At 36.3% G+C, this 55,415-nt stretch overlaps 1 protein-coding gene and 2 pseudogenes across 1 annotated transcript; 2 read left to right on the top strand and 1 right to left on the bottom strand.

Annotated features, from left to right (window-relative positions):
* Positions 1 to 8,426: 8,426 nt before the first annotated feature.
* LOC124994254 (septin-2-like) lies at positions 8,427 to 9,287 on the bottom strand (annotated as a pseudogene).
* Positions 9,288 to 12,211: 2,924 nt separating this feature from the next.
* On the top strand, positions 12,212 to 28,817 carry LOC124994334 (albumin-like). Its single transcript, XM_047566080.1, has 15 exons — positions 12,212 to 12,366; positions 13,059 to 13,116; positions 14,044 to 14,176; positions 15,779 to 15,990; positions 16,523 to 16,655; positions 17,426 to 17,523; positions 19,019 to 19,148; positions 20,106 to 20,317; positions 21,419 to 21,551; positions 22,687 to 22,784; positions 24,269 to 24,407; positions 25,030 to 25,253; positions 26,379 to 26,511; positions 27,117 to 27,179; positions 28,664 to 28,817. Exons 1-14 carry the CDS (start codon positions 12,225 to 12,227, stop codon positions 27,156 to 27,158), a joined length of 1,887 nt encoding a protein of 628 aa, XP_047422036.1. The 5' UTR covers positions 12,212 to 12,224; the 3' UTR covers positions 27,159 to 27,179; positions 28,664 to 28,817.
* Positions 28,818 to 29,295: 478 nt separating this feature from the next.
* Positions 29,296 to 55,043, top strand: LOC124994253 (alpha-fetoprotein-like; annotated as a pseudogene).
* Positions 55,044 to 55,415: the final 372 nt, after the last annotated feature.

Raw genomic sequence — 55,415 nt, 5'->3', positions numbered from 1 at the left:
TCGCCACTCCTTTTACGAAACTGCATGCTTGGTGGAAGAGGACAGCCTTCCCCAATGAAAGAGGACGGTTCTTTGGTCAAGGGTGGACTCCTGCTAGAACCTCCAAACAAGCTCTCAAGGTCCCCAGGTGTGTTTTTATGAAGGGGTTTTTGGGCATTAAGGGATTAATGTGCTTCCAGGACTGTATCCCACTTCTGTCCACAGGGCACTGCCTGTGGAAAGAGGGCATTGTCCTTCACTCGTTCTTTTTTCAGGGATTCTGAGTGTTTTTGTTTTTTGGATTCTCAAGTGGGAGGTTTGAGCACTGAATTCAGTCACTCTGCCCCATTTAGATTCTCCCAGCTGCTCATCTTGCTTGCTGCTGATTTAATGGAGTGGAGAAGCGAGGCTCAGACTTTCTCTGGCCTCTCTGATCTGTAATGTCCTCAGGCAATATGATCTCCATGCCAGAGATTCTCCTGATTTGCAATCCACACTTTAGATCTCATGGTTGGCATTTGCTGGATTCATGTGCTGGTTTCAGCTTGGAATTGGCTGGACCCATGCACCAGGTCTGAGCTCCACTCCTTTTAAGTATTTAAGTCTATGCTCCTATGTGTGTCTGGCTAACTGTGCCTTTTGTGTACCAGTTTATTTGGTCAAATAGTCTCTGAGTCTGCCCAGAGAGGTCTACTCCTCTGACCCTGGGGTTCCCCACACCAAGGTATTCCAGGACTTACAGATCTTTTCAGATCTTTCCTTTCTTTTTTCTCCACCCCTAGTTCCCGCCTGCACCTCAGCTCCAATTCACTTCCTTAGCCTTGTTTGTTGTATCCCAACTTTTCCAAGTTTAAAGGCTTTCTGTTCAATATTGAGTATCAGTGGGGGTATTCTATCCCTTTTCACTCACCTTGAGGAGAAGTAATTTCCTTGCTGTTTGAGTCCTGAGTCCTAGAGCTGTGAGAGTTACCACTTCCAGCTAATCTGCCATCTTTCTGGTTTGCTTAAATCTTTTATCAAACATAGAAATTGCACATCTTTGATCCTCCTTTCTTCCCGCAGTACTCTGCCAACTCATTCCATTTCTGCAAGCAAATTTCTTTCACAAGTAAAAATGAACTCAGTGACAAATTTGAAATTCAAGTCTGTATAATTTCATAGGTTGCTAAAAGGTTAGAACTCACAAATCTCATTTATGCACATGATTGCCTTTATCCAAGTCCTAACTTGTATTTTACATGCTTAGTAACTTATAATGCTGCAGTATAATTATCTTTCATTGTTTGTTGAACTATGGACTCCTTGAAGACAGGGACTGTGCCTTATTAACACTTTTCATCCTCAGAGTCTAGTAAATGTTTTGCATATAGGGGACACTCAATAAATTTTGAATCTGAATAAGAATAAGAGACAGTACTGAAAAGTATGAAATGTTAATTTAGTGCCTTGTGCCCTGTCAGCAAGATCACTGTGGTTCTTACATAAATAGTTACCTAACCATTTACTTCACATTTCTCAATTATTTACTCTGTGGGTGAATTCAGTTCAGTGTCAGTTTCTAGCTGCAGACTTGAACATGTAGATCTGTATATATCTCCATGCTGTATAAGTCTAGTCGTGTTAAATTACCTTTAATGCAATAAACCAAACCAAGTGCTTGCTGTGATTCCAGGGCAATGTTTGCTTTAGATACCATCATTCCTGATGTACTTTCTTTTTTTTCTCCAATATTCCATAAAGCTGCAAAAAGAAGTTTGGACAAATCAATGCGGTCATTTGCTTTTAATTTCAGAAAGGCTAACAAATAATTTTAATGCATGAATGAATAGTGTAAATAAAAAATTAAAATTGCATTGAAATAGTATTTATGTGTATTTCAACTACTTATTTAAACTATTAATTCTAAATACATTTGCTTTGTATCAACTATAAATCAGAAGCATTTTGACAGAACAGGACCATTATCAATAGCCTATGTTACTGAATTAGTTCTTTATTCTATTTGAATATGTATTTGTCATAGTGGATTATTATTGAATGACCTATATTTGCAAAATACCTTCAAACCCACATATACTGTTCTAATAACAGAAATTTTTTCTGTTCAGTGTCTATATAATTAAGAACTAATTTGAAAAATTCAAAACTTATACATCCTATAATAATATTTAACCCATTTTTTAAATGTTTCAAGTTTTTTTTTTTTATCTTAGATCAAATAACCCATTTTTCAATGTTAACCTATAGGTAGCTGCTTGAAAAGCTATGAGAATTCTAGGACTTGAATTCCCAGTTTCAGTTGGGTAGCAGGTTGGCAAGGTTTGAGCTAAGGACCAGCACTAGAAGTTCACAAAACATCTAACAATTTCTAAAACTTTAGAAGATACTAAGGACAAAAAATTTTTACCCTGTAATGAAAATATTCTGAATCTGACTTACTAAAATTTAAGGAAAGAAACATTATAGTTGTTTAATCTTAGTATGCTATGATAATTTACTTTTGTAATTTTAAAATTCTTTTAGTAAGTCTTTGAGTTTCATTTGAAAAAAATATGGACTGTGAATAGAATCTCAACAGTGCATTCATTTCTGCTTGATTTTCATCTTAGCTATCATTAGGAGTGGAGTTACTAATATTCACTTCTGTTTCTATGTTTCTATATTTTATTTGTTGATAATTTTTGAAGAGTGGATAAGCACAGATTATAGGCATTAGCTATATTTTTCTTTCAGAAAAGTTTGATAAAAAGAGATGGAAAACTCTCATCTTATTAATATAGTTTATAAAGTTTACATTTTTCATTTCTTAAAAATGTTAAACTGAGCTGTACAGGAAATAATGCCTGCAAAGCATCTGTGCAGCTTAAAAATGGACAAGTTCTCCAACTTGATTCATATGGCATAGAGATGTACATAGATCTACATGTCCAACCCTGAAGCTAGATGTTATACTGAACTGAATTAAACTACAGAGTAAATTATCAAGAAATTTGAAGTAAATGGATAGGGAATCCGAGAGGAAATAGACAAAAATTCCAGAAGCTCAATCTAAAATGAGAAAAGGGAAGAAATAAAAGAACCCTTTCAGCAAGGGAGTTTTGGGAAAAGGAATTAAGAGAAGGGACAAGCTGTTTTAGCCAGACTTTTTTTGTTGTGATCCAACCAGAACAACTTTAGAGGAGGTGAAGTTTATTCAAAGGCTTATGGTTTCAGAGGTCTCAGTCCAGAGACAGCCAAGTCGATTCCTCAGGGCTCAAGGTGATGCTGAACATCATGGTGGAAGACTGTGGCAAAGGGAAGCAGCTCATATGGTGATCAGGAAGCAGAGACGGAGGACTCCATTTGCCAGATACAAATATATACCCCAAAGCCATACCCCCAATTCTCACCTCTTCCATCCACTCTTACCACTTCATTTACCACTCAGTTAATCCCTGTCAGGGGATTACTTTACTGATTGGGTTAAGGCTCTCACAACCCAATTATTTATCCTCTTAACCTTCTTGCATTGTCTCATATGTGAGCTTTTTGGGGAAACCTCACATCCAAACCATAGCATTCTGTCCTGAACCCCCCAAAACTCACAATCATCTCATAATGCAAAATATATTTTGTCCATTTCCAAAGGTCCTTCTAGTCTCAACAGTCTGGGAATTGCTCAAAGTTCAAGTCCAAAGTCTTCTCTGAGGATCAAGGCAATCTTGCCTTTTGGGCTCCTGTAGAATTAAAAGCAATTTACAAGTATCCAACATATAAAAGTACAGAGTATACATTTCTATTCACAAAAATAGGGACATAGTAAAAAGTGATAGGACCAAAGAAAGACAAATCCAGCTGGACAAACAGGTCCTGTAGTTCTGCGTTTAGCATCTGGATCACAGGGCATGATATCCTCTCCAAAGGGCTTGTGTAGCTCTGTCCCTGTGGCCTTGTTGCTTGCAGCCCAAGTGGCCTTTCTGTTGACTTGTCTCCACTTGATTCCTTTTGCTTTCCTAGGATGATGTCCTACATTACTGGCATTTCTTATTCTTTGGAGGCTCCACTGCAGCTTTAACTTTCTCCTCAAATCTCCACACCTTACCTTCTCAGGGAGTACCTACAGGGACTCCAACCCTGTTGCATTTTGCCTGGCTTTCAAGGTCTTCATTTGAAATCTTGGTGGAAGCCTCCATGACCCCCTAACTTCAGCATCTTGCGTTCTTGTAGAACCAGCACCACATAGTTCCCACCAAGGTCTACTGCCATCTTGAGCAATAGCCAAACCTCTAGTGTCCCTGGATTCAGCAGCCTCTTAGTGTTTGGGTGGCTGAGCACATTAAATAAACTTCCTAGGCCCCCTTATGAAAGAAGGATGTCTCTCTGGTCTCTTCTCAAGAGAATTTTTACTTTTACTTCCTTGAGTCTGAGATGGATATGATCTTGCCAATTCCTAAGGTGCCCTCAAGTCATATTTCTTATTGTCTTTGGGCAAAGTCTTTAGCATTTCTGTAGTGGCAGTAATATCTTTAACAACTATAACTTCATTAGTCCCAGTTTTAGTCTCACCTTTCAATTCCAAGTTTTTCATATATTTCTGCTTTGCTTCTGCTTATGATCATCACGCTAAACTTGGCTAAAAATTTCCAGCAATGTCCACACCACTGCCTGCATGCTATGCTGCCTAGATATTTATTTCACCAGATAAAGAAGTCCATCACTATAGTAACACAGCCACATCAATGTTTATAGCAGCTCAATTCACAATAGCTTAACTGTGGGACCAACCTAGATGCCCTTCAACAGATGAATAAAGATATTGTGTTATATATACACCATGGAATATTACTCAGTTTTAAAGAATGGAATTATGGCATTTACAGGTAAGTGGATGGAATTGGAGAATATCATGCTAAGTGAAAAAAGTCAATCCCCAAAATCAAAGGCCAAATGTTTTCTCTGATATGTGAATGCTGATCCATAATGGGGGGTGGGGTGGCAAGGGAAGAATGGAAGCACTTTGGATTGGGCAGAGGGTAATAAGGGGAGTGGAGGAGGTCTGGGGTTGGAAAAGATGATGACATGATACAGAGATTATTACCATATGTATGATTGCCTGAATGGTGTGACTTGGCATCTTGTACAACCAGAGAAATAAAAAGTTATGCTCCATTTGTATACAATGAGTCAAAATGCATTCTGCTTTCATGTGAAACTAATAGAACACATAATTTAAAAAAATCCATCACTTTTAAAATCAGCTTCACAAAAAGTCTCAAGACATGGGAAAAATGCATACAACTTCTCAGCCAGAACATAACATGAATGGCTTCTACTCCAAATTCCAAGAGAGTTCTCCTTCTCTGAACCATCTTGAGCCATATCATCATGGTCCATGGTCCTACTGGCATTCTGGTCTTCTGAGTTCCACCAGAATTGGAAGCTCCCCTTGCAACAACATAAAGCATTTCCAGCTTTCAGTGCTAAGTATCTCAAAATTTCTCCCAGCAATTCCAAAAACTCCGAAAACTTATGAACCGCATGGTTAGTCAGAGCAACAACCCTACTCTTGAACATATTTCTGATTTAGTCAGCTTTATTACTGCTTTGACTAAAAGAACCAACCAGAACAACATTAGAGGATGAAAAGTTTATTTGGAGGCTTACAGTTTTAGAGGTCTCAGTCCATGGACATCCAGGTCCTTTCCTCAGGCTCAAGGTGAGGCTGAACATTATGGTGGAAGACTATGGCAGAAGGAAGCAGCTCACATGTGATCAGGAAGCAGAGAGAGAGAGGTCTCCATTTGCCAGATAAAAACATATACGCCAAAGCCTCATCAATTCCCACCTCCTCCAACTATACCCTACCTCTTCAGTTACCACTCAGTTAATCTCTTTCAGGGATTAGGTTAAGACTTTCACAACCCAATCATTTCTCCTCTAAACCTTCTTGCATTGTCTCACATATGAGATTTTGGGGGGAACCTCACATATAAACCATTACATTAGCCAAAGATGGTGGTTTTGTGTGTGTGTGTGTGTATCTGTGTGTGTAAAAGTATAGACAATAGTGCTTTATTGAAAAGATTAGTTTAAAAGAATATAAAATTGTTGTGTAAAATAAGTGTTTTCAAATTACAATTCTATAGGTACAAATTATCTTTTCTCAAACAAGCAACTATCAGCAAAAGCATGCATTTAGATTTGAGTAGCAAAACAGCAGGGGACTAAGAAGTGTGGCACTGTAAGCCCTCTCACCCATCATAACCATTATTAGGTGGCAGCTCTTTCAACCTGCAGGTTTACTCAAACATACATAGGGTTTTCATTGATCACTTGAATATTTATTTTTCTTTTTTACAGGTTTTTTTCCCTAGCAAAGTTAATAAATGTCAAAATAACTCAAATAATTGACTGCATGGATGTACCCTGAAGTCACGTAAGACTTTTCTTGGTCAGAACTTCACACAATGAGCATAAACATACAGTCTTTGACCATTCACAATTACGCAACAATGAAGGGGCAAAGTTAGACCAGCAGACTATTTTCTGTAGTACACGTTTGTAAGTAATATTTCTTGATCGACACTGACTTCATTTTGTATTTTCTGGTCAAAAAGTAACAACAAAAAAATTGCTTTCTCATTTTTGAATGAAGTATTTTCTCCATCTCAATTCTTGCTATAGCAAAATGATAGTACTGACTGAGCACCTATCTACTTTTAAGGGTTTTTTCTCCTTTCTGCAGGCCCCTAATGTTGTCAAGTTTCCTAACATTAGTATAAATGACCTTTAAAAACATGACCCCTGAAGTGTGTCACAGGGAGACACTGGAAGAAAGGGCAGGAGAGGGGAAGGACAAGGCCACAGTGCACAGTGGGCACCTGTTGATCAGCTTATGCTGCAGATTTGACATGTCTTTCATTCTTCTACACATGGAGGAAATCATGCTCCACAAATGAAGAAAATATCAATGGCTGAAAATAGAGGAGACAGTCTGCACTGTGATTTAAAAATGACCACTGCTGTTTTCTTCCTAACAGAAAAATTACTCCATAAGGGAACAGTTAGAGGAAATCCAGGACATGGAGAACTGGTAGGCATTTGGGCTTCCTGGAGAGTGGGGCTTTGGGAGCAGGGACTCTGTTCAGGGACAAGTCTAGGTTCAGGAACATGCCTACCAAAGACCCCAATTTCCATTGCTGAGGGGGATCTTGTACACCTTCAGATATAGAAAATGCACAAAGAGTGCAGTATGAAATACAAATAGGGTGATTTCTGAACAGGTCAACTGCCAATTTTCCTTAAAACAGTATTTTCTAATTTAGTTGAGTAAAAGTAATTTGTGGACTTAATTGCAGTGTGAAAACTGGAGCTCATAGCAACTTTGGTTTTCTCCATAGCATAATAATAACAGTATTACTGGAGAACACTAAATAAATTGACTTTTGGAGTGTGCTATTCAGAGTGGTTTTAAAAATTACCTAGTATGAGAATCCAGAGACTTCTTAAAAGTTATCCCTAAGAGTGTGCTTTTAAAACATTATTTAAGGGACTGGGGACATAGCACAGTTGGTCAAGTGCTTGTCTCCCACGAACAAGGCCCTGGGTTCAATCCTCAGTACTGCAAAAAAAAAAAAAAAAAAAAAAAAAAAAGGCTATTTAAATGTAGACATTTCTCTCATTAGATAGTTCTACTTTTGTTTCACAAAAAATGTACGTAAGTGTATATAACATAATGGTATTATTATAGTAGAAAACTGGTTTTAAGTGTTGTATACAAACCTAAAATCAACTTGATAAGTAAATAGTTTTGTACCAAGTTAGCACAGATTTTCATATCACTAGATATATGTCTCTACCCCACAGGAACATTCTAAGGAAGCATGAAATTTCTAGATGTCAATAAAGAATGCTTGCCAATGTAATTATTAGTTAGGTCAACTAAATCAAAGAAATTCAAAATGAACTATACATTCTGACTGATTCTTGGAAATCAGTTCTAACATTGGTGATTACTTAAAGAAGAAGAAAATGAAAATGAAATTCACTTCTAAAAATATAAAATGTAACGTAGCAGTGAAATACAAATGTTAAAAGTACCTTATAGCAGGAAAAATACCCCACCACACTTAAAGCTAAAAAAATAAAATAAAATTTTGGAAACAAAAATGTGGATAGGCACCTCTCTAGCAATCTCATGAAAAGGCAGAGCTGTAGTACTCATTTGAGATGTTGTCTTCTTCCTTAGTGTGTGACATCCCAGGTTCCCACCTGGCCATCCCTGCCCTGCATCTAGAGTGCCTGCATCTTTCCAATCATCAGTTGCAGTGGCAGAGCTCAGCTTTCTTTCCCAGCAAGATGTACTTTTTATTCAGATTGTAGTTCTCCACTTTCCTGCCTCCTTTTTTAAGCCTCTCAGGATGGAAGTTTTCACAGTGAAGGTCCTGGTGCCTGCATCTTTCCAATCATCAGTTGCAGTGGCAGAGCTCAGCTTTCTTTCCCAGCAAGATGTACTTTTTATTCAGATTGTAGTTCTCCACTTTCCTGCCTCCTTTTTTAAGCCTCTCAGGATGGAAGTTTTCACAGTGAAGGTCCTGGTTCACTCCCTGGAGATCCAGTATGTCGGTGATGGGAATTGTTCTCAGCTCCAGAAAACTGTTCTGAGTTTTCCATCTCCACTGTACCCATGGGTGGAAGTGGCCTCTGACTTTCTTGTCCTTGGTTTCTATCAATGGATTGAATCCAACCACAGAAGGTGGGATAGTGACCTTAAGTCTAGTCTTCTGTTTAAAATCTTTACTTCTTCTGACTCTGTATTAGGCAAGTGATGGATCATGGTACTATTTGCTTCAGTTCATCCAGAAACCTGTTGTTTTTTTCAACTGCTCCAGTTCCTTTAGAGTGAGAATGGGGACTTTTGCAATGACTGGCACCCCTATTGTGCACTGCCTTCATAAATGTTACTTCTAAGGGCTTAACTTCCCAAATGGTGAAATAAAACAAAAGCAACGATACTCTGTGTTATGGTTGATGTGCTGTCTACTCAAACCCCTCTTGTCAAGCTGGTGCCCTTTACACTCTCATCAATGCAGGAGATAACCATCTTAAAATAATTTCTGCTGTTGATGGCAACACCATAGCTGAGTGTGTTCAACAGTGTAAGGCAAATTCTGAGTCCCATGCTGACCCCCATTCAATCTTAACATTTGAAACTGCAATTTGGACAGTTCTTTCAATTTTCTCTGCCGCCCCAAGTATGATTTTTCTGGGCAGAGGCCAGTAAGAACTAGGTTGTTGATGAGTGTTGCTTTTCTAGAGTTGAACACCATCTTTGTGACTGTGTACTTTTTTTTTTTCCACTCATTTTTCATGAACTTGATTGAGAATATTGCAAGTCTAACACAGTCATTTCAAGATATATAAGTTGAGCTGATTGACACTTAAACATCTTTCATATTTCCTCTCTCCGTGGACCGGTTAAAGAACAGGTGACTACTGATTGTACCATGGACTGGCCCCTCTCTTGGTTTTTGTGATGTAAACTTTTCTCTTTCTCATCCCTAATGAAACCTTCAGCAAATTCTGTATTTCTCACTAATTCAAGTGGATATTTTGGAGGCATTGATTGCTTATGGTAGTGTTGAGGGCAAAATTGATGTTTGAATAACAATTTTTATGTGCATTGAAAAAAACCTGTATAAATTTATAGATTTTGGGCTATTATCTTATTTTTTATCGGGAGATATGTCTCCATAAGTGAATATGAAGTTAAAATTCTTATTATGTTTCCATTAGTTAGTTTGTTTCTTAGATCTTTTACTTTTTTACACTTCTGTAATTCTAGAATATACTTCAGGGAATTCATGATAAGGTGGGGTCTGCCTATGTCTTTTGTATCTGGAATGAATGCTAGCAAAAGATTCTCCTTTCTCCTGGCTTCTCTCTAAATAAATCCAAATTCCCTGTTTTTTGGAATGAATATAGGTTCAATGGTTGTTTTTAGAAAGTCCCTTAAAATGCTGAGGATCTATTAGACATCGTTGTCATATTTCATGACCATGTTTCACTTTATTTCCAAGAGGAAATCCGTAGGTAGTAATCTCTCTCAGAGGGATGTGGCATAAAGGCTGGGCTAAGAAGATTTCCTGGTGAAGGGCAAGCCTGGTTTGAATGACTCTGTGAGAGGCTTGAGGAATCCCAGGGTGGAAGGAGGGTGGAAGATTGAGGTGGGAAAGAAGTGGGACTAGCCCAATGAGATAAGTTGTACACTTACAAAGTTCCCTTTTCCATTTTGTCAAAAGACTGAAAAACAAAGGACAAAAGGAATAAAGGCCCAGGTTTAATTCTCAGGTATATTTGCTTTTCAATTGGGGCATTTTTTTCTCTTGTAAGTGATTAATGCACAATTACACTTTCCAAATAAAGTAGTTTTCTTAACTATTCTCTATTTTCAAACCTCTCCAATAAACATGAGAAAACATTTAAAAATCATTGGAACTATTTTTTCTATTTAGGTAGAAACTAGATTAAACCATATTTAGAACCAAACTTATTTAAAACTCTTACTTTAAATATTTGAATTTACCTTAATGCCAACATCCTTTGATGATTTACTAATTATAGAGTTTAAAAATATGAAGAACAGGATATTTAGAATATACCAACCAACAGTGATGTGGCTTTATTCCTCCCAGTTCAGAATGTACATGCAGAATTTACACCAGGGTTTTCAGAGAAAAATGCAGGACTTCTTACTTTGAGATTCTACAGAAGGCAAATATTCTAATGTTTCTTATTAATTAAGATAAATTTTAAGCATGCAGTGTTAAGAATTAAGTATTTTAATTTCTCAATTATCCGTTAATCATTAATAAGTGTACACACACGCAAACCACCATATTGATACTGTTAAGGAAAGATTATTTCAGGTGTTGTCATTTTGTATTTTAAAGCTATTGGATTTGCATTAAATATAGGAAAATCAATTCAAACTTTCCATTCCATGATAATGAATCTTTTTTAAAGGCTTTTAATATTTAACATTGTTTTACATACCTTATTACAATACTAACTAGATAGATATTATTCTTTGTTAAATGAAAAAAAATGAGTAAAGTGTATGTGTGAATTAGTAATATGAATATATTCAATGATGATAATTGCATGCTTGCTTATACATCTGGGCTCACATCAGAAAAAAGCCAGGTTTGGCCCCGGACTTCAAATAAATATCACCCATTCCTTGTAGGAGGTTAAAAAAAAATCAGAATTTATCAAAGAAAGAATTATCTTCTCTATTTAGAAAGTTAGAACAGTTTCCTTTTTTCTTTTCCAATATAAGTTTTCTGTCTTTTTAAAAAGTAGTTTTCTCCAATGGAAATAATTCCATGAGCAACTATTCTTTAACTTTTGTTCATTTGTGGTCTGAATGACGAGGATGGTACTCTGTTTCAGGAATCCGTTGAGTGACTGAAAAAAAAAAAAAAATGAAACAAAAAACCCCAAAACCGAAACCAAAAACAATAATAAACACTCCTCTTTCTCGCTCATCTATTCTAACCTCTTCTGTGCTTAATGATTTAAAATAAGATCATAGAAAATATATTTCTTTCATTATAAAATTTCTCTTAAATATTTATTATTTCTCTACCTATATGTGTCATGGGCCATTTTGACTGACTCAGTTTTTTAGCTAAGCTAAATAACTGGCTTGTTAGTAAGGCTGTAGCTGTGATGGAAGCAAGGAAATTGTAAAGATCTATTTTAGTTGTTATTATTGCTATGGTTTTCTCCTAGTTTGAGGCAAAAATCAAGCCTTTTATCAGACAGACACTTTCAAAAGAAATAGAAACCCTATGAGATATCTCTGTGTGTAAATTTTTTACTTTAGATAAAAAAAGCATACTTGGAATTTTAACTCTCATTTAATATGTCTCATTTCCAGGCAGAATCATTGGGTTGGTTGTATTTTTGCAAATATCACAAACCAAAATTTTCAAATGGGAAATAGCAAATAAAGAACATGGTAATGAATAATAGGTACAAATCATTTAAACTGTTATGTAAAATGTGATAAGACATTTTACATAACTTAAATAAATTGACAAAGTCTCGTGGAGAAAACAGTTCCAGATGGCAAACATAAGCAAGGGATCTAGTCAAACAATTTTTTGGCAAGAATCTTATGATTTTGTAACCAGTTGGGAGCCAATGAAATACAGAGATGAGCCGAGTTAATAATCTACAATTATTGGTTAAAGAAGTATATGAGGGCTAATTTCCCTGCATTCATCCTACCTTCTCTATCAACCCCACAAGCCTTTGGCACAATGAAGTGGGTAACCTTTATTTCCCTTCTCTTTCTCTTCAGCTCTGCTTATTCCAGGGGTGTATTTCGTCGAGATGCAGGTAAGAATTCTGTCTTTCCATTGTTCAACTTTTGTTTTCCTAGTAGAAGTTGCAGTAAATCCCACATATTTAAATATTTGTTTTCCTTTAGCAGTTTTATCTAAAATGTGATGATATTTTGTTTTTGTGAATGCTTTTGTGGTTATTTAATCAATATAGTTCAAGTATCTTAAGCAGAAACAAAAGGGTGAAATTATTTAGTGAATGTAATTTCTTTTCTCTCATGAAGGAATGCCAGGTAGAGTGACTTAAACTTCATAGAACGGAGATGAAGATGGAATTCACAACTATCTCAAAGGCCTATCTACCGCATCTTACTCTATTCAAACTTTAAAAAAAACCCTGTTGTTTATATTATGAATAGAACTTCCATTTGTATTTACTTTTAAATTGTTTTTTCAGTTGCTGTTCATAGGCTCCATAAGAGCATTAGATCTTATCCATGTTAGAATATAGAATTATAAATATTTAATGATATTTAAGATAATATTCATGATTATTGAATAATTTTTCTTTAATTGCAGAAGATATAGTTCACCATCCTATGAATTTCTGTAGGAATCAAAGTCCAGTATTTTGAAGCAAATGAGTAACCTAAGTTCCATGAAAGAAATATACAAAGCAGTATCTAATTAATTGTTTTCTTTAATATTTAAACATATCTTGTGTTTTTTTTCTCTCCTTTCCCCTAGACGCAAGTGAGATTATTGCTCGATATAAAGAATTGGGAGACCAACATTTCAAAGGCCTGTAAGTTAAAATATGAAAGAAACAAATTTAATGTTTTTGATTGCATTTGCTATTATCCTAAGGTCTTATATTCTCCTATCATCAGGGCCTATGAAATTTCCTGTACTGATGGAAATATTTTGAATCTGCGTTATCTAATATGGTGGCCACTATTTATATGTGGCTATTGAGTCTTTGAATATGGCAAGTGCAATGGAGCAATAAAATGTCAAATTGTATTAAAGTTTAGCTAAATTGCATTTAACTATGTAAATTTACATTAAACTTAAATATAATTTATGCATATGCATATATATATATGGAATTTATATATATCCTCAAAATCAGAACTTATAAGAACTAATTTATATATAGTTACATATGACTAATGACTACTGTATTAGATAGTTAAACTCTGGAATTTTCATACTATCCAGAAACTCTGGAAAATGATGGAAAGGAGTAAAGTATGTTTTCTTTGGCAACTCACTTACTAACTTCCCTTTACATAGCAAACTTTTCTGTGGTTTCTTGGGAACATTCTAATATTTCTTTACTCTAGTAAAAATTTTGAAAATAGTCTATTTTTTACAGCCCAAGTAAATGAGGTGTTTTTGTTTCTGTTTTAAATAACTCAAAGGGTTTATGCAAAACCTAGTTTGACAATTAAATCTATTTAGTGTATAATTTGCTTGTTTGCCCTATGTGTGTGCATCTACTGACATGTACCCACATACATTTGGACATGTTGGAAATAGTGTCCTCCCTGCCTAGGAAGTCACATGTGCCTGATCAGGCCTCAGATAATACTTCATATGAATAGGCTTTCTGGATAATTATGAGAAAGATATGGAAAACAGACTTTATGTATATAACTAGCTCTCTAGCACAGTAAACTGTTTTATGTTAAAGTTTTATTGTGGTACACTTTTCTGTTTTTTGTTTCAGGGTAATGGTTACGTTTTCTCAGTATCTCCAGAAGACTGCATATGATGAACTCGTAAAATTAACAACTGAAGTGACTGACTTGGCAAAAGCATGTGTTGCTGATAGTTTGGGGGCAGAGTGTAACAAACCACTTGTAAGTTCTGATTTTGAGGATTCTTTCTTCTCCTTTAAGTTATTCTGGGTGTTTCAAAGGAAAAATTCTTTTTAAAAAATTATTATTAAGTGACTGAATTTGTAAACTACACTCAAAAGTTTCATATAGACTGATAAATCATTCATTGTATTTTGGGGACAGAGATGTTGTGTCTATATATGTCCATAGTTTTTAAGACACTTCTTCATTGAGACTACACATGATAGTCACTATTTTAGATACCTTGTATTAAGGGACTCATCCAGTGTCCATCTTTCTGTGATTGGTTTATTGCATTTGGCACAATGTCCTCAAAGATCATCTGCTTTAGTGCCAGTTACAGAATTTCCTTCTTTTAAAAGATGAATAGTATTCCCTGGTATTTAGACACAACATTTTCTTTATCCATTCATTTGTTGGTGGACACTTTAGTCATTCCCTTACCTCGACTATTGTAAATAATGCCTGACTAAATACAGGAGGGCTGATATCTCTTTGAAGTAGTAGCATGATTTTGATTTTCAGAAAGCACCACCTGATTTCTGTGCTATGGGTGAAATATCTGTTGTAGTTATACATTCATCATTTTAGAGTTATTCATATTTTTACCTACAATAAAAAACAAGGTAGTCAATCTTTCTGAACTTTGCTATTTTCAAATACATCTTCAAAACAAGAGGCCTATATTTCTCTCTCCACTTAATATAGATATGCCTCTCTATGGGCTAGACTATTTTTTTTTTGTCACTGGACCCTTTCTTCTTCTTTTTTCTTTCTGGATGAATCTCTCTTTCCTGCAGAATAAATACTTTAACTTTTTCCAAATTGTAGTTCTACATATAAATTTTAAAGTACATTTAAAAAAATAGTAAATTATGTCTCAAACAGTGTATTTTCCACAGGGTTACAATGACATATAATGAAAATAAATGAGGACAAAACAATTTATTTGATTAGGGAAGTACTTTGAGACAAATATTTCTACAATTAAAATTCTTATTTTAATGCAGTAATAATGTGTAGTGGATTTATGTTATTCCTCCATTTTTAAATAGTATCTACTAAAAAGTTAGGTCTCTCAAGAAGCAGCAGATTAAATGAGAAAGTATCTGAGCACTTCCTCCCTAAGATGAATTCATCTGCTACACTGAAGGCTAGTTTCCCTAGTGACAGGTAACAAGCAGAGAAAGGTAGCATTCCTTAAGGCCATTAACTGTCTTTTTGCCCTTCTGTTTTATTCATCCTAAGTAATATTGTTGCAATGGATTGTTACGTAAATTACACAGAGAGAGTCAAATCCAGGGAATTTAATGGGGAAAGTGAATTTTTATATAATTTCCTCTTAAGATAGATTTTAAAATTTTATTTCATTGATTATTTTCATATTTAAATTCATATTTTAAGTCATACATAAAAAGATAAAATTACACATATTCATGAGGTCCCCTGGGATATTTCAATACATGATATACCATACATATGTGCAATATAGATGATTTTCTCACCAAGCTTTAGCAGTATGTTAAATTTTTATATTATTCTATGGCAATAAAGAAAGTAAAGTTCTTTTGAGTAATTTGAAGGCTGTCCTCTTCCATTTAGGATACTATCTTTGGAGAGAAAGCATGCACAATTGCCAATCTTCGTGAAACCTATGGTGACATGGCTGACTGCTGTGGTAAACAAGACCTTGAGAGATATCGATGCCTCATAAAGCACAAAGAAGACAGGCCTGACCTCCCTCCCATTGATATAAAGTATCCTGATGCTCTGTGCATCTCCTTTGAGGAAAGTGTCCCGAAGGTTTTGGGACAGTAAGTAATCTATGTTTCAAAATTAAAAATTAAGCAGTAAGTCAATACTTATTATAATAACTACCAAACCACAAAGCATTTCCAACATTAAGACTTAGAAATTTTGTTGTCATGATAAGTTTTAAAGAAGTAAATCTTCATACCACAAAATTCTACACAACAAAAAATATGACAAAAAAATCTTTGATATTGAAACAGTATATGATCCATATGAAAATTTGAAATAGACATGTTTTAAAAGATTCTGAAAAAATAAAGTTCTCTTTGGATTGATTTCATTTTAATCAGCAATATTAGATCACCCCGATTTGACCATTTATATGTGCTTCACACATACATCACAAATTCAACCTTCCTTTTCGCTGACTTAAAGAATGATAAAGGCAAGGCCATCAAGTGCAAATTGAGCTTCCCTGGTAAATTACATGTCTTGAATTTTGGAGGCTCTGGGGAGAATGTTGATTGTAACTGTTTCTGTAATCTTGTGTGGTGTGGAAAAATGACTTCCTGTTATCTTTTTTTTTTTAATTAGATTTTTATATGAAGTTTCCAGAAGACATCCTTACATCATTGGCGAGGAACTCATTTACTTTGCTGAAAAGTATAAAGGCTATTTGACAGAGTGCTGCCAAGCTGCTGATAGAGGAGGATGCCTGGCACCAAAGGTATTCCCCAAAAAGAAGAATAAAAGAACCAGTTCATAATGCAACCTCAGATTTTGAAACTCTTATGGCTACATTTAGGAAAACTTAATCTCCTAAAGAAACTTCTCTAAATGTTCAAAAGAGCCTTCCTTACTCTCATGTCCCCAAAGAAGTTTTATTCTCTTTGAAGACCTCTCCTATTCTTCCTCCCTTCTTCTGAGATTCACCAGTGCTGATCTGATGGAGGGAATCACTGTGCACGTAGTTAAATGTGCAGCCCCTCTACATGCTGATGATCTAGAGAGCGAAGTATCAGTCAAATTGCACAGCAAGGGGCCACAGATTTTGTGTTCTTTTTGTTGGAGAAGGAATTCAAAGTAGAGAATATTACTGCAATTGGAGGCAAGAGCTTGTTTATTACTTATTATGATAAGTATTTATTGCATGCCTCGTTCTATTTTCTGGGGAGTTCACGTTGTCAGAGGAGGGATGTAAATGGATGATGCACAAAATTAAGAATTCAGCTAAGTTATATGTTCCTGGAAATTTGTGTACATTTTTTCTTTCAGAATACTTTTCTTTTGCAATGTGTCCATGCTGGTTTTAACTACATAGAGGCCTCCACTAGGACCAGATTAATTTTTCCTCTTACATAACAAATAATTATTTGCCATAGGGGGTACTTGGGAATTTAGATTTAATTTGGCATAGTCTCATCTGAGTTTTTGAAATGGTGTTTTGCACAGAAGTTTTTTTTCCTATGCTTTTTTCAAATTGCTTTCTTTCTGTAGTTTGAGGATTTGAAGAAGAAAATACTGCTTGCCTCTGCCAACGACAGATTCAAGTGTAGCATTCTTGAGAAGTTTTTAGAAAGAGGAATGAAAGCATGGTAAATATTTTTTAATGCAATTTATGTCTTTATAAAAATGTAAAAGTGATAATGGTTCCATTGACAAAAGCATACATTTATTTGTCATTTCTCCCAATGCTTACGAATATATTTTTTTGTCGTTATCTAAAAGATGGAGAATTCATAGAAGTAAAAATCAGAACATAAGTAACAACTTGACATTATTGTTTGTATTATATTTCTAAGTTGTTAAAGAACTTAGAAGACATTGTCATTTTTGTCCTAAAATGAAAGACATAAAAATTCTATTTATTTATGAAGACTAGGAATCTTACTCTAATGGTCTCTTATTTTTACAGAGTTATAGTCAGGGTCTTAAATTTTATCCTTTCCCACAATGATCTGAGCATCTATTCCTGTCGTTATGTCCTGATAATTAAATTCAGTCACCATGTAAACCAAAGTTACTACTTGTAGTTTTCTCATAGCTCCAATTCTGTTCTTAATCTGGTGTTTCCACTTGGGCCTCTGTTTGCATATTATTTAGATGACTCTTGGAACCTCCTTCAATATCTGAACTAAGAAAAATATTACCTGCCCTTCCAACTCCTTACCTGTCAGTCAACAATAAATCAATGTAACAGGAGATAAAATTTTAAAAATAGACATTATGCATGCTCTCTAGAAACTGTCAATTCAACTGTCTTTGCCATCATTCTTACCATCCAAACCATAAAAACCAATCAAATTAATAAACAAATTACCCCTAACATGAACCAGTACACATTACCCAGGCAGTGACTGGTTCTGGGAAAGATGTCTCCTTTACTGGATTTAGACAGCACTGAAATGATTTTGGAAAGAATGATGACATTAACCTTTTATATCTTATCTTAGAGCTTACAGGCTGTGCTGGATCAATTTCTTTTTAAAAGTGTACTTAATGAAAACTCCCTAATTATATAGAAGTTAGGAAATTAATTTTCTTGAAGACTTTAGTAGTCAGGAAAGAATGTGTTTTCATGAAGTAAAAAAGGTAACTGGAGTTTATGCGATACTCCACAGATTATAAAATATTTTCACAGGCATTATCTAATTTAATCTTCAAAGTAGTCCTTCAATTTAGCATGATGTTGTGATACTGAGAAGGCTAAAGGTCAGAGAAGTTAAGTAACTTGCCTAGGGTCTCACTGCTAAGAAGATATGAAGTAAGATTTGGAAGTCAGATCTGGTCTCCATACCCAGTTCCCTTCAGACTGTGGCCCCTTTAAGAATTCCTCTTTGATTGCTGATTTCATGAATCATCAGCTTTCCATCTACCACACACTCTTATAATGGAAAATTTTAAAAGAAAACAAGAAAATAAAATCACCATTTGGTTCAGCTCTAGCATTAAAAAAATAATCAATGAATTAAAAAAATTCTGTGTTTGTCTAGAATTTTGTTCTTATAATTGGAGTTTTCATAGGACTTTCACATTTATTATTGTCTGGTTATAATATATTGACTTCACGGGTGGGGGTTTTTTGTTTAGGTTAGTATCTCGTCTAAGCCGGAAATTCCCCCAAGCTGATTTTACAGAAATTACCAAGATGGCAACAGATCTTACCAAAATCCACAAGGAATTCTGTGATGGTGATCTGCTTCAAGGTGCACATGACAGGGTAAAGAGCCATTAATTTGCCTGTAGTAGCTTACATGCTTAAGTTGGTAGAATAGATGTGCTAAGTATCCTTGGGGACAACTGGCAGTGGTTGACATGGTCTTCTGTGATTTTATTTGCTGTGTCTCCAAGCTTTCCCCCTTCTCTGGTACTTTTTTAAAAACCTAACTACTAATCAATCTAAAAACTCTTTCACCCATTTGTTACCTCTTTTAATCATACTCTGAGAATCTAGCCTGAGGCTGAATAAGGACAGCTGTAAAAGTCAGTTGCTACAATATTTTGGGGGGAAAAATGTGGCCAGAGAAGGGCCATTATCTCAAGAGATCATTGGAAATGATGCATCCTCCCCCCTACACCATGTTCTCTCCTTTCATTTTGTTTTCCCAAACATGATCTCTTCCCCAAAATTGCAGTGTTGTCTTCCTTTTTTTCAAAGATTAAAAATAATAACCATCTATCAGAATTCCGAGCTTTCATGACACTCCTGGAAATTTAAGACAGATATTTTGCATATATAAGCAAGATCCATTACTGTGATCTTGACCTCTCTTTTTAAAATCTCTCATGCTTTACTTAGTTATTTGGTTTCAAAATGCTTGCATTTATTTTGAGGGCAATATTTGAAAAAAGAATATTGAGTTTTACTTTAAAAAACGTAAATGCCTCAACAGTGGAAATATAAAATTAATAATTAGCTGAGATTGCTTAATTAATTATAATAAAAATAAATAACTGGTTCCCAACAAGTCTTTTTTGATCAAGTGGTTGTGTTTTAGTAGTACTGAGGCTCCAGGTTCAGAAGCACTGACTGAGGATCTATGTTTCATAGAAGGCACAAAGGTTGTGACTGAGTGGCCATTGGAATACAGGGAATGTGTTCTGCAACATCACAAAGGTCTGGAGAGAAAGTGTAGCAATGCCAATTTATGTTGAACATTTGTTGACCTCCTCACAGATAATCCTGGCCAGATATATTTGTGATAATCAAGACACAATCTCCAAGAAACTGGGCCCATGTTGTGCTAAGCCCGAGTTGGAAAAGTATCACTGCGTTGTTCAGCTGGAAGATGACAAGCCTGATAACTTACCTTCACTAGCAGCTGTTTATGCTGAGGATAAGGATGTTTGCAAAAACTATGCTGAGGCAAAAGATATCTTCTTGGGCACGTAAGTTATAAAGGAATTACCCTTTCATACTCTTGATTTAGAAGATCATGATTTAGGAAGATATGTTAGGCTTTCCTTTGGAGTTACTACTGTTTTCATCTTGTCCAGGAGTTAATACAGTTTCCATATTGCCCAGGATGCTTCTTTGGACTTTCATCTCCCAGTTTTTAAGGTTTAAAAGATTTAATAAATTTTAACCATTGTCATTCAGTATATATTCATGGCAAAAGCTCAATGTTCCTTACTCCTTAGGTAACATCTCTAGAAATCTCTAGAAATATTTGCATGTATACAAATTATGTATATACCATCCATTTGTTCAATCATTCATTAGAAGGGTACTTCTTAAACATCTAATGTATATATGAACATATATTGCCTATGAATCATCTATCTACACATCTGTCTCTATCTATCCATTTGTGTGTTGGCAGCAAAGATGGCAAAAGAAGTATAGAATTTGACCCTAGGTGTTTTATATTTGGATAAAAAGACCAAAAGTTCAGTAGTATGAGAAGGAAGTTAAATACCAAATGATATATATGATCAGTAAGAATGATGAAAAGCTTTATATTTCTATTATTAGATTATAATAGCTTATTTTGCATTAAATAATATTTACAAAAAAGATGTATCTATGAGATTTCAATCACATGAAGAGGAAAAGAATATTTTAAGAATATAATCTCTGTCTAGTAGAATACTTTTGAGATGTAGTCCAAATCAAACTAGGTATACATGAAAATAACAGGTACCATTCATCAAACCTTTATGATGTGCCAGACAGGATATGTTTTACACAGATTGTGTCATGTATTTTTCATAACACAACTTATGAAATAGATATTACTATTACCAGTCCCATTCTCCAGAGGATGAAACTAAGGCTCTTTAGTTTTAATAAGTTGCCTAACATAATAGAGTAAAATAAGTGGCAGAACCAGAAATTGAACCCAGGAAGGGCCCCGAGTCCTGTGCCACTAAGCTTCACTGCATGGGGTTTAGTCAAATTCAGATCTTGGGAATATGATCACACTTGAAGTGAGTTATGTACATTTTCTGGCTCATTGGTTCAAGTAGATCTATGTTCGTCTTACTTAGGTTTTTGTATGAATATTCAAGAAGTCATCCCGAGTATGGCTCCCTTTTGCTGCTGAGAATTGCCAAGGCATATGAAGCCAGACTGGAGAAGTGCTGTGCTGAGGCTGATCCTCCTGCATGCTATGGCAACGTGGTAGGTGTCTCGCAGGAAAAGAAGGACGTAGCGTTTTGTCGATTCCAATAATGAGAAAGAAAATCAATGCAGGACTGAAGTGATAAACAGTACAAGTTAGATATTTTCTTGATATGTATCCAATTCTGTGCTCTTAAACCTTTTAGGAAAATCAATCTTAAATAGGATGGGTAATAAATTTTAGAGCAGTTGGTCTAGAAAAGAAAGATATGAAGATAATTATCTCTAATGTCACAAAATTTTGGCCATAATTTCTGTGTTTTCCATATTCTTAAGAACAAAATAAGATGAAATCAAATTTAAATGTCCATTAAAATACATTTAACATAAATATAAAGAAAGTTATCCTGACCCACTATTTACCAGGAGTTAATATCTAAAGGGAGGTTAAGAAATTAATTTCTTTAGAATATTGTTAAATCTTTTTGAGAAAGTTTAGGAAATGTTTTACAAGATGGTAAGTTAGAAGACATCTGTTCTGGAGGATTTTAGAGTTCCAACTAATATATATTAATGGTTTCCAAACTATTATAGAATCCAAGACAGTTTTTCTTTCCTCTACCAAGAAGCTCCTGAAAGCTGGACACCATGCTGCAACTGATGCTGAGGGCAAAATTCCTCAGAGATCTGAGGATCCTCTTGGAGAGATGGAATATAATAATAGTAATAATAATAGTAATAATATAATAATAATAGTAATAATATAATAATAATAGTAATAATAATAGTAATAATACTTAAACCATTATTTATTGACTTTTTACAATTACTAGGTGCTATTTTAATATCATTAGCGTAGTTGGTTCCCAGAGCAATTCTGTGTGGTGAGCACTATTTTTACCTCTATTGTGAAGATGAGGATTCTGAATCTCAGATATGGTTAGTGAAGCTGCACCACTAGAAAATGAGTCAGGTGTCCTGGCTCAGAAGCCAGACCATGAGCTCCAGAGTGAAGATTCTTAACTCCTTGCACTATACAGTCTGCCAAATAAGAGAAACAATTTGAATGTGATGTGACAGACCTGGCACTGAACAATCTACTCATGTGGCTTTAGGCAGAAAGAATAAAGGGTAAGAAGTAACCTGCATCTGGTCCTCAGAAGGATCCTATAAATGTCGTTCTTTTGTGTTCCAGTTTGAGGAATTTCAACCTCTTGTGACTGAGCCTCAGAACTTAGTCAAGCAAAACTGTGATCTCTATGAGCAGCTTGGAGAATATAATTTCCAAAATGCGTAAGTAATTTTGTTCATTAGCTGCCTTTTTCCTTGACCAATTTGAAATTATTTAATACTTCCTATATAAGCCATCTAGCATATGGATTTTTAATAGCAAAAGTACACATATATTCTTAAACCCTCTTAATGAAGAAAGTCTGGAGAGTAGAGATAATATAGTTGATGGAATGGAGAGGCCTCTATTTGTGTACAGTTTTAAAAAATGATCTCTTGAGACTGGGAGTAGGTAGGCTGGGAGGGTTAGTGACAAATCTTGGCTTATCAACTGGGGATGATCCTTGAAGGGTAAGGAATATTAGGGAGGAAACAAACCAAAGCATCATTTTCACAGAGCAGGAAGTAGTAGGCCTTGCATAGCAGTAGTTCAAGAAGTAATTTAAAAGCTGAATACAAAAATATGACGAAATGGATTTAGATAGTATATAAAATTTCATTCATATTGGTCCATTTGAACTGTGGAAAGAGTGGATGTTCTGAAGGTACGTTAGACTTTGATGGTTATGACCTTGTTTTCATAGGAATTTTCCTCTCTATAAGAGAGAGAGACAAAATGGCATGCTGAAATAATGTCCCAGTCTAATCCTAATTCCCTCCTTATGTATGGAGGGAAAGGCAAGAAACAGAAGGGACACCTGGTTAGTAGGTGTTTACTGTGCAGTTTATATGCATAGTTAGCACTCTTTTAACTAGCTCAGGGATAACAACAGTGAATAATACTTAGTTTCTTCCATTAAATAGATTATAGTTATGCATTGACTTTACTTTATGATTGGAGTTGTTTTTGAGTTATTATTGCATGCTAGATAACATGCCTGGTTAATTGCATATATTATCACTTATAATTTAATCTTTGCACCATTCCTATTGAGGCAGGTATACTTCCATTTTTCACCCACATCTTTCAGGTTTCTCATAGTACTGTTTATGTTACACTCTCAGTTGCATTTAATGAAACAAAGATGCAATGATAAATATATTAATGCCACTGGATTAAAGAAAGGTAGCTAACTTTCCTAAGATTATATGGTGCAGGTGGTATGCAAAGTCATATTTGATGAATTGGTCAGGACCAAGTCTTTTTAGGACACTAAGCCATCACCCTGAAGATGTCGATATTTTTTTTTTGGCGGTGGGTACTGGGGATTGAATGCAGGGGAGCTACAATGAGCTCACCAATGAGCTACCACCCTAATTTAAAAAAAAAAATATTTTTTGAGACAGGGTCTTGCAAGTTACTTAGGCTGTTACTAAATTGCTAAGGCTGGCCTCAAAATTGTAATCAATTCTCTTGCCTCAGCCTTTTGAATCACTGGGATTAGAGGCCTGTACCACTGCAGTTGACTTAGACACACATAATTTGATGCGTGGTAAAGAAGCATATATTAGTTGATTTTGTCTGAATTTTCTCTGCCTGATCTACTGTATTAGAAAAAGACAGTTTCTTGTTTGGATAAAAATACATGGCCTTTTTTTTTCAACAGACTTGTAGTTCGTTACACTCAGAAAACACCTCAGGTGTCAACTCCCACTATTGTGGAGGCATCAAGAAACCTAGGAAGAGTGGCCTCCAAATGCTGTAAGCTTCCTGAAACACACAGAATGCCCTGTATTGAAGACTATGTGAGTCTTTTAAAATATAATAAATTTAATATTGACTTTTCCTCTTAAGACATTGACAAAGCTAACTTTCAGAAGCAAGAGTGAACTAACCTGTGTACATGACTAACAGGAATGTATCTGTGTGTATGTATAGTTGTGTGTGTGCCGGGTAGAGGCAGTCAGAACTTGGTCACCTATATTTTCCTGACTACCAAAATTAGAATTTAGATAATGAGTAGTATTTCATTATCACATGTTATAACTTGTTTTAAAAAAGAATCCATGAGTTCTCAGTGTTCTGGCATTTTCTAAATTTTTACTTTCTTTTAGGTCTCTGCTTCTTGTACCAGGATAAGACTACTTCTTCCCCATTACAACACATATATTAGGACATATCACCTCCAATTAGTTTCATGAATTATTCTCTCAAGTTACTCTGACATATAGACTTACTTTAAAACAGACAACTTAAAAGAGTCCCCTATGTTTAGTTCCAAAGATAGTCTTTGGCTGCCTCAATCAACTTTGCATTCATTGTTACTAGTTTAATATGACACACTTTGGGTGAATGGAAAAATAAGTTTTCACAGAAAATCTTCAATTTTGCCTCTTTTGAATTTCTGCTCTTCTTCCTGTTCTTCAGCTATCTGCAGTCCTGAACACATTTTGTGTGATGCATGAGAAGAATCCAGTTAGTGACAGAGTCACCAAATGCTGTTCTGAGTCCTTCGTGAACAAGCGGGCATGCTTTTCTGCTCTGCAAGTTGATGACACATATACTCCCAAAGAATTTAATGCTGAAACATTCACCTTCCATGCAGATATATGCACACTTCCAGAGACTGAGCAACAAATCAAGAAACAAATGTGAGCAGTATTTCATTATCATGTTTGTAGTCTTGATAATGAGAACTGTTAATTGAAAGGAGCAAACTGTCTCATGTAATGGTTATATTCCCTAGAGGAAAGTATTTAAGTATTGGCCTTATTAAGTTGATAAAATTATCAACAATAAAATGAAGGGATTTTTTCCCTTAGAGGGGAAAAACTATATTAGACTCTAACCTGCTGACTATTCATAGTGATATTGTGGATGAAAATCACAGTAGAATAATAAGATCATAGGTAGGTCCAGTAGAAAAGGCTGAACATTGAACTGATGAATTTGGGCACACAGCAGAGTAATCATAGGGTGACTTATTTCTAGGCATAGAACGGTATTTTCAGTTTGTTCTAGAGTGCCCTCATAGGTGAGAGAAAACCCTGCCATGTCACTTTTGAGAATGACGATTGAATAGAAAACATCTAGAAATGTGAGTTTTGAGGTTGAACTCCTCAATACTGTCACGAAGCGTGAGGATAGCATGGACTTCAGCAACAGAAAGTTGCTGCCATCTCTGGTGGTCTGGAATCATGGTCCAGACTTAAAAATAATATTAGAAAACCTGTTCCTCCCACACAACATGCTTTCTGGCACTGTTGTCTCTTCAGATGTCAATGAAAGAGAACCACCACCTCCCATTTTTTTGAATAGTCTTACCTCCTGTAACCTCCCCATAATTAACTTTGAATAGGGCAAATTGCAAGGACCAACTTTAAAGATTCTTAAAGAAGATGATTTTTCAGTGAAGTTCAAGGTCATTAAAAATTTAAGAGTTATTTTAAACCCTTCAATAGCTATAAAAGTCAGACTTCTAAAATCTGAACAATATCTAAATGCCGTAACATATGCTTTCTGGAGATTGAGTGAAACTCTGTAAAACACTGAGTGATTTGCCCTGATTATCTGATTTGGTCCTCCCACCAACCCTAGCAAAGTGGATTTTATTATCCTCACCTGAGATGAAATGGCATGCCGACCTCAAACCCAAAGCTGCCTGGCTCCATGATATATAGTCTTAAATGATGGAACTGCTGTTCTTATCGCCTTAATTTTTCTTTCTGTGACTAACCTTTTTCTTGATGTTTCTTTCATTTCCTGTTCAAATGCAGAGCACTTGCTGAGCTGGTGAAACACAAGCCCAGAGCAACAACAGATCAACTGAAAACTGTGATGGGGGATTTCGGAGCTTTTCTAGAAAAGTGCTGCAAGGCTGAGGATAAGGAGGCCTGCTTCTCTGAGGAGGTGCTGGGGCTGCTTTCATTTCACCATATCACTTTCCATTTTTGTGCATTTGGTCAGGTCATACGTTAGGGATTTGTGTTTTGAAAGACGTGTGGAGCAGAGATCTTATTCTGTGTACAATTGTCTTACAAAATGAGTAAAGTGGTTCTTGGTTTTATCTCCTGCTTCACTGTGGCCTAGTATTAAATGCTTATCCTGTCTCTTCTGTTCCAAATTTGTGATGGCTATGAGTGGATAGGAGTATTTGTAAGGCCTGAAATGCTTTGGTGAGTAAGTCAAAGCATTAATTTATTTAAACATTTTCCTGAAAAATGCTGGTTTCTCATTTGAATTTTGCAAGTCAGTGGGGGTGGGAATGAACATTTAAATATCTAAATCATTTAATATTTCCTCTATGTCCTGATGATATATTTATTTATTTATTTTGTGGGAAGTATATTTGTTGATGAGGTTCTTTGCAGAAATCCTGGTAGTAAATGGGAACTAAAGGGGGTCATGAGTGTAAAATCACTTTATAATCACTTATTTTTTGTATAACTGGCTATTTTTGTATTCTAATGGTAATGCTCATATCTTCTCAACATCTGTCATTTCTTTGTATTCAGGGTCCAAAACTGGTTGCTGCAAGTCAAGCTGCCTTAGCATAAAGGCAATCACAAGGATCTCAGGTAACTATACTTTAGATTTGAAAAAATTAATTTTAGACATTCATATTAAAAAAGCAAAATGACTGAACATTTGTCAAGAGTTGTGTAATAAATACCAACCATTACTCTTAGCACTTTATATATATATTAACTTATATAATTATCAAAAGGAATGTCTGAGTTGGGTATTCTTGTGATTTCCATTTTGTAGATGAATAAATGGACCCATAGATAAAGGCTTAGGTTACATAATTTATCTACCTAAGAGGCAACCAAGCTAGTAAGAGGTGGAGTCAGATTTTGAAATTCCAGCCAGAGCTTAAGAATTAACCATTGTCCTCCTTTGACATATGTTCCTGTGTGCAGAGTCATCTCCGAGATGCCTCACCAGAAGAGACTCTAGGTGATAGAACCATATGAAAGAACATTTCTGCAGGTTAAAAATGTCAATGGATATCAATGATTTCACATGGTTCAACCTAACTGTTCAATAAAATATCTATCCTATGTGAACTTGCACTGTAGAATGCACTTAGATACTTGATATATAATGGATATTATTTCTCATCTTTCTGGTTATACATGATGTAGAATCCCACTGGTCATATAGTTATATATATACAAAGGGTAATAATGTCTGATTCCCAACCCCATACCCCCTCCCCTCCCTTCATTCACCTCTATCTAATCTAAAGTAACTCTGTTCTTTCCTGTGCTCTCCCACATTGTGAATTAGCATCCACATGTCAGAGAAAACATTCTGCTTTTGGTTTTTTAGGTTTGGCTTATTTCACTTAGCTTGATATTCTCCAGTTCTATCCATTCACCACCAAATCCCATCATTTCATGGCACTGTAGAATGAATAATGTGCTACAAAATTTCCAATGTCTCAACATACTAAACTGTAATAAATCTCTCTTCTTATGACAAAAGGCCCACTCTAACACAGATATTTGAGCATAAACATGTTTTGATCATTTTTTCAGTAATATTTCAGAGAGGAATTTAAAAACTAGAATGCCAATGAAACAAAATATTGTTAAAAACAAGTATTTTACCCATATCACAATAGCTACTTGTGCATTCAACCAAAGAATAACAACTTTGTGTCTCCACATATTTGATCATTCCCAAATGTGATGTGTTTCAGTCCTAAGTGGAATAAATTTCTCCCTAGAGTTCCAATTTTGAGCACATACTTTTGGTTTAGGTATAACTTAGGCAAGAGTAGGTACTAAATAGCCCTGAGGAGGGGTGACCAGAGGCCTCTGACTTGAGTCTGGTGGAACCAGTGAGGAAGAGGCACTTGATAGCATTTCTGTGTGTCCTCTGACCTTGTGCAACAGAAGGGGGAATTTGGCTTAGCCTAGGACAGGTTTAAATTGTTTCTGCTGATGGAAATTGCAAAAAGATAATCGAAGCAATTTAGCATCAGTTGTAAAAGACTGGAAAAATACATGGCATCTGACAAACAGCCCTTGTATTTTCTCCTTTTGTTTTTCAGCCTGCCCAGAGAAAAAGAGAAAGAGACTAAGTCTTTGTTCATCTGTGTGTCTTTTCTTTTGGTGTAGAATCAACACTCTAAGAAACACAACTTTCTTCAAACATTTGACCAATTTGCTCTCTGCTGGAATTAATAAAAAATGAAAAGAATCTAATATTATGGTCCAGGACTGTTATTTTCCAAAAGTGTGTTTCCATCCTGAAAATTTTGTGGTTCTGTGGACGGTTCAATTTTCTCTCTCTCACCCCACTTTAGCAGAGGACTTCTAGTTCCTTACACGCTACTTCATGAAAAGAAATATTAATGCTCATTAAGTTGTGGATTATGAACATTCAAGGTAGCATTTTAACATCATAAAAGAATAACAGCTGTGGCAGGGGTAGGGCATACACAGCCTGGCTCTTCCTCACCACCAGGACTCTCTGAGAACTAGTGAGGAACAAAAGAGATGGAGATGGCTTTACAGGAGGCTAATTAAATTTAAAAAGCAAGTCATTCTTGGAGACATTTAAGACAATTTAGGATGATAATGCATGAACTGTGTAAGAAGTTTGGAGAATTCCATTATTGGAAGAGGGGTTTTTGGATCTGCAGGAACATATAGCCAGGAGTGATTAAACTGTATTGAACTGATGAAGTACAAGAGTCCTTACAAGTTTTTTGTAAAGAAGTTGAGATGCTATACCCAACGCTGGGCCTGTTTTTTGTATTCCTGGAGGTAATTACTCATATGAGGCTATTGTCTAGGAGTTTACATACTTAGTCATAATCATATTAGTTTGTATTTTTTTATTTTTATAGAACTGATTTCATACTGTGCAAGTAAAAATAACCAACACATTTTCAGCACTATTATGAAAATACAAAAGACCTGGATGGAAACTGACCTCAAACAGTTTAGCAAGCTTTCCTTTATTCTGCAGTTGTGTCAATCAATCAGGCATGGAGGGGCTTATTTTCTAGGTAGAAAAATGACCGCTGGTTACAGAAGGGGTTTTAGTTTTATAGTTTACTATGAGGGTGTTTTAATTATTCGAGACTGAAATAGGACCTGTTCGTTTGGAAAGTCAGGAAAGAAGTTGTAAAATGCCTGGAAATTCATTGTCACTTAGAACTCAGTGTTCCCTGCTTATCTTCTCTCTCTGGGATTCATTGTTCCCCAGAGCTTCTCTATTTGCTTCCAGGACTCAATGGCAATGGGAAAGGGTAAATGTCCAGGACCCAGGTTTCTGTATCGAACTCCTCCCTTCAGAACCCATAGTTATTGGGAAGGGATGGATGTTTGCTTTTGGTGGAAATGCTGGGGATGAACCTGGGAAGGGATGAAAGTTTGCTTTTTCCTTTGGGGTCCATTGTTCCTAGGAAAGGATTTACTTGAAGAGGATTAATGATTACCTATCTCCTCCCTCTTCCTCTGGATCAGACAGTTTTAGAGACTGTCATTTCACTGTTCTGGGAGTTGTCATTTTCCATATCCTTCACTGTGCATACTATTTCACAACTTGTCCGTGTGTATGTGTGTGTGTGTGTTGGTGTGGATTGAACCCTGGGTTTTGTGCATGCAAGACAAGCAGTCTACCAACTGAGCTATAACCCCAGGCCACACAATTTGTTCTTAATAAATAGTGCTTTTATAATTTCATTTTAAGTCTGATGCTTGCACAAGGTGTGCATCCTGTTATGTTCTGCACCCCCACCATCCTATGCCCCATCCCTTTTCAACCCTTATTTTGACCTCAGGTCACATGAATCAAACACTTCTCCTTATTTGTTGCAATAATCCCCCAAACAGCAGAGAGCCCAAGGGAGAATGAAGTCTGGGGTCTCTGGACAATTTAATACTTTTAGTATTTCCATCCACTCACTGCAATGATCCCAGATACTTGGCATCAGGGATGAGCAGCAAAAACAAAATTTAACTCAGTTTCCAAGAAAGGATTTAGAAAAAGGTAAATTATTTCCAAATAATTTTGGGGCCCATGATGCCATATACAGAGCTACTGCCATGAAAGACCGAGCAGGACTCCACAAGACTTAAGCCCTGCTTCCTTTCCTTTTGAAACAACAACGTGTCTGTTCTTCCTTTGAGTTTTAACGGTGCTGATACTCTCTGACTGCTACATCATTTTGATAGCTAACCAAAATTGATTTTTAAAACTTCTCTGCTCCCCCTAGAACTGTTACTAAACTGAATCAAAAGTTTCCCAGAGTGAATTTTACTGAAATTCAGAGGCTGGTCTTGGACATGGTCCATATATACCAGGAATGTTGCAAAGGAAATGTGCTGGAGTATCTGCAGGATGGGGCGGGGAGTCTTGCTCCCTAAAAAATGTATTTCTGCTCCCTTTTCTTTCTTTCTTTCTTTCTTTCTTTCTTTCTTTCTTTCTTTCTTTCTTTCTTTCTTTCTTTCTTTCCTTTTGTTGTCTGATTCTTAAAGAGAGGAGGTCGTCTGGCTTAATTTGGTCACAAGGTATGGTAATTAGGCAACTAAGTGAAGTTACCCACTTCTAGCTATTAAAGCCTAAACCATTTTTCTGATCTTGACTTTCATTCAGGGATGTCCCCTTTCAGACAAGGACCCATCTGTTTATTATGTCTAAAGAAGATATAACCTCTCAACTCTCACCTCTCAATGTACAGTCTTGAGGGTCAAGCTCTTTACTTTTAGTATATTGGTTTTTTCCTTCCATTTATTTCTTCATTTTATGGATACATATTGAGTACTTCCTATGGGCCAGGCAAGGTGAGGGACACTTGTTAGGAAAGCATAAGTTGACTCGAGGAATTTCTAGTCTGATAGGAGAGATGAGACAGTGACCTCCTTGAAGTCAGGGACTACCTTTTGTTTACTGTTCTCTTTATAGGGCAATGCCTAGCTTGTGGAAGGCATTCTGTTAGAGTTTGTTGAACGGTTGAACACAACTAAAAGAAAACAAGAAATTGTTCCACAAGGTCAAAAGCTAGTCATTTGCCTATGAGAGGTGTGAATAAAGGGGTCTAGGAGAATTAAATGTGAAAGTACCCAGAAAACCACTCTGAACATGGGAACTCATGCAAGATTTTATTAAGCAGACAGGCACAGTGTGTGCCCTGAAGGGTGAGAGGGAGAGAGAGAGAGAGAGAGAGAGAGAGGAGAGAGAGAGAGAGAGAGAGAGAATATGGTGGGGGAACTCTTCTTAACTAGTGGAATTTTGTGGGCTAATAACAGTTGAACCAATGACTGATGAGGAGGTCCTCAGGCTAAATATCTGGGTTGTAAAATGGTGTGTGGGGGGTGGGCAGAATAATGGTGGGAGCAAAATGGCAGCTCTGATGCCAACATTCCTCCCTTTTTGTTTTTATAGATATCAGGGGTGGGACAATGGTCTTTCTTCTGTAGCTCCTTCCTGCTGGTTAGGGATGAAGAGTCTTGTTCCTGTAAAAAGGGGATTAGGAAGGGTTTAGGTGGGAGCAGAGTTTTTGGAGCCAGAGGTGTCAATAGTGAATCTCAGGTCTTGGTGTTGGCTGTCAGGGGCTGATAGTCTTGAAGGAGAAGTAGTTGATTGACCGAATAGTTGGTGGACTTGTGTATCTGATCTTGTAGGAATTTCTGTAGGCAATTTAGCAGACATGGTCTTGTTTAGGAATATGTGTAGGCCTTAAAATGACCAAAAATTTCAGACTCTGGCAATTTCTCTTGGTAGTTATCAGGCACTTCTGCTTAAGAATCTCTTTTGTAGCTTCCAGTCTTACTTATTCTTGGGGCTAACACAAGTGTACATCTGAAATTACATTTAACTAATGTTTCTTCTAAATGCCCAAGAAAGACTATATTTTGGTTTTAACTGTTTTGCTAGGTGTTTAAGATCAAGTTAGTATAATTGACCTGTTCTTGTCTGTTAAAGAGTTAGCTGAGTTTCCACAGGGGTTACTCATGGGGAATTTGAGAGCAGTTTTTTTTTTTTTTTTTTTTTTTTTATCTCCTCTAGTACCTGGCATTTGCTAGGTAGGTCTCCTTGATGAGGTAGCCTCCTTTGGAATCTTCAGGGATATCTCCCTTTTTTCAATGATCCTCCTCTGCAGCAGGTGCACTGATTGGTTTTTTATCCTCAGGGGGTCTCATCAGTCTCTCTGATTGAGAGGTTGGGTGACCCAGAGTTGCAAAGTTCCTTAGAGAAGTTCTCTTGTTCCCTCAATTCAGGTTGACTCTGAGGGCAAGAGCCAAATACTGGTTTTCTTGGCCCCTTTATTTTAATCTCAATCTCTAAGTTTGATCTTAAACTTCCAGAAAGCTAGTCTTACCAGTCAGAAAGTAAGAGTGCTGGGCTTTAACTTCAACTTTATGACTTTATAGTCATTTACCCCCTTTTATTTAATTGGGGTTTATATTATTTTATCTGTCCTATAGGTGATAGCTTATTATCTCTAATTTAGGTTGTTTATGCTTTAAGTACTATTTCTGCAAAACATTAATCAGGCAACAGAGTTTACAAGGAAAATACAAAATGGAATTAACAACAATAAAAACATTCAACTTGTGTAATAGCTATCTTGAATTTTGGCTGAGCTCTACATTATATCCTCTGTTTGACATCACAGTAATTTAACAACAAAAAAACAATCTTTTGAATATAACTCTAAATAAGCTGAAGTTTGGTTTATTTTGGAGCCAAGCTGACACATAGTAAGGTGGGAGGAGAGCCTTATCTCAGGTGAGGTGGAGCTCTTTACAAATCTTAGGTAAAGTGTTCTAGTTCTGAAACTGATCTTTGCCTCCTCTCTAAATATCATTTTACAAAGTTTACATATATTGTTTCCTGAGTCTATATGAATGTTAGTCAACACAATATGACATTACATCTAAAATATGAATCAAGGAGAGGCTGAGAGAGAGTTTTTAACTTTCCTTTTGTGTGACAAAATGCTTTTGTTTTACAATATTAGCCTTTAAACAAATCAAGTTCTCATTAACTTTTAGAAATACAGTTACATTTTTATCCCAGTATAGAAGGTAACATAAAATTTACATATACCAGATTGATAACAGGTCCTGTTATAGAATATTAAATGCTATAAAGAAGTCCCCAATGAAATTCACTATTCTTACACATTTAAAATCATCATTACAGTCAAATTTAATTTAGAGAATAGCAACTTGATAAACTTTCTGCTGTAAAGACTTGTATACCTGGAAGATATGAACATATTTAATATACAAAGAAGTGTAATAGCACAATTATCTTCATGTTTTTATATTAACCATGTTTAGTTTTTAAAGAAAAATTTAGACTCTGTAATGTAGTACGATATTCTAACAGTTGTTGTTTAACCATAATTTTATAGACCCCAATTTTAAGACTAATTTTTCTAAAGAATAAAACTTAACAGATACAACGTTAAGAGTAAATTAGTGTTTTTAAGAAATCCTTGTCATTTTAACATATAGATTAAACTTTGTTTTATATCAACTCATTAATCTTTGACCTTAGGGAAAAACCTTAAATAGCTTTAACTGATTGTCTCACACACATATAACCAACTTATTTACATGCAAACTTGTTGAGATTGCCCTTTACTTACACACAGTTTTTTTTTTTTTTAGCACTAAGACCCTCATGTATTTCATCACTTAAGCACTTTCTTACCCAGAAACATTTTCTTTATCCTTCTACTAAATATATTTCTGTATGTAGATTCTTTTATTTTCTCTTTCCTATCAGTTGACCCCTTTTTGTTCACATTATGAAACAGTCCTTATGAAATTACTGAATTTAGATAAATTACTCCATTTTAATAATATGAAATACTTTATATTATATACAGTAATCTAATTGAAACATAGTTGAAATTTTTGGATTCCTTTGTATATAGAATTGTACTTGTTAGGACATAACTCTTAGTAACCTTGTTTTTTGTGATGACACAAAGCAATTTTAAACCCTTTTTATTTACCAATCTATGAACACACCAATAATGTTTAAGTATATTAACCCATGGAATTTAAGGAGTTTAGAGTACTGAATGTTATTTAACAGTTATAATTTTAACTTTGTAAATTAATCATATGTCTCTAACAAACACATTTGAGTAATCCCACACATGTCAAATCTAATTCACTCATCTTACTATTAAAAAAACCAAGATATCAGATAAGTGCATTGAACAGTGTCTGCTGTCTCTTTGCTGTTAAAAAGTCCTAGAAACAATTGATATTAGACATTTTATAAACATCAACATTTTATTAGTTTGACCCACTTAGAGAAACTTGTATGTTAAGTAATTTTAAAGGCATTTAGCTTCATTTGTTTACCCAATTTGAATGGAACCTTTTAAATCACATGAATTAAAGGTATCTGTATCCATTTTTAAATTTTAATTAATGAGCACCTATTATTTTTGTCAATTTTGATATCATGTACATGATATTTGGATGCACATACATAGACAGACAACACGATATACACATAACACAAATGCAAAGGCCTTGTAGCTTTTTGTAGGTGAATCTCCATTGCAATGTTATAGATGTTTAAAAAAAAACTCTAGAGTTGAATTAAAAATAGAACTGATCAGGAAAAAACATTAACCTAGGTATGTAGGATCAAAATTGTGAACTTGAAAAAAATGCATTTAAGAAAAACAAAACAAAGCAAGAGTCATAGAAGAAAAAATAATAATGGTCATTAATTATTTTAGTTAAATAGCATGAGAGAGTGAGAAAGAGAGAGAGACACAGAGAAAGTGGGAGGGAGGGAGAGAGAAAGAGAGAGAGAGAGAGTCTTAAAATCTTAAAACCATTGTTTGTGTTGCAGCCCAGGAGAAGTTTGAAATGGACACTTATTTTTTCTTCAGTCTCAGGTTGGTCCCTAGCTAAGCATGCTGGTTTACATTCCAATGTAGGCTCCAGCAAGGCTAGGCAAGGGAAATTGCCAGGGTTTTCCCTGGCTGGTAATTAGGTCAGGATTGGATGAAGAAAAATTTGAAACATTTTATTGCATTAATTTTCAGAAATGGGGTTGCTATATCATACTCCTTACTGAGACATGCCACTGACTGTTGGACAGGTTAGGGTTATTTTTCTCTCTCAGTGACAAGCAGGTTAGATTTTGCTTCATCCTAAGTATAGAACTTGTTGATGGCATAATTAAGTTTTCTTCTTTGAGATCTTATAACCCCTGTCAGCTAAGAAGTTTAGGAGCTCTGTAATGGACTTCTGACATTCCTTCCAGGTAGAGGGACATAAAAGGATGTCATCTACATATTGGAGAACAATTATAGATGTCTTATCTTTGAATTTTGCTAAGTTCTTAGGTAGGGTTTGGCTGAACAGGTGAGGTCTATTGCCAAATTCTTGAGGCAAAATTTTCTAGGTTAATTGCGATCCACTATCTGGTGTCTTAAAGATAAATAGAAATTGCAATTGAGAGTCCTGGGTTTATAGAAAAAGGGATCTTTTAAATCTAACATTATAAGATTGGGTAAGATACTGAAATTCCTTAATAAAGTTTGCAGAGTTGGAGGTGAAGGAGCCTAACTACTTCTCTATCTGGGAAAGATCAGAGAGCAAGAAAGGAACATGGTCTCTGATCACTCCCTCTACACTGGTCACCTCTCATAGTGGGGCTGGAACATGTGCACAGGATCACGTGGCAGGAGGACTGGGTGGGCTGGGGGCCAGAAGGAGAAACAGAGTGGGGCAAAGGAGATGGAGAAGCAGGGGCTGGAGGGACCTCTGCCACAGGGTACCGGTATGGGGGTGGTTTGTTAGCCAAGTCAAAGTTGCAGGAGGAGGAGGGATTAGGAGGGAGAGGAGAAGACATAAGAAGGTGTTTGGGTTTGCAGAAAGAGTAAAGATCAGGTTTAGTGCACAAGAATGAGAAAACTTGGCTGTAGGGAATCCTTTTCCATTTGCCCACTTGCTCACAGAAATTGTGTAAGTCCCTTAGAACTTCAGGATTCAGGATGACATTAGGTTGCCATTTTTGATTGATTATCTGAAGGATACTATGGCCAATTATCATTACAGAAGTGAATAAGTTTTGGTTGCTTTAGATGGGAGGTTAAGTAAAGTGGTTTAAGATTGTCTAGTAGACATTCCAGGGGCGAATCTGCCAGAATGGAGGACCCAGATCCCATGGTGGAGACTGATAAATAATTGAGTCAGTGTCCAAGATGTCCTGAGGAGATAAGGAGGCAGCATAATGAAGGAAGTCATCACCCCCATCAATGCGTGCTGGGCAAAAGCCAAGGGGATTGAGGACCTGGCACAAGGAATTTCCAGAGAAGTGAAGAGGAGCCTCAACCCAGAGAGAATCTTCACCGTAAAGATTGGGGACTCACTTGTCAGATAAGATCAACTAAGGAGGCCAGCCATAACTGTAAATGTTGTGACTGGGGGAACCCACACTCCTCAACCAGCTTGAGGGTGCAGAAAAATCAATGGTCATGTCTCAGGTTAGCAGAGCAGTGTTTAAGTCGACCTAGGGGAAAACTCACCAATCTGAAGGCCATTGGTGGATGTGGAAACTAGCGACCAGGCAAATGGAAGGGGAGACCAGGGTCCAGGGGTCTGGGGCATCAAATGGGATTCCACTTGCCTAAGTGGCAGTAGAAGAGCCCATCTGAGCCATAGTACCAATGAAAGTACCCAGAAAACCACTCTGGATGGAGGAACTCATGCAAGAGATTCTATTGAGTGGAAGGCAGAGTGTCTGCCCTGAAGGGTGAGAAAGAGAGAGAGAGAGAAAGAGAGAGAGAGAGAAAAAAAATGGCAGGGGATCTATGCTTAACTAGTGGAACTTTGTGAGCTAATAACAGTTGGACCAACGGCTGGTGAGGGGTTAATGATCTAGGTTGTAAAATGGTATTGTAAGGGGAGCAAAATAATGGTGGCAGCAAAATGGCAGATCTGATGCCAATAAAATGAAACCCAAAGCCCTAACGACAGATTCCTTGTGTGTGCCATATCAGTGGTGATCAAAGCAGTTGACTGGACCAATTCTAGACCCCCTACATATTGTACAAAAGACCCATCTTCTCCCAATTTTCTTCCTTTCTGGTCCCCTGTGACGCACCCTCCTCTCAGAGGAGACTTAAAATCACTGCTCTCAGATGCTTAAATGACCTGAAATCCAGACTGGAACCTGGATTCCAGGAGGCTGACCGTGCAGCGTAATGCTCATTTCAACCCTCTCCTGTGGCTGCTAGTCTTGGAAGTCCGCAAGAAGCTGAGAGTCAGGTGAGCCCTCAGAGTGACAGTCCTTGAGCACAGCAGAGTCCTGGTGTGAGGAGTTGGGGAGGATGAACGGGAAACGTTGCCACCTCACTGACTTTCTCACCTAGGGGAGTTTATACACAGACTAGGAATGTTAACAAGAACTATTTCTTTTCTTTTTTTTTTTTTTGATGTCCACTTTCTTGGTTGTTAAGTGACAGTTTTGTTGATTTTCTTAAATAACTTTTTTCCCTTCTCTGTGCTAGGAATCAAATCTAGAATCAAATCAAAACCAGGGTCTCAGACACCTAGGTGAATGTTTTACCACTGAACTACATCCACAGCCCTAATTTTGTTGATTTTCATGGTTATTTTTAAGAACTATTATAAAAAAAAAATTGGATCTCATAACAACTCTTTTCCATTAAATTAAAAAAATTACCTTCCATGTAATTAGAAAGTTAGATTTTAAAAACTGAATAATGGATTCTAATTGACCTTGCTGAGAATGCCTGGAATTTTCAGTCCCATGACAGGGGTGTATCTGAAAGCTTGACCTCTCTGGCCATTTGGGTGCACCGCCCTCTGGTGGGCACAGATGGTTATGATGAAGAGTGGGAATGTGCTTTCCATGCCACCAGCTGCAAATGCTGTGTAGAGGTGAATTTGAATAGTAGTAAGTGTATTTCTTTGAGTAGCACATTTCCCTCTTTTTTCAAAGCCTTCATATTAGAATAATAGTGTTTGACTGACAAGTATGGGAAACGGATTGAACAAATGGGGACCTGGACAGGAGTGAGGAAAGCACTGTTTAGGATGGGAGATAAGGAAAGAGTTTTCTTTCTTTTTCCTTTTCTCCTTCCCTCCCTCCTCTGCTCTCCTCTTTCCTCCTTCCAAAATTCTGGTCTTTTTAATTTTTTCCTTATTCCTTCTTAATAAACATGGAGTGGAAAATTGTTCTCCGTGATTTCCTCTTTCTCTGCCTCTCTCCCTTCCTTCTCACCCCTCCCTTCTTTCCTCCTTTCCTTCCTAGAACTGGTTCTGAGGTTCTACTTAAAGAATAAATCTTTAAGACTCATTTTTTGGTTTTCCCATTACAGGTAAAAAATCATGTTGTACACTTGTTCTTGACAAGATGCTCTGTCAAGCAAAATAGCAGAATATTGCAAATTGCCCGCCCTTGAACTAGGCATTGCATAATCCATGCAGAAAATGATGACGAACCTGAAGGTCTGTCTCCAACCTCCCTCAAGAGGTTTTTAGGAGTAGGGATTTCAACCAGTTTTCTTCAGCGGAAAGAAACATCTCCTTGGCAAGGTAAAACACTCTGCAAATGAGTATTCACAAAAGTCGAGATCATTATGTGACTGACAACTTTGGTTGAAGTGGGGAATGGCAGCTGTGGTTTTTAAACTTGTTTTGTGGGGATGTTTGGCTAGAATGTTCTGAGTCAAAAGATATGTGAGCAGATAACTAGAGAAAAGGGAAAGTCATCTATCTTACAAAGGTGAGGCTTTCACCATCTGTGATTAACTGGCTGTTATTAACTGGCCTGCTTATAAAGTGTATTTTATTTAATAACATTTTCTCTGGAGTGGGAATCATTGTCATCATAATAGGTTATTCATGTGAAGGTCACCATTGAACTGTCATAAAAGATATGGACATTTTTGTAATAAGAAGGACATGATTTAGAATGCGCTTTTTTGTTATGCACATTTAACATATTTTCCCTAAAATATGATAATGCTAGATAATGCATAGATAATGCTAGATAGAAGATTTATTTGCTACTTGTTGAAAACATGTTGTATATTTTAAGAAAATCAAGGCATACTCAGAGACATTTGCAGTACAGTGGTTTGCTGTAATAGAATTCATAAACCGTGTTCTCATGTAATTGCCTTTATGGAAGTTGGCAGTCAGGTTAATACATTTTCCTTTATTGTATGTGTCCATGGGCACTATTAAAGGGGGCATGCGCAGAACTCTCAGGGCATTATACTTAATTATTTTTAGGGTTCTTCCAAATTTGAGTCTGATTCTGATGCTTTAATGAAAATAATGGCCCAATTTTCTTTCTAATATTCCCTGAAGATGTTGCATTTTTGTTACATTAAATTTAGACATTCAGACATTGTTTGCACTGTTAAATAAAATTATGCAAATTAGAACTAAGTTGTTATGGTTTGGATGTGAGTTGTCTCCCAAGAGCTCACATGTGAGATGATGTAAGAAGGTTCAGAGGAGAAATGATTGGGATTCGAGAGCCTTAACCTAATAAGTCATTAATCCCTGATGGGATTAATTGAAGTGGTAGAGTGTGACTGGAAGAGGTGGGAATTGGGGCATGGCTGTGGGGTATATATTTGTATCTGGCAAGTGGAGTCTCTCTCTGCTTTCTGATCATCATGATGTGACCTGTTTCCCTCCACCACACTCTCCTGCTATCTTGAGCCCCCAGGAATGGAGCCGGCCTTCTATGAACTAAGACCTGTGAAACTATGAGCCCATAAATAAACCTTTCCTCCTTTACAGTTGTACTGGTCAGGTCATTTAGTCACAGCATTGAAAAAGCTGACTAAAACATAAGAGCTTAATTAGGAGACACATTTTGACATTCTATTGGTGGAAGAGCTAAATACAACCAATTTCCATAATCTGGGAATACAGTTAATAAATTCCAGAGTTATCTTTAAGTTTATATGCATCTACACACCTCTAAAGCTAATTATTTGCTTAATAGATGCAGTTCTTAAGTTGTAAAGAATCAAAGTCGTAGACAGGATCCCAGGCTGTCCTAGCATGGCTTCCTTCACCCAGGTCTCTGTTCAGATATCAGCTGCCCAGAGAAACACTTCTTGACTCCCTGCTAAATTAGTGACCCGTTAGTGGGAGTCACCTCCTTTCCTCTCTTCAATCTTTTTTTCTTCCCCTTTATCAGTGTATCACTACCTGAGATAGATGACCTGTTTATTGTTTGCTTGTTTCTGCCTCTCTCTAACACAGCAGAGGGCAGGCATTTTATCTTACACAGTGTTGTCTGCTTACCCCCCAAAGCAAAGTTAGCATAAAGTAGGCACAATGAATGACGGTGAAAATCCACAATTGAAAAGCCAAAGTGAACTGCAAAAGAAAATAAAATGCCACTTTATGGGACAACTTGAGGGACATGGTGTATATTCATGGTATTGTCATTCATAGAGTTCAGATCATATCGATGTTCAACTTTATTTATCTGATTTTTAACTTCCATGGGCTCTATTATACAGGAGAGATTAGGAAAGCAATGACTTCATTTTGTCTTAGAGCCAATGATTTATGATATCTTCACCCACGTGTTTTAGTTTTGTTCATGAATATTCAAGAAAACTTCCTGAGCTTGCTGTCCTAGTAATTCTAAGACTTGCTAAAGGATACGAGGAGGTGCTGGAGAAGTGTGTCCAGTCTGGAAACCCTCTTGAATGCCAGGATAAGGGGTAAGTTGATTGAGAATTTCAGAGAGAACCTGAAACAAATGGATAGACAGTATCCATTAAAAAATGCTGGATGTGGTGGGTCTACCTGTAATCCCAGTCACTTGGGAAGTTAAGGTAGGAGGATCAAAAGTTAGAGGCCAGACTGGGCAATTGAGCAGGACCCTGTCTCAAAATGAAATTTTAAAAAGACTGTGTATCCAGTTTAGTGTAGAGTACATAAGTCAGGCCTGGGTTCAAATCCCAGCATTGAAAAAAAACTGAAAGAATCTAGTCATGAACTAGCAGCTAGCTAGCTATGTCTATGAACCACCAATCTAGACATTAACAATTAGCAGCTAGTGATTTACTTAAGAATGAAAAAAAAGTTAACCAAAAGTTCTTTGATGTACAGAATAAAGGTAATATCAATTTCTGGACAGATCCAGAAAGACACGAATTTTGTACAGAAAGAACTGTAAACCTTTATCCAAAGAATGAGTTCTGTCATCAAACAATTTTGTGATTCATAAACTTTTAAACTAAATCTCTCCAAGTTCATTTCCTTTAATTCCTAAATTTTGTATTTTATCATCTTTAGTATTTAAAAATCCTCTAAAATTGGTTTCATGATGGTATAATATTGTTCAATTTTATATACATAGTTATGTGTTCAGGAAGAGAGAAAAATATATGCAATAGTGCTTGTATTTCCAGGAAGAAGAATTACAGAAACACATCTAGGAGAGTCAAGCTCTGGCAAAGTAAATCTGTGGTCTCTTTCAGAAATTAGGACAATGTTACTTAAAAAAATGCATGTTTCTGTGAATAGTATTTTCAGTGATTTAAAATTACTAACTTGTGAGGGAAATATAAATCTAAATTAGTAATCCACAGCTACTCTAATTTTAGTTGCTATTTCAGATGGAAGTCAATATAACCTGATTACCTCATTTCTGTTGAGAGAAGGTAGCCTTCCCCATTTTCCCTGCTAGGGAGCAACAAGAATGGCCTGTGAAGTCTGATCTGTGGAATTGAAAAGTTCCCAAACTTTCCAAATATTTGCAGTAAAGATATCCATTCCACTATAGTTTGTCACAGTTAAAAACACCAAAAAAAAAAAAAAAAAAAAAAAAAAAAAAAAAAAAAAAAAGAAAGAAAGAAAGAAAGAAAATCACAACTATAATCAGTGAAGTGCTGAGTTTGGGAATAGAAGTCAGTTCTCTGGGATACAAGCAACAGTAAGTATTGGCAAGTATGTGGGGAAAAAATGGTACACTCAAACATTGCTGGTGGGACTGCAAATTGGTGCAACTCCTCTGGAGAGTTGGAAAACTTGGAATGGAACCACCATTTGACCCAGCTATCCCACTCTATGGTTTATACACAAAGACCTTAAAATCTGCACACTACAGTGAGGCAGCCATGTCAATAGTTGTAGCAGCTCACTTCAAAATAACTAAACTATGGAAACAACCTAGATGTCCTTCAACAGATGAATGAATAAAAAAAAATGTGATATATTTACACAATGGAAAATTTCTCAGTCTTAAAGAATGAAATTATGGCATTGCAGGTAAATGGATGGAATTGGAGATTATCATGCTAAGTGAAATAAACTAATACCCAAAAACCAAAGGCCAAATGTTTTCTCTGACATGCGGATGTTGATCCATAATGGGGGTGGGGTGTGCCTAGGGAAGAATGGAGGAACTTTGGATTGGGCAAAGGCGAGTGAAGTAAGGGGAGAGGATGTGGGGGTGGGAAGAATGGTGGAAGAAGACAGACATTATCACCCTTTGTACATGTATGATTGCACAACTGGTGTAACTATGCATCATGTTCAGAGAAATGGAGTTGTGCTCCATTTGTGTACAGTGAGTTGAAATGCATTCTGCTATTATGTATAACTAACGAAAACAAACAAAAAAGAAATAGAAGTCAACTTTCTGCCCAGAATATGCCTCTCCATGGTGACATGTTGGGATGAGAGTATAGAGAATGATCTTGAGAGTAGATGCATTCTCATTGTTAGTTCAAATACTGAGTCTTCTGATGCTAGAAGAGGGTCTTTGAGAAGGAGGAAGGAATCCAGAAACTCACGAGTGGTTCAGCAGGACTGTGTGAAAAATGCTTCTTTCAGGTTTTTTGTTGCTTATGTGAAGAAAGCACCTCAGATAACGTTGGCTGAGCTGATGGCCCTCAAGAAGAAAATGGCCACCACAGCAGCCACGTGTTACCAACTCAGTGAGGACAAGCAACTGGTCTGTGGGGAGGGAGCGGTGAGTTTTTTGTTTTTTTTTTTTTTAATTTTTTATCTGGTTTCTTCTGTTTGACTTGAATTAGCCTCCTAATTCCCATCTAGGACAAATGGGACAGACCAGCATGAAGATGGCTTTCCCAGGATCCTTCGGTTAGATACAGTTGGAGGCAGGGTGAGAACCCAATGTCAAACGGTGGGCCTGTGGCCAGGACTCCGGTCCTTCTATCGGGTGGTGGAAATGCAGCCAGGCTACCTGACGATGTCTGGGCAAGCTTTCTGTACAGGAAAGATGAAATACTAACATGTTACTCATCTCATATTTCCTTCTCTTGCTCCTCAAATGCTTAATTTAATGTTACAAAAGAAAGAAAAACTTCACTTTCAAGAGATTAAAATTCATCTTGTTACTTGAACCCTACTTAGATTTTTGCCTTTTGTAGAATAATCTTATCATTATAATGATGTCAGGGCAATTTGTTCTCTTTGACGGGATCTAAGGTATAAAATAGTGTAAATAAGTTCCATGTTCTGACTAGTAAAGTGACTTTCCACTTACTAACACCAATAATCTTTACTTTCTAGTTACTCATGTCATATGTATGATTATAGATTGAATTTAAAAAATATTTTTTCCCTTACTGTCACAATTGTGACAAAATTATGTATCAGTTTCCTTTTTTCCTCTTTTTGACAATGAGGAATTATTAGTTAATTGGTTTTCATGTCATGAAGGTTAGGAGCAAAAGGAGGGTTTCCTGTGATTGTCACCTTAATCACTGATTGAATTCTTCACTGAGAAGCTGTGGGGATGCTGTGTGGTGTAATGACTCAGGGGTGTAGGTTCTGGGGCTGCCTTCCTACTTGCCATCTCATTTCACCACTTATTAGTTGTGTCATGCTGGAAAAGATAGTTATGTCACTAAGCCTCAGCTTGTCCATCTGACTTTTGAGAATAAAAATTGTACCATCTTCATAGGATGACTCTATTAAACAAGGCAATCTGAGTAACTCATACAACATTAACCTGAAACATAGTATACACACAAAGTATATTAACACTTATTGAAGCTTATTCCTAGCCATTTTTTATTAAATTTTTTTTTATTTTTACAGACTGCATTTTGATATATTGTACACAAATGGGGTACAACTTTTCATTTCTATAATTGTACACAAGTAGATTCATACCATTCATGTAATTATACATATACACGGGGTAATACTGTTTCATTCTACTATCTTTCTGTCTCCCACCTCCTCCCAGTCCATTTTCCTCTACACTATCCAAAGTTCCTTCATTCTTCTCTTCCCCCACTGTCACTCCCTCATTATATATCGTCATCCACTTCTCAGAGAAAACATTTGGTCTTTGTCTTTTTGGGCTTGGTCTATTTCACTTAGCATGATATTTTCCAACTTCATCCATTTACCAGCAAATGCCATAATTTTACTCTTCTTTATGATGGATTAATATTCCATTATGTTTATATACCACAGTTTCTTTATCCATTCATCAATTGAAGAACATCTAGTTTGGTTCCACAGTCTAGCTATTGTGAATTGAGCTGCTATGAACATTGATGTGGTTGCATCACTGTACTATGCTGGTTTTAAGTCCTTTGGGTATAAACCAAGGAGTGGGATAGCTCAATCAAAGGGTGGGTTCATTCCAAGTTTTCTGAGGAATCTCCATACTGCTTTCCAGAGTGGCTGCACCAATTTGCAATTTCCCACCAGCAGCGTATGAATGTGCCTTTTCCCCCATGCCAACACTTATTATTGCTTCTGTTCTTGATAATAGCTGTTCTAATTGGAGTTAGATGAAATCTCAGGGTGGTTTTAATTTGCATTTCTCTAATTACTAGGGATGATGAGCACTTTTTCATATATTTGTTGATCACTTGTTTATCTTCTGTGCAGTGTCTACCCAGTTCCTTAACCCATATCTTGATTGGGTTCTTTGTATTTTTGGTGTATAGTTTTTTAAGTTCTTTATAAACTTTGGAGATTAGTGCTCTGTCTGAGATGTGTATGGAAAAGATTTTCTCCTACTTTGTAGGCTCTCTTTTCACATTATTGATAGTTTCCTTTGCTGAGAAAAAGGTTTTCAGTTTGAATCTATCCCATTTATTGATTCTTGATTTATTTCTTGCACTATGGGAGTCTTGTTTAGAAAGTATGGTCCTAAGTCAACATGATGGAGATTAGGGTCTATTTTTTTTCTTCTATTTGGAGAAGGGTCTCAGGTCTAATTCATAGATCCTTGATTCATTTTCAGTTGATTTTTGTACAGGGTGAGAGATAGGGGTTTAATTTTATTTTACTGCATATGAATTTTCAGTTTTGCCAGCACTATTTGTTGAAAAGGCTATCTTTTCTCCATTGTAAGTTTTTGGCACCTTTGTCTAGTATGAGATAACTGTACTTATGTGGGTATGTCTCCATGTCTTCTATCCTGTACCATTGGTCTACCTGTCTATTTTGGTACCAATACCATGCCATTTTTGTTACTATTGCTCTATAGTAGAGTTTAAGTTCTGATATTGCGATATCTTTGGCATCACTCTTCCTACCCAGAATTGCTTTGACTATTTAGGGTCTTTTGTTCTTCCAGATGAATTTCATGACGACTTTCTGTATTTCTATGACAAATGTCATTGGGATTTTAATTGGAATTGCAATAAATCTGTATAGCACATTTGGAAGTATGGCCATTTTGATAATATTACTTCTGCCTACCCAAGAACATGGGAGATCTTTCCATCTTCTAAGGTCTTCCTCAATTTCTTTCTTTAATGTTCTGTAGTTTTCAGTGTAGAGATCTTTCACCTCTTTGGTCAGATTGATTCCCAAATATTTTATTTTTTTGAAGCTATTGTGAATGGAATTGTTTTCCTCATTTCTCTTTCAGATATTTCATTGCTTATGAATAAAAATGCATTAGATTTATGCATGTTGATTTTATATCCTGTTATTTTGCTGAATTCATTTATGAGGTCTAAAATTTTTCTAGCGGAGTTTTTTGGATCCTCTAAATATAGAATCACGTCACCAGCAAATAGCGACAGCTCAAGTTCTTCTTTTCCTATTCATATCCCTTTAATTTCTTTGATCTGTCTAATTGCTCTGGCTAGTATTTCAAGGATGATGTTGAAAAGAAGTAGTGAAAGAGGGCATCACTATCTAGTTCCAGTTTTTAAAGGGAACGCTTTCAGTTTTTCTCCATTAAGAATGACAACGGCCATGGGTTTAGCATAAATGGCCTTTACATTGCTGAGGTATGTTCCTACTATCCCTATTTTTTCCAGTGTTTTGAGCATGAAGGGGTGTTTTATTTTGTTGAAAGCTTTCTCTGCATCAATTGAAATAATCATATGATTCTTAACCTTGAGTCTGTTGATGTGATGAATTTACATTTATTGATTTCCGGATGTTGAACCAACCTTGCATCCCTGGGATGAACCCCACTTGATCGTGGTGCACTATCTTCTTAATATGTTTTTGTATGTGATTTGTCAAAATCTTGTTAAGGAATTTTGTATCAGACACATCTTTCCTTGATGTGTCTTTGTCTGGTTTGGGTATGAGGGTGATACTAGCTTCATAGAATGAGTTTGGAAGGGTTCCCTTATTTTCTATTTCCTGGAATATTTTGAAGAGTATTGGAATGAGTTCTTCTTTTAAGATCTTGTAGAACTTAGCTGAGAATCTGTCTGGTCCTGGGATTTTCTTTGTTGGTAGGCTTTCAATGGCTTCTTCTATTTCATTGCTTGAAATTGATCTGTTTAAATTGTGTGTGTCCTCCTGGTTCAGTTTGGGAGGATCATATATCTCTAGAAATTTGTCAATGTCTTCAATATTTTCTATTTTGTTGGAGTACAGATTTTCAAAGTAGCTTCTCATTATGTTATGTATTTTAGTGGTGTCTGTCGTGATCTTTTCTTTTTCATCATGAATTCACTTTGAGTTTTCTCTCTCCTTCTCTTTGTTAGTGTGGCTAAAGGTTTGTCTTTTTTGTTTATTTTTTCAAAGAACCAACTTTTTTTGTCAATTTTTTGAATTGTTTCTTTTGTTTCAATTTTATTGATTTCAGCTCTGATTTTAATTATTTCCTGTCTTCTACTACTTTTGGTATTGTTCTCTTCTTTTTCTAGGGCTTTGAGATGTAATGTTAAGTCATTTAGTTGTTGACTTTTTATTCTTTTCTTGAATCTGCTCCATGCAATGAATTTTCATCTTAGTACTGCTTTCATAGTGTCCCAGAGATTTTGATATGTTGTATTGTCATTCTCATTTACCTATAATTTTTTTTATCTCCCCCTGATATTTTCTGTTATCCATGCTTCATTCAATAACATATTATTTAGTCTACAGGTGTTGGAGTAATTTCTGTTTTTTATTTTGTCATTGATTTCTAATTTCATTCCATTATGATCTGATTGAACACAAGGTAGTATCTCTATTTTTTTGCATTTACTAAGGGTTACTTTGTGGCATAACATATGTCTATTATAGAGAAGAATCCATGTGCTGCTGAGAAGAAAGTGTATTTGCTCATTGATAGATGGAATATTCTATATATGTCTGTTAGGTCTAAGTTATTGATTGTGTTATTGAGTTTTATGGTTTCTTTTGTTTAATTTTTGTTTGGAAGATCTATCCAGTGGTGACACCAGTGTGTTAAAGTCACCCAGAATTATTGTGTTGTGGTCTATGTGATTCCTGGAATTGAGAAGGATTTGTTTGATGAACATGGATGCACCGTTGTTTGAGGCATAAATAGGATAATTATGTCTTCTTGATTTATGGTTCCCTTAAGCAGTATGTAATGTCTTTCTTTATCTCTTCTGACTAACTTTGGCTTGAAGTCCAATTACTCTGAAAGAAGGATGGAAACCCCCACTTTTTTACTGAGTCTGTGTGCATGGTATGTTTCTTCCCATCCTTTGACCTTTAGTCTGTGGGTGTCTTTTTCTATGAGATGAATCTCTTGAAGGCAGCATATTATTGGGTCTTTCTTTTTAATCCAATCTGCCAGTCTGTGTCTTTTGATTGATGAGTTTAGGCCATTAATATTCAGGGTTATTATTGAGATACGATTTGTATTCCCAGTCATTTGGGTTTATTTTTGGTTTTTAACTTGCCTTGGTTTCTCCTTTGATTATTTTTCCCTTTAAGGTAGTTCCTCCCTTTATTGACCTACATTATTGTTTTTCATTTCCTCCTCATAAAATATTTTGCTGAGAATATTCTTAGCACAGGCTTTCTAATTGTAAATTCTTTTAACTTTTGTTTATCATGGAAGGATTTTGTTTCATCTTCAAATCTGAAGGTTAGTTTTGATGAGTATAGGATTCTTGGTTGGCAACCATGTTCTTTCAGAGCTTGAAATATGTTGTTCCAGGTCCTTCTAGCTTTTAGGGTCTGGACTGAGAAATCTGCTGATATCTGTATTGGTTTCCCCCTATATTTAATCTGATGCTTTTCTCTCACAACCTTCAAAATCCTATCTTTATTTTGTATGTTAGGTATTTTCATTATAATGTGCCTTGGTGTGAATCTATTGTAATTTTTGTGCATTTGGTATTCTGTAAGACTCTTGTATTTGATTTTCCATTTCATTCTTCAGGTTGGGAAATTTTCTGATATTATTTCATTGAATAGGCTGTTCATTCCTTTGGTTTGTATCTCTGTGACTTCCTCAATCCTGATAATTCTTAAATTTGGTCTTTTCATGATGTGCCATAGTTCTTGAAGCTTTTGTTCATGATTTCTTATCATCTTCTCTGTTTGGTCAACTTTATTTTCAAGATTAAATATTTTGTCTTCATTGTCTGAAGTTCTGTCTTTCAAGTGATCTAGTCTGTAGTCTGTTGGTGATGCTTTCCATTGAGTTTTTTAATTTGGTTTATTGTTTCCTTAATTTCAAGGATTTCTGTTTTTTTTTTTTTTTTTTTTTTAAGAATCTCTATCTCATTGTTGAAATGATCTTTTGCTTCCTTCAGTTGCTTTTCAATTACTTATTGGAGTGATCATTGCCTGCATTTGCTTCACAAATTATTTTAATTAAGTACATTCTGAACTCCTTTTCTGACATTTCTTCTACCATGCTGTCACTGGGTTCTATTAATATAGAATCTAGCTTTGTTTGGATCATTTTCTTCCCTTCTTTATTCATGTTCACATATCTTCCCCTCTAGCAGTGCAGATCTGGGGTATTGCAATTTCCCCCCTATAAGCTTATAGTGACCCTATAGGTTTCCAAAACCTCTTCTTTAAGGGGGAGATCAATATTAGCAGTGTTCAGTACAGAAAATATGTAGCCCTACACCAAATAGCCCCTATGAAGACCTCAACAATATTGTCAATAAACAGAGAATGAGTTCAATTATTATCTACAGTATAACAAACAGATTTGCAATAAGGTCTGCAGTTTCTAATGGAGAACAAAGAGGATGGGGAGGGGTGTAGGATGTAGCTGTTAATGGGATAAGAAAAGAGTATATAGAAGTTCTAGATTGTAGAAAGAGAGAAAGTGTAATCAAAAGAAGTTGGTTGTTAGCGTGAGAAAAGGGAGAAAGAGACTCTGAGGAAACAGGTAAACAAAAGGAAAATAGAGCAAGAAAAGTAAAGAAATAAAAACTTAAAATTTTTCAAAAAGGAGAAAAAAAGGAAAAAAAAAGGGAAAAAAAACTACACTATAACAGTCATATAGTATTCAAACCTCCCAGTCTTCAGTAGCCTGATGCATGAGAGGTACCTGACAATGATCTTCCAGTCTCCAGTAGGCATCTCAGGATGGGATTTGCCCCACCTAAAAATAGGAGCTACCACTTCCAGGATAATGCAAGATGGCAGCTCTGGCTTCCAAATGTGTTGGTAAATGGGGAACTGCAGCTCAGGGTATTGGCATGGTTGGCCAGGGGTCCTGGAGGTGGAGTGTGGTCAGTCTGGTTGAGGGATCCTGGATGCATGGGCACAGTTAGTCTGGGGACCATGGAGATAGGGTGTGATCAGTTGGGCTAAGGGATCCTGGAGATGGGGCTCAGTCAGTCGAACTGGGGGTCCTATAGGTCCTGGCTGTTGTCTCAAAATGGTGGCAGCCACGTGTAACCAAACCTACAGGTAATGTGACAGTGGATTTCCAGGTAACAGCAGGCAGCTGGCGATCCACTGTTGGTCTGCGGTTAGTGTGCTGGCTACCGGCGGATGATTGGCAGGTGGACCTCAGGCAGTGGGTGATGGGTAAGTGAAAGGCAGGCAATGGTCAGGCAAGAGGCAGGCAAATGGTGGATGATAAGTGCCAGTCAGTGAGCAATCTGCATTCAAAAAGTAGTCCATATGCTGCCATACTGCAGGTGATCTCAGTAGCCAAATGGGGTAAACAGCATGGGATCGATAAGCAGCAACTACTGCCTCACCAAGAAACAGATACATCTGCTTGAAACCCAAGTTACAGAGTGACAAGGAACACAGCCTCCCTCTACTCCCGCATCTTGAATCCTCTCCCTAGGCATTTAAAAAATGTCTGTGAAGTGTGGAAAGCAGGAGGACTCCACATTAGGAAAACCTTCATGGCCCCATTTCTTTTGCGTTAGCTGTGTATATGTGTGGATAGATAGATGCTAGAGAGCTCAGTTTGTGCTATTCTTATCTTCAGAAAGTAATCCTCTGTACCTCAACTAAGCTTGACTAGACATACACGGGAAAAAAAAAAAAAAACATGTATTGATTTTCATGGATCAGGGAAGAGATTTTTCCCCCTTTAGAAGTGTGTATGTACCTGGAAGTGTTTTTTTTAGGTGATACCAAGGAGCTGAAGGATGTCTTCAACATCAATAAGATAACATCTGTCACTAAAAGCCAAGATTTATCCCCAACAAATGGGTAAAACTGAATTTATAATATGGCAACACATGTTCCTACACAACACAGCAAATTTTCCTTCACTATTAATTATAAATTGCTAAATGTTAAGAATGATTACAAGAATTTTCTGCAAACCTGAACCAACTTTGTGAGTAGTGTCCAATCTCCCTGCTTTCCTCTTTCTCCTTCTTCTAACCAGGCTGACCTTATTATTGGACAGTTGTGTGTCAGACATGAAGCGACTCCTGTGAACCCTGGTGTTGGCCAGTGCTGCAATTCTTCATATGCCAACAGGAGGCTATGCTTCAGCAGCTTGGTGATGGATGAGACCTACGTCCCTCCCTCATTCTCTGCTGATAAATTCATCTTCCATAAGGATCTGTGCCAAGCCCAGGGTGTAGCACTGCAAGCAATGAAGCAAGAGTAAGAAATTGTCTTTTCCTGGTGTGGAGAAGACCAGCAATACCAAGTAGTACTTGACACTTTGTTTTGCACACCTGAAATACTTGAGCTGATTAGTAACATATTATCCCCCAAACACTTAAAGTGCCTTTCAAAACAGTTTTGTTCTCATAAACTCATTGAAAGTAGGTGTGAAAGAATTCATTAGGGCAGACAATTTCCTGTTCACAAAACTGTCTGTTTTAATGCATTTTGGGGTTAAAGAAAAATGAACAAACTATTTAGAGAAATTAAAGTGTATCTTTGCAGTGAATGTGGTTACTTCTGTTGCACGCATAGGAGGCACATAATTGAGTGTCTTTAAACTATACTATAAAGAGAATAATCATATTTGATCCAATCATGTGAAATGGGTGTTCAGAGATGAAGTACACATTGTAATTCATTGTGGGAGCTGTTGTGTAATGGTGATGATAATGTAAGTGAATGGAACTTATGTTCTCCAAACACCCATGCATTTTAAAACTCACTTGTTTTGTAAATGGTCATCCTTTATTGCAAAACCTATTTTTCCCCCTTTGCTCCATTACAGTCCCAGGCATGTTTCAAGGAAAAATAATGTATCCTCCTTTGGCCCGCTCTCCCTATTGCCCCAGTCAAAACTCATTCCAATGGAAAGGCATTGCTAGATGAGTAATATGGGGGTGATTGGTGCTCCAAGTGCTACGTAAAGGTGAGATGATGGTGGTGGAGGGATCTGGAAATCTGGGTCTTTGAGTATGGATAAGATGCACTTTAGAGGAGACAATAGGAAAGGATATTCTGAGTAAGAAAAAGACCACACTTTACTACGTGGAAGTATGAAGAATTATAAAAGAGCATTTCATCTATAATCTATAAATTTCCAGACCAGTGGAAAGTTGGCATGCTTCCAGCCTCAGTCTTTCTGATGAAAGTGCTTTAGACAGTTGTGTGCTAATTCTGGAGGTTTGTTGGACTGATGATTTGGGGTGAGTGTTACTAGAGTTTCTCTATGAGGAAACTTTAGAAAAATTCCAGTGTGTAACAGACTTCTCTATTATTTTGTTATTTAAAATCATAGGTTCTCATTAAACTTGTGAAGCAAAAGCCACAAGTAACAGAGGAAGAGCTTGAGGCTGTCACTGTGGATTTCTCTGACATTTTGGAGAAGGGCTGCCAGGGCCAGGAATAGGAAGTCTGCTTTGCAGAAGAGGTAAGGGCAGCTCATTTCCATATACAAAATCTTGGTGTGGAGTTTTCTGCAGTGAAAAAGGAAAAAATATTTTATTGATGGGTAACTTCAAAATAATGAGAAATTTAAATTTCATTTAGAAATAGATCGAAGAATTCTGTAATTTTTTTTCTTTTATTGTAAACAAATGGGATACATGTTTTTTCTCTGTACATGGAGTAAAGGCATACCATTTGTGTAATCATAAATTTACATAGGGTAATGTTGTTTGATTCATTCTGTTATTTTTTCCCTTCCCCCCACCCCTCCCACCCCTCTGTTCCCTCTATACAGTCCTTCCTTCCTCCATTCTTGCCCCCTTCCCACCTCCCATTGTGCGTCATCATCCACTTATCAGCGAGATCATTCGTCCTTTGGTTTCTTGAGATTGGCTTATCTCACTTAGCATGATATTCTCCAATTTCATTCATTTGCCTGCAAATGCCATAATTTTATTATTCTTTATGACTGAGTAATATTCCATTGTATATATATACCACAGTTTCTTTATCCATTCATCAATTGAAGGGCATCTAGGTTGGTTCCACAATCTGGCTATGGTGAATTGAGCAGCAATGAACATTGATGTGGCTGTATCTCTGTAGTATGCTGATTTTAAGTCCTTTGGGTATAGGCCAAGGAGTGGGATAGCTGGGTCAAATGGTGGTTCTATTCCAAGCTTTCTGAGGAATCTCCATACTGCTTTCCAGAGTAGCTGCACCGATTTGCAACCCCACCAGCAATGTATGAGTGTACCTTTCTCCCCACATCCTCGCCAACACCTATTGTTGCTTGTGTTCTTGATAAACGCCATTCTAATTGGGGTGAGATGGAATCTTAGGGTAGTTTTGATTTGCATTTCTCTTATTACTAGAGATGTTGAACATTTTTTAATATATCTGTTGATTGCTTGTAGATCTTCTTCTGTGAAATGTCTGTTCATTTCCTTAGCCCTTTTGTTGATTGGGTTATTTGTATTCTTGGTGTAGAGCTTTTGAGTTCTTTATATATTCTGGAAATCAGTGCTCTATCTGAAGTATGAGTGGCAAAGATTTTCTCCCACTCTGTAGGCTCTCTCTTCACATTACTGATAGCTTCCTTTGCTGAGAGAAAGCTTTTTAGTTTGAATCTATCCCAGTTGTTGATTCTTGCTTTTATTTCTTGTGCTATGTGAGTCCTTTTAAGGAAGTCTGATCCTGGGCTGACATGTTGAAGATTTGGACCTACTTTTTCTTCTATAAGATGCAGGGTCTCTGGTCTGATTCCGAGGTCCTTGATCCATTTTGAATTGAGTTTTGTGCAGGGTGAGAGATAGGGGTTTAGTTTTATTCTGTTGCATATGGATTTCCAGTTTTCCCAGCACATTTGTTGAAGAGGCTATTTTAAATCACATTTTTCACTAACATATTAGGAAGAATCCTAATTTATATCACAAGTCAGCAATTTTATTTCCTAGCAGAAATAACTATTAAGTGAATATCTAAGTAATTGATGATAATTTAAACAGTTTTTGGCCTAAAATTTATCAATACTGTTAAGTGAATTAAATAGATTTAACAAATTAATTATGCAAACAGGATATTGAGAGCATTTAGAAAATATTTTGAACTCATTTAGGAGTATGTCTTTGTATTCCAACAGAGCAGTCTTTAAGAATCCTCTCCAATCATTTGAGTAGTGATTTTATCTGGATTTGTGGTTGACAACACAATTTTTCCTCTCTGGCCTCTACTGCCCCAGCTTGTTGGCTGGCCTTAGAGCTGTATTTCTTTAACTCCTTTATTTCTTAAATGACCAATATCCCAGCCTGTGAATTCACTCCAGATTCTGCAGAGTTGCCTGTAGAATGGCACAAGCATCCATTCCTTTCCTGATTGTTTTTATTTGTTCTTAATTTTCAGGGTCCAAAACTGATTTCAAAAACTCGTGCTGCTTTGGGAGTTTAAATTCCTTCAGGTAACAATGAATCCAGATGAGGCTGAATATAATGTTGGTTCTACTCAAATATCCATCCACAGTGAGAGAGATGCTAAGAAGTGCCTTAAAATGAAATGCGATTTAATTTTAAAAGTGTGTTAAAAAAAGCAAACACTGGAACAAAACTATGCCTAAAATGTTAAATTAGTGACTCAGCAACTCAGTTAATTAAAAAAAAAAAATTTAGGTTACATCAAAGCCTTCAGAGAATGTCATTTGAAGCCTTCTTATGTGCTCTGTGTTTCCATAATATAAGGTAGTAGAGTAGAGTCCATTACCTTCTATGCCTGTTCATTTAATTAGTACTTAATATATATTTTTCTCTGTGTTTCAGAAGGCAA

Source organism: Sciurus carolinensis, chromosome 10 (assembly GCF_902686445.1).
Source record: "Sciurus carolinensis chromosome 10, mSciCar1.2, whole genome shotgun sequence".
Lineage (NCBI taxonomy): Eukaryota > Metazoa > Chordata > Mammalia > Rodentia > Sciuridae > Sciurus > Sciurus carolinensis.
This window is presented reverse-complemented; position numbering and strand designations above follow the sequence as displayed.

What these genes read in the sequence shown, in the direction of transcription:
- LOC124994334 (XM_047566080.1), top strand. Translation starts at nt 12,225, where the DNA reads ATGAGGGCTAATTTCCCTGCATTCATCCTACCTTCTCTATCAACCCCA. An exon ending in GAAAGAGGAATGAAAGCATG is followed by an intron (nt 17,524 to 19,018) that starts GTAAATATTTTT and finishes TTTTTTGTTTAG; the next exon opens with GTTAGTATCTCGTCTAAGCC. An exon ending in AGGCCTGCTTCTCTGAGGAG is followed by an intron (nt 26,512 to 27,116) that starts GTGCTGGGGCTG and finishes CTTTGTATTCAG; the next exon opens with GGTCCAAAACTGGTTGCTGC.